This window comes from Schistocerca piceifrons, chromosome 3 (genome assembly GCF_021461385.2).
Source record: "Schistocerca piceifrons isolate TAMUIC-IGC-003096 chromosome 3, iqSchPice1.1, whole genome shotgun sequence".
NCBI lineage: Eukaryota > Metazoa > Arthropoda > Insecta > Orthoptera > Acrididae > Schistocerca > Schistocerca piceifrons.
Genome location: NC_060140.1, coordinates 940,080,788 through 940,152,876, shown reverse-complemented (window position 1 = coordinate 940,152,876; position 72,089 = coordinate 940,080,788).

The following is a 72,089-nucleotide window of genomic DNA, read 5'->3' as shown; positions in this document are numbered from 1 at the left end:
GAGGCGTGTCTGATAGTGCTGTCTTCGTTTGAGTTACATAGGTCCCGCGTACGGTGCAGGTCCACCTGTGTTTTTTAAAAATAGTTTGATGTTTATTACGGAGATTATGAGTATTTTGTTTGATTTTTAATAAAATTTAATAATATTTTTATATTTTAACTCACATTTTCAAACAATAGACATTATGATACGTTTTCTCAAAATTTGTCTTAAATTGTAGTGTATGTTTTAACTAAAATAAATGCTTCCAGTGAATCCCTACAAAGTGTCCAAATTAATGGCACTACTGTACATCTTAAAGCCCTCAATCCCTTTTTCACTCATCAGTCTTGTTGTTTAACTGTAAGTATTTACTAAATAACTATGCAGTGTCGATGTATCTATAAAAAATGTCGTCAATAGAAATGCTGATGGTCTCGCAAGCGAGATGGGCTGTCTGTCATGGTAAGAGACTTTAATATAACTTTACAATAAATGTCCCATGAAAATTTGAATTAAATCTTTGCTGAACATCTCCTAATTCGCAGAACCTGAAACTTATAGCCAAAATCAAGTTGTTTTATGAATAACCCAAAATCATTAGCATAAAGGCAGTAAATTGTGACTTTTGAAGCTTACTTGTACGAAATTCTACTTTGCATCATAAGCTTCAACATGTCGCTGCCTGTAAAACCCAAGAGACTGAATGTTTATATCTGTATTACTTCTTGAAATTAGTGGTAGCTCCTTCCTCAACTTTAATTTTGAGAGTGGTTCATGTTCCACGAATAACTACAAGTTCTAACGTAAAGTTTGCACAGCCACAGAGAACAAAGTTTGTATTGGCTTGTATGCGGCTATAACTTATTTCGTTCCTTAAAACCAGATATTAACTATCGAATTAATATCGCCATATGGAGGGTAAATAGTTATTTTAAGTCTAGTAACCGGCTCTGTCAGCCTCCTATCCTCTCGAAGCTCTTCGAAGCGCTCCTTTACCGTTTTTATTTGCCTTTTAGAGTATTTACTCACGATGCATCACTACTCACAGATGGTGAAAGTATTTGACGAGTGGTCCTTAGACGGGAGTGCCCAAGAGAAGTGTGATAGGACCATTGCTGTTCTCTTCATACATAAATGATCTGACAGATAGGGTGAGGAACAATCTGCGACTGTTTGATGATGTCGCTGTAGTTTTGGGGATGTAAGCCCTTTGAGTGAGTGTAGGTGGATACAGGGTGACTTGGATAGAATTTTTGCTAAGTGTGATGAATGGCAGCCTGCTGTAAAAGTACAAAAATGGAAGTCATTGGCCATGCGTTGGAAAACAGTCTTGTAATGTTGAATACTTTGTTAGTGATTTGCTGCTCAACATAGTCACATCGATTAAATATCTAAGCGTAACTTTTGAAACGTCCCCTTAGAAAAATTAATGAATTACTGTGTTGATATACCTCTTACATTATTTGATTTTCAAACAGCTGAGCAAAACTGAACGTACCCAGACATTTCGCTCTTTATCTAATCTGATCAACACTAAACTGACACACAATATTTTTTTAGCGCAACGCAACCTGACTTTCAATAATCCCTACAAAAGAATGGCCCTGACTAACATTAACCTATACGTTTCACAAATCACTTACCTCACAAAAATCTTCGTTACTCGAACTACTGCAATACAGCGAGCGCCACTACTGCCAGCCAAAGAAAAGATTCAAAGTACTGAAGGCACTAACTACTGATAGGCATAGTTAACAAATGAAAGATTTTGATAGAGAACAAACAATGTATTTACCTTAATAGTGTTCAAAAATCATAATATGTATAGAAGTTCATGACACCCATTCTTACGAATGTACTGTTTCTGATGGACACACGTACAGATCATCCGCTCTCACAAATCCGCCATCTCTCTCCCCACATCCACCACTGCTGGCGGCTCACCTCCAACTGCGCAACGCTACGCGCTGTTAACAGCCAACTGCCCAACACTACAGTGGCAGACAACAATGCAAATTAGCCACAGACTCCGCACAGCACAGCCAGTGATTTTCATACAGAGCGCTACGTGGCGTTACCAATAAGAAAACCTAAACAGCCTGCTTACACGTTGCAAAGCGACATGAAATGAAACGAGCACTTAAGTTCAGTTTATGAGTAAATCAAGAGGGATTGTTTCAGTGTAAATTAAATGTAAGATTATTTAAGTGAGATAAAACAAAGGAAGGAAGATGAACTATCTTGAAGTAATTGAAATTAATAAACATATATCCATCAGACCAAGCTTAGTCTGAATGACCAGACACAGTTCCCTTACTCGCCACATATAACTGCAGATGCACTATGTGATCAAAAGAACCCGGACACCTGGCTAAAAATGACTTACAAGTTCGTGGCGCTCTCTATTGGTAATGCTGGAATTAAATATGGTGTCGGCCCACCCTTAGCCTTGACGACAGCTTCCACTCTCGCCGGCATACGTTCAGTCAGGTGCTGGAGTGTTACTTGGGGAATGGAAGCCCATTCTTCACGGAGTGCTGCACTGAGCATAGGAATCGATGTCGGTTGGTGAGGCCTGGCATGAAGTCGGCGTTCCAAAACATCCCAAAGGTATTCTATAGAATTCGGGTCAGGACTCTGTGCAGGCTAGTCCATTACAGGGATGTTATTGTCGTGTAACCCCTCCGCCACAGGCCGTGCATTATGAAGAGGTGCTCGACCGCGTTGAAAGATGCAATCGCCATCCCCGGATTGCCCTTCAACAATGGGAAGCAAGAAGGCCCTTAAAACATCAATATAGGCCTGTGCTGTGATAGTGCAATCCCCCTCCATGAAAAAATACGGCCACACCACAATACCACCGCCTCCGAATTTTACTGTTGCCACTACACACGCTGGCAGATGACGTGCACCGGGTATTCGCCATATACACACCCTGCCATCGGATCGCCACATTGTGTACCGTGATTCGTCACTCCACACAACGTTTTCCCACTGTTCAGTCGTCCAATGTTTACGCTCCTACGCCTAGCGAGGCGTCATTTGCCATTTACCGGCGTGATGCGTGGCTTATAAGCAGCCGCTCGACCATGAAGTCCAACTTTTCTCACCTCCCGCCTGACTGTCATAGTACTTGCAGTGGATCCTGATGCAGGTTGCAATTCCTGTGTGACGATCTGGAGAGATATCTGCATATTACAGATTACGACCCTCTTCAACTGTCGGTGGTCTCTGTCTGTCAACAGACGAGGTCAGCCTGTACGCTTTTGTGCTGTACTTTTCCCTTCACTCTTCCACTTCACTATCACATCGAAAACAGTGGGCCTAGGGATGTTTAGGAGTGTGGAAATACCGCGTACAGACGTATGACACAAGTGACAACCAATCACCTGACCCCGTTCGAAGTCCATGAGTTATGTAGAGCGCCCCATTCTGCTCTCGCACGATGTCTAATGACTACCGAGATCGCTGATATGGGGTACCCGGCAGTAGGTGGCAGCACAATGCACCTAAAATGAAAATCATATGTTTTTGGGGGTGTCTGAAACTTTTTATCACATAGTATATGAAAAGTTCTTTGGTATATGCAGCGCTATTCAAAGAAAGAAGAATGGTGGTACTCGTAAGAAACTCTAATTTCAGACGACGTAACTGTTGCAAGGAAGATTGTCTGTGCCGCTCCCGTTTTTCATACGCAATGCAGATGTGACTGATGTCACCTTCTGTGCTACTACTTCAGTCGCGGAGCGGACTTGGAGGAAATTCAGTGCGGTGGAGTCGAAAGATCCCGTGGTTGAATATTACACGGCAGACAGTAGATATGAGCCATTTGGGTAAGCGAACATCGCAAAATCAGGGTCAATGTGGGATAACGGGCAGAACACAGACTTAGTATCTACCTCTGAGTAGTTGAGACACGTTCCAGTCCTCTTACCACAGTTGAAAGGGATTCTGTGTGGCCAGACTGGACAGCTCAAAGGGCGAAAGTTCGAGGTCGATGAATGTTTCGGATTTTGTGGCTTCTTTAGCAAGAATATCACTTCATTACGAATTATGATGCTGTGAGATTTAACCCACAGGAATTCTACCTTCCGTCTTTGGCTTTCACACTGGATGCCTTGTCAAATGATTGCCAAAATGAGTTTGTTGGTACTGGAATTTCACTTCTTTTTCCTTAGAAATCCTAAAACAGACATAGAAAGAGACAAAATGAGGATTTTCGAAACATGAGAGGAGTTCACATATTTTAAGGCTGGTAGTATGGCTACAGCTTCCGCAGAAAAATTCGAAGTGGAATTAATGTCTTCCAGGGTATAGACGACTTATTTATTTCAAAATTGAAAGTAAAGGAGAAATGATTCTCAGGAAGCAGAACCTCTAGAATGGGACCCATTTTGACGACTTGAAATACTAACGAGTACATAATACGAACTGCCTAGCACTCTTTCCCGGCCTATTACTGAACGGGGTGGCGGAGTGGCTAGACAGCGGACTTTATATTCGGGATGACGGAGATGAAATCTCCGTCCGGCGTTCGTGAAACTAGTTTCCGATAATTTCTCTAAATCATTCAGGGCATAGTTCCATTGAAATATCACAGCCGATGCCATTCCCAAGTCTGAGCGTCAGGCCGATCGCTCTTCTCATCATTGATGAGTCGATTGGTATACGTGTATGCTCAACGTTTTGATGAAATATGTACGTCTCATTTATCGCAGACAAAATCAGCGGCCATGGCTTGCTTACCCTTTCCTTCAGTCCTCCTCCCACCTAATAACCACGTCATTTCACATTGTACTTTTTTTTTTTTTTGGTTTCCGAGCTATTGCTATTTCACTGATAGGTGGTACAGTGTTAGTTTCAAATTTTACAATGTGTAAATTACAGGAGCAACACTACATACGTGAAATATTTCATGAATATGAAGCAAATGCTCAGAGAACCCTTTAAGCTATTGAACTAAGCAATTTGTATTACGGTATGCTGCAGTCTTCATGAAGTTAATGAATGACATTTATATAAAGTGTTCAGGAACAGTCTGAGAAGCTTTTAAGGGTGTTGTAGGGTATGTTGTGCTGAGAAATAATTGTTATGAAAAAAATTCGATACGTTACGCTGTTTCAGAGTTAAGTAACGTTGAAGTTAGCTAATCAGGTCGCTACGCACGCAAGTTCAAGCAGCCTGCCAGAGACAGTATCGCCTAATTTGTTCCTCGTTTTGTTTCCTCAAACCAAAAAAATATAGCTTTTACTGGCGTAGCTTAAATTTATCACTTCCGATTCATTACCTCCGAAAAAGGCACACTTTAACTGGTAATCAGCACTTGGTGAAGTGGTAACCAACGGACCCGTACATGCTTTTGCATTACCGCATTTTAGCGCGTGTAAATGCTTGAATTTGCTCTCGCAGCTACCTGATTGGCTAATGGCAAGCCGAATTATATCGGAAAAGGTGCAACGTATTGAGCGGCTTTCGTAACATCTATTTCTCAGCTCGACGTATCCTGCAACGCCTTTACAAGCGTTTCAGACTGTTTCTTACTACCCCGTATATGCTGAATCGTCTGGCTGCCCCTGTCTGATAGAGATCCCTTCCCACACAGCTGTATTCCTGGTTGCATAATGTGCAGGTAAGGCCGTGAGCAGCGGGAGCGTCAGTGTACATTTACAGGGATCGTCAACAGAAGATGGACTATTTCGCCACACCCACCACGGACGCCTTCTAGAGAATATGACGCCATCATATGGCCAGGGGGGCCAATGGGCAAGCAGCTCGTTATACCCGACAGCAGCAACCCGTTGCGCGGATCCAATCCAGCCATCCATGCTGTGTTATAACTCGTGGCCTTGGGGCTGCAGAAGCAGCAGCAGTTCTACTCCAGATGGAGTTTCAGTCGCAGTGACGAAGTTACCCCCAAGTATCGTAGACTGTTATGAAACGCCATATTGGAGTACGCCACTTTAGTAAACAGACTTGCCATTGGAACCACCACACCCACATTACTCCATCACAGATACGGACATAGACTCAGGAAAATATCTGCTGTGGGAAGTAATAATTTGTGACAGAGTAAGTTTTCGTTTGTACTGAATACTCGTGTAGCAGAGTCCATATCAACTTATACTATGAGTTAAAATAAATAATAGTTCTTGTATTTGCACTAATTTATTTGTGTAGTGGTTTCAGAATGCTATGCTAGCAAAGACATTAATATGATGCAGTTCAACAGTAGTCGAGATCACGTCACTATAGTACCTTATATATACAGTGTGGTCCATTGATAGTGACTGGGCCAAATATCTCACGAAATAAGCATCAAACGAAAGAACTACAAAGAAAGAAACTCGTCTAGCTTGAAGGGGGAAACCAGATGGCGCTATGGTTGGACAGCTTGATGGCGCTGCCATAGGTCAAACGGATATCAACTGCGTTTTTTAAAATAGGAACCCACATTTTTTATTACATATTCGTGTAGTACGTAAAAAAAATTGAATGTTTTAGTTGGACCACTTTTTTCGCTGTGTGATAGATGGCGCTGTAATAGTCACAAACGTATAAGTACGCGGTATCAAGTAACATTCCGCCAGTGCGGACGGTATTTGGTTCGTTATACATTACCTGTGTTAAAATGAGTCGTGTTCCGAATCCATTTCAACTCCCGCTGTTATCCTCTCCTCCCCCAACCTCCTTGGCCGCATAACGGTTGATGTCCTGGAGCCTATTGGTAGCGACCATCTCCCTGTCCTCCTCACCGTTTCAGACGGTCGTCGCCCCCGCCCTGACCCTCGTAATGACCCTCCCCCTAAGTATGTCCATGACTACCCCCGTGCCAACTGGAATGCCTACCGGGATACCCTTTCCACCCAGGTCGATAACCACCCCTTCACCAACCGCCTCCTTTCTCCAGCAGACCTTGTCTGAGGCCGTGGAGTCCAACGTCCCTACTGTCGCCATCCACCCACACCGTCCTACCTTACCCCCACAGGCCGTCCTCCTCCTCCGTGAATGCCGTCGTCTCTACCGTGCCTTCCTCCGCACGCGTGACCCGGACACACTACGACGCCACCGGCAACTCCAGCGACACGTTCGTAATTTGCTCGCGGCTAAGAAACGCCGGGACTGGCGACAGACATGCACCCGTTTAAATGCCACCCTACCAATCAACTCGTCCAAGTTCTGGTCAGCCTTCCGTCGCCTTACCGGAGCTAATCCCTCCCCCTACTATCCTCTTCTCTACGATGATCATCCCTTCCCTGACACCCTTAGTAAGGCCGATCACTCCGCCAGCACCGCCTCCTTCCCGTTACCCAGTGTGGCTTTCGACCGTCCTGCTCTTCCGACGACCTTCTCCTTCACCTCACTCATCTCCTTTCCGACCAGCTTAATTCCCGTCGCTCCGCAATCTTCCTCTCCCTGGACCTCAAACGAGCTTATGACCGCGTATGGCATTCCGGTCTCCTCTTCAAGCTCCAAACCTTCCCATTAACTATGTCCGTCTGATCGGCTCCTTTCTCTCCCGCCGTCCTTCCTATGTTACCATCCATAACACAGATTCCTACACCTTTTTCCCCTCCGCCGGTGTGCCCCAAGGCTCCGTCCTCTCCCCCCTTCTGTACCTTTTGTACACGGAAGACATGCCGCCACCGTCACCCCCCGTCCACCTTCTCCAGTTTGCCGATGACACCGCCTTCCTTGCCCTTGCCCCCACCCTGCAGCGCTTTCAACACCTTCTCCAATCCCATCTTGACTGGTTCACCGCTTGGTGCAACCAGTGGTTCCTCAAGGTCAATCCCTCCAAAACCCAGGCGATCATTGTAGGCAAAACCACCCCTTCCTTCCGCCTCCTTGATTTCTATCTCACCATCTATGGCCGTCCTATCGCCCTCACTCCCACCCTTAAGTACCTTGGCGTCACCCTCGACCATCGCCTCTCCTGGACTCCCCACCTCCGGACAGTCCAAGCCAAGGCACACTCCCGACTCAGTCTGCTCAAGCTCCTCTCCGGCCGTACGTGGGGTCTGGACCCCTACACCATCCTCCACACCTATAAATCCCTCATCCGCCCTATCCTTTGTTACGCCCATCTGGCTTGGATCTCCACCCCCCCTACCTTTTATAAATCCCTCCAAATCCTTGAACGCCATGCTCTCCACCTCACTTATCGCATCCGTCTCCCCTCCCCCACGCGGATCCTGTACGATCTCATCCCCTTCCCCCACCTCCTCCTTTTCCTTGAAAGGATACGGATCCTGCTCACCTCCCGTAAACTCGATCCTCCTCACCCGCTGGTCTCCCCGATCCTCTCCCATCCCCGCCAGCTGCCGCGCCTGTATTCCCACGTCCCACCCGGTCTCCATCTCTCCACCCTCCTTACCCTCTCCCACGGTGGCTTCCGCCAACTCCCTCTCCCTGATGATGTCCTCCTCCCCTCCATCTACCCCTCCTACCAACTTTGATCCTCCCACCCTCCTCCTGTGTTTGCTCCTCTGGGCACCCTCCCTCCCTTCTCTCCCTCTTCCCTCCCTCCTCTGTTTCTCCCCACTCCTCCCCCGGGTTTCCCCTCCCCTGTCCCTCTCCTCCTGCCCCCATCTCCTCAGCCATTGGCATCCTTGTTCTCCCCTCTCCCCCACCACACCCCTGTTCCCCTCTTGGCAGGTCCCCGGACTCGCACACGCTAAGTGGACATTCGCGCGCCGGAGATCACCGCCATCGGTGTCTCGTGTGTGCCGTCGTGTTTAGTGATCAGTGTTCACCGTCACACTCCATCGTTCACCAGTGCCATCGACATCTTCAGTGTTTGTGCTTCGTGCCAACAGCTTGTAGTGTGGATTGTCATCGAGTGTGAACGGCTTCATGTTTTTTTATGTTCATGTGTCTACTGTTTTTTCCCGCCTTTTTTCAAAGTGATGTATCTTCTCTGTTTATAACTTTGTACTCTCTTCGGCTGAAGAGCGGCGTATTGTGCTGCTGCCAGCCTACCTGTTCCACAGGTTTTTAAAATCACAATAAAGAAAAAAAAATGAGTCGTTTACCAATCACGGAAAAGGTCGATATCGTGTCGATGTATGGCTATTGTGATCAAAATGCTATGTATGCTGCTTGGTATCCTGGACGACATCATCCAAGTGTCCGGACCGTTCGCCGGATAATTACGTTATTTAAGGAAACAGGAAGTGTTCAGCCACATGTGAAACGTCAACCACGACCTGCAACAAATGATAATGCCCAATTAGGTGTTTTAGCTGCCGTCGCGGCTAATCCGCACATCAGTAATAGACAAATTGCGCGAGAATCGGGAATCTCAAAAACGTCTATGTTGAGAATGCTACATCAACATCGATTGCACCCGTACCGTATTTCTATGAACCAGGAATTGCATGCCAACGACTTTGAACGTCGTGTTCAGTTCTGCCACTGGGCACAAGTGACATTACGGGACGAAGACAGATTTTTTGCACGCGCTCTATTTAGCGACGAAGCGTCATTCACCAACAGCGGTAACGTTAACCGGGATAATATGCGCTATTGGGCAACGGAAAATCCACGATGGCTGCGACAAGTGGAACATCAGGGACCTGGGCGGGTTAATTTATGGTGCAGCATTATGGGAGGAAGGATAATTGGCCCCCATTTTATCGATGACAATCTAAATGGTGTAACGTATGCTGATTTCCTACGTAATGTTCTACCGATGTTACCACAAGATGTTTCACTGCATGACAGAACAGCGATGTACTTCCAACATGATGGATGTCCGGCACATAGCTCGCGTGCGGTTGAAGCGGTATTGAATAGCATATTTCATGACAGGTGGATTGGTCGTCGAAGCACCATACCATGGCCCGCACGTTCACCGGATCTGACGTCCCCGGACTTCTTTCTGTGGGGAAAGTTGAAGGATATTTGCTATCGTGATCCACCTACAACGCCTAACAACATACGTCAGTGCATTCTCAAAGCATGTGCGAACATTACGGAAGGCGAACTACACTCTGTTGAGAGGAATGTCGTTACACGTACTGCCAAATGCATTGAGGTTGACGGACATCATTTTGACCATTTATTGCATTAATGTGGTATTTACAGGTAATCACGCGTTCTCAGAAATGATAAGTTCACAAAGGTACATGTATCACATTGGAACAACCGAAATAAAATGTTCAAACTTACCTACGTTCTGTATTTTAATTTAAAAAACCTACCTGTTACCAACTCTTCGACTTAACTTGTGAGCCATATGTTTGCGACTATTACAGCGCCATCTATCACAAAGCGAAAAATGTGGTCCAACTAAAACATTCATATTTCTTTACGTACTACACGAATATGTAATAAAAAATGGGGTCTCCTATTTAAAAAAACGCAGTAGCTATCTGTTTTACCTATGGCAGCGCCATCTAATGGGCCAACCATAGCGCCATTTGGTTACCCTCTTCAAACTAGACAAGTTTCGTCCTTTGTATTTTTTCGTTTGACGTTTATTTAGTGAGATATTTGGCCCGGTTACGGTCAATGGACCACCCTGTATATACACTGATGCTCACAAATTAAGGATAATTCTGATACATGGTGAAACAACGCTCTGGTGGGCGGTTTGCAGCTTTAAATCACCTCGTGGTATGACCATGCGGTGCATTTGACCTGCGGTCGTCGGATGGTGACGCTGGCAGCAGTCCACATACGCAGAGGTGTGTTCGTGCATGTCAGAGTACGGTGCAGAGAGTAAGTGGGTAGACGTTTTCGGACGTGCTAATGGTGACTGTGTGTTGAAAATGGCTCAAAGAAGACATATTGATAATGTTATGAGGGATAGAATACTAGGGCGACTGGAGGCTGATCAAACACAGCAGTTCGTAGCATGGGTCCTCCGTGTGCCACAAAGTGTGATCTCAAGATTATGGCAACGATTCCAGCAGACAGGTAGCCTTGCTCGGGATCTTACCACAGCCACTGGAGCAGTTGTCTTCTGACACACGGTCTACAGACGACTGAATACACATGGTTTATTCGCTCGGAGATCTGTAAGGTGCATTCCACTGACCCCTGGTCACAGGAGAGCCCGTAAAGCCTGGTTTCAAGAACACAATACATGGTCTTTGGAACAGTTGCCCCAGGTTATGTTCACGGACGAGTCCAAGTATAGTTTGAACAGTGATTCTCGCCGGGTTTTCATCTGGCGTGAACCAGGAACAAGATACCAACCCCTTAATGTCCTTGAAAGGGATCTGTATGGAGGTCGTGGTTTGATGGTGTGGGGTGGGATTATGATTGGTGCACGTACACCCCTGCATGTCTTTGACAGAGGAACTGTAACAGGTCAGGTGTATCGGGACGTCATTTTGCACCAGTATGTCCGCCATTTCAGGGGAGCAGTGGGTCCCACCTTTCTCGTGATGGATGATAATGCACGGTCCCATCGAGCTGCCATCGTGGGGGAGTACCTTGAAACAGAAGATATCAGGCGAATGGAGTGACCTGCCTGTTCTCCAGACCTAAACCCCATCGAGCACGTCTGGGATGCTCTCGGTCGACGTATCGCTGCACGTCTTCAGACCCCTACTACACTTCAGGAGCTCCGACAGGCACTGGAGAAAGAATGGGAGGCTATACCCCAGCAGCTGCTCGACCACCTGATCCAGAGTATGCCAACCCGTTGTCCGGCCTGTGTACGTGTGCATGGTGATCATATCCCATATTGATGTCGGGGTACATGCGCAGGAAACAGTGGTGTATTGTAGCAAATGTGTTTCGGGACGGTTTTCTCAACTTACTTACAGATCTGCGTCGTGTGTGTTCCCGATGTGGCTATGCTATTAGCGCTAGTTTTGTGTAGTGCCACGTTGTGTGGCATCATTTTCTCCAGTTATCCTTAATTTATGAGCATGAGTGTATAATGCAAATTACTTGATTTTTTGCATTGACTAAGACTGCTTCATCAAATCACAACCGATCTCGTGCAGTTTACACCAGTACGAAAATACGAATATCTTTCAACAATTCAATTTTTACAATATAGTCAATGATTTTTATCCGTTACAGGTTGCACGATTTACTCTCCACTCGTAGAGGAACAACCCTCATGGTAGGCAAATGCATGGTGAGAGAGTTATATGAAGACCGTCAATTGACAGTAACTGGGCTAATATTATCGAAGCTTTCTGTAACGCAGAGAAAACATATAAACAGGAAAAATAGATGTACTACTTTTTTCAGAGTATTGACGTTTATACGCATTTGTCTATTTACAGACACTCATTACAATTATTACTAGTCTACAAAAAGCATATAGAATTTTTTATAAATACTAAAACTGTTGTGTCTTTTGTGCTTAGATAACTCTGGGACTCCTGTAGCAATCAAGTGTCTAGAAGGACTCAATTTTCACTCGTTTCTCAAATACATTGCGAAATTTTTGATTATAAAAGTGCTCACCGTACTAGTCATATCCACCGACGAGATCTTCAGGTGAGGTTTCTGGGTAGGAACGAAAATGCGACTTTCATAAACAGAAACCTTCTCATCAGACTATAAAAGTTAACGACTTCGTCAAATGCTCATTTATTGAAATCGATAACCGGTTTCGGTTTTGGTACCCTCATCACATCTAAAAATTACAGCAGCGGCGTATTTTACACCTTATAACAGCTGCAAAGCCGAATTCGGTTGTCGATTTTAATAAAGCGGATGCGACTAACACTCTGACTTTTATAATCTAATCCAATACCAAAGGTCAACGATTTCTCACCGGGTCAGAATAGCCTCATTTCGCGATAAACTTTCTCTCCATTTTCAAGAAGTCACCGGAACAATGAGCTAATAACACTAGTATTCAGTTCTTTTATTTCCAGAAATTTAAGACAAAAATTGTCACATGAATGATAAAATTGTTGTTTTCGAATGTAAAAACGCAACGATTCAATAAGGAGCTAACTTTGTATCTGCTACTGCTTTGTATCAGTGACTCACAGAATTTAAAATATGGATTACGTACATAACTTTAATCGAACTCTTAGCAGTTCCTCAGACTACTGCTGTCACTTATCTCAGTTCATCATCTATTGCAAGACGTACGTTTTTTTAGTGTCCAGAAATTACGTGTCACAGCGTTCGCTCTACAAGCAAGATGATCGCATTTATCCTACTACTGCCGCGTAAAATGAACGATCCATCTCTATTCACACAAAGCATTTAATAATTTACAGAATCAAAGCTGCAAAGGGTGTAATGAAATTATTGTATTAATATTTCCACGAATTCTATGTTGCAGTAAGGTGTGTGTGAAATAATCATTTGAGTTTTCTGTGACTATAGACAGTATTTTATGAATGGCGGCTTTCATATTGAGACTATTTAACACGTCAGTATTAGAGCAGGTTGATGAAATTCTTATCAACAACAGCTATGCTGAAATTAGCAGAGAAATATTATGAGAAGACGACACTTGAAAATTTATGTGCTCTGTTTTTAAGTTCTTTGTCACAGGCCGTGGATATGAAAGGACGTTGTGTTGCTCTATCTACATCTACATCTACATCTATACTCCGCGAGCCACCTTACGGTGTGTGGCGGAGGGTACTTATTGTACCACTATATGATCCCCCCTTCCCTGTTCCATTCACGAATTGTGCGTGGGAAGAACGACTGCTTGTAAGTCTCCGTATTTGCTCTAATTTCTCGGATCTTTTCGTTGTGATCATTACGCGAGATATATGTGGGCGGTAGTAATATGTTGCCCATCTCTTCCCGGAATGTGCTCTCTCGTAATTTCGATAATAAACCTCTCCGTATTGCGTAACGCCTTTCTTGAAGTGTCCGCCACTGGAGCTTGTTCAGCATCTCCGTAACGCTCTCGCGCTGACTAAATGTCCCCATGACGAATCGCGCTGCTTTTCGCTGGATCATGTCTATCTCTTCTATTAATCCAACCTGGTAAGGGTCCCATACTGATGAGCAATACTCAAGAATCGGACGAACAAGCGTTTTGTAAGCTACTTCTTTCGTCGATGAGTCACATTTTCTTAGAATTCTTCCTATGAATCTCAACCTGGCGCCTGCTTTTCCCACTATTTGTTTTATGTGATCATTCCACTTCAGATCGCTCCGGATAGTAACTCCTAAGTATTTTACGGTCGTTACCGCTTCCAATGATTTACCACCTATGACATAATCGTACTGGAATGGATTTCTGCCCCTATGTATGCGTCTATAACTAATCACATCCCTTAATAGTATGCACTTAGTTCCAAGTAAACGTTGTCAGGTTTCGGGTAAATAAAGTGTCATTCTGAGTCTACTTAAGAAGCCTGTGAGGCTTTTTTACTTTTCTTATACGAGCACGTTAGTTAGAGAATATACTCTTGATGTTTCATTTTTAACCAATAATGAAAGTTCTGTGGAGGAGTTTGTCAGATGGACGTTTCCGACAGTGTACTTCGTAAGAGCTCCAACGACCGTACTCAATACGTACGTCGTAGGTACTGTATTTTTTCTTCCTTGTGCGTCACATTGGACTACAAAGAGTAGGTTTCAATAATGTTTGTAAGACTTCGTTCGTTACGTACCTTATCCATGAGATGTACCAATCTCAGTGCCTTAAAAAGAACACTGAAAATGTCTTTAAGTGCACAGACGGTGTCGTATCTACAAACTCTGTGCGTTAGGTTTAGTATCTCTAGCGTTACTTTGAAAGTACTCGCGGAACAAGATTTCAAATCATGCTGAGGCCAAAACATTGTTTGGAAGTACCAGCATGTCTTTGGATTAGCCTACACAGTTTCTTTAAGGACTAAATTTAAATTGTGACTTGATTATTTTGTGCACAGCTTCGTACACGCCACTCTTGATGGATGCTGCGCCGTGGCTGGCGTCGCAACATTTGCTCACATGTATGACCATTCTGTTGATTTAGTTCGCTGATGTTCGAGTCCTAATGTAGACTGACCTTTGACCTGGTAAAGGACGCAGCTAAGAAGCATATTTTTACCTCTGAAAGACTTCCAAACCTATCTTTGATAATTTTAAGATACGAAAGACTTCATGTGATGATAGATTTAACTTTTTTCCTTTTTTCCTTTTCGTTTTAATTTTCATTGGTTATTGGATCGTTTCTTCCGTTATAGTTGGTCGCGGTGCATTACCCCAGGTTCCCCACCATGATTACGTTCTGCTGTTATAACTCGATAATTACAACTATGTGGCGATTAGTTTCTGCCTGTCCTCTAAGAGTAAACGACAGATCTTGGCGTGACGCAATTCTCAGCAATACAGCGGTTCCTGCAGCGGCCCACGCCGTTGCTTAGCGACAGTTCGAGACGAGTCGACAGAAGAGCAACATGAATATGGCGTGTCAGCAACATCTCAAGAAAAGCGTGAGATGCAGTCAGAGCACGGAGCAACGAAAGCACTCAGAAGGTAAGCCGTCAGCAAACATTTCAGTTCTCCCAATCCGTGACACTCAAACTGTAGGCGAAAAATCGGTTGAATTTTCTGCGACCGCACAACATAAATTCTAACAGGCAAATTCAGGGGTTGGACAAATATCCGGTAATTTCCAAGTATGATCGCCTATCGAAGTCGCGGAGTCCAAACGATCATATCGAATGTGCGATAGTAAATCTATCATGCGAGTCTCGTGGCAGGCGTTATGATCAGTTATTTGTGATCGTCATTCTTATCTGTTTTCCGTCGTTCCTTTAGTTCCTCAACATCACATTCCAGTGCGACTTATTTGTGACTTGATTGGGAAACCCAGACGGTTTCTGTCGATAGCGAGTATGACGTCTGGTGTTCCTGACGTTTCTTCAGCGGATTTTCTGACGTAGAAAACTCTAATTTCATGCATATCCAGCGTAGAGAACTGTTTGATTTTTGACGCTAATATGGAGTTCTGCCGGACTAGGAAAGGAGGGACTGTGTTGACTGTAATTCTTCAAAGTCTGCAAAACTTCGCAAGAGGAGTGTCGATGCTGAAATACCGTTGCAATTCCATTGCGGACAGTGCGGAAAATGAACGAGTAACAGAAAAAATACGTGGTTCGACTCTTCAAGTTATCCATTCTCACGAGCATAATTCCTCTATCGTGCTGGATTCGAGACTACACGTTGCAAGCAACAACATCAGAAAGTGAGTTATCTGCAAATACCGTGCCTGACTACTTCGGGTTTTGCCGGGAAGTCTGTTTCGTGATAGTGACAAATGATAGTGTACCAATTGGTGGAGTGAAGTAGTTTATGGAAGTAGACGAATCTCATGTAGCTAGACGGAAGAACCGGAGAGGACGAGCTTCAAAAAGTGAAATCGATCATATTTGGGTATTCGGTGGAGTAGAAAGAGAGTCCCGGAAGTGTTTCGTTGTGTCGAGTATTGTCCCGAGACAAGGTCAGTTTAGTGGGTCTCATAAAACACTTCATACTGCCTGGTACTGAAGTCATTATAGACGGGTTTCAGTCGTACAAGACTCTGAAAGCTGAAGGGTTCGACCACGAATTGGTGAACCATTCTGAGGAGTTCGTGTCTTCGGATGACCACAGCGTCCACACACAGAATATCGAGCGGCTGTGGAAATCTGTGAAGTCTTCCATAAAATGAGAAGGGCGTCCAGGACAAAGAGACGAACTATACCTGTTCCAGTACCTCTGCTTTCACAACATGCGCTTGTAGGGAAAAGTTAACGCATGCGACACTCTGTCGATATTCTTGCGTGATAGTGGCACAGTTTACCCTAGCTATGGCAAAAAGGAAATTGTCCCTGTAGCGTATACATCACATGGACATTCACGTGACGATAACACCGACTACGAGTAAGGTAAGTGGTCTCCTTTGAAGGTACAAGTATTTCTGTAACGCTTTTCTTTTGTCGTTGCTGTAGTGACCACCTTAAACATACTCATAGCTCCCGCCACGAGACTCGCATGATCGATTTACTATCGCATGTTCGATAGGATCGTTTAGACCCTGCGAATTCGATAGGCAATCATTCTTGAAAATTACCAGAAATTCTTACAGGCATATACAGGTGTAAGATGTCAGGCAAATCCAACACCTTCCATGAAAACCGTGACATGATAAGCAAATCCAGTATATGTCACATAGCTCCGAATAAATCGTGACATTAAATTAAGCAAAGTAATACGAGTAACGAGTGAGCAAATAGAATACCACAGACTAACACCGGCTGCAAGTTTTAGCGTGAGACTTTTTCGCGTCTCTGTAACGTTGCAAACGGTAAAAAACATTGCCCCACCACGAAAAGTATAACATTTCTCATTCGATAGACAGAATTTTTGTAGGCGGAGTTTAAGGTTAACATTGAGACCCTGATCGGTCAGTTGAAAACACAGCTAGGTATCTTTTTCTTAAACCAACTTCGGGAAATTGTAGTAAGGAGAGGTTAGAGGGAGTTGCCTCCGAGACAGCGAGGTGTGGAGCTGCGCCGCCCACCGCTCCCTGACGCTGCCTAACCAACGACAAGGTAATGAATGCACGCGATGCCGCATAACGCTTCACTCAGAACTGCAGAAGTCTCATCTGTTACACCCTCGTTTTGCGTAATACTAGTGTCGATCGTCAATTGAAGCTCATGGTATTCACATCTGCTACGTAAGTTAAAATCTGAAACGCGATGATTTCTCTGTTATATAATTACTGAGAAGCCACATCAGCCACTGTAACTTATGACAAGTTAAATAAGTAATTAAAGATAATTGAGGGTCACTGTAGATCATTTGGATAGTTTTCTCTTTTGTGAAACTTAATTTAAACCTAGATTATACGTAGATGTAATATGGCATAGATCATCCTTCAATCCATTGTAGAACTTGGAAACCTATTCAGGGAATATTCGTTCACATTTTTGTTGAACGCAGTTGGTTTTTATCATCCTGTATTAAAATATTTCCTTTTATCAATAGTGCAATTTATAAACAATGTTTTGTGAGTAGAATAAAATTTCCAATGGTAAACGTAACTGCTTTTTCGACGTTATTTTACGAGCTAACTAAAAATAGGAAAGCCTTGAACGCCTTCCACTAAATTTAGTTAGTATTAAGATTCTTTTACAGGGAGTGCAGTGGAGCTGACGCTGAAATCATTAAGTATTTGGTTATATCATCGCTAGTCTCACTGAACTCTTCTGAGCTCTACATGTCATGTGTGGTCTGGCGTCTCCTTACCAGCAACAGGTCCCAGGTTCAAACTAGTCAATTCCCTAAAAAACACGCTCAGAGCGTCGTTGCGCGAAAGTGGTAGGGAGACACGACATAGAACAAACAGAAACCACGCAGAATGTTAGACAGGGGTTGGACAAATATTTGGAAACGCGGCAAGAATTGCCGACTGAAAGTAGTCGCAGTTGCTTGCCACGCCTGCAGGTTGCATTGCTGTATTTGACCAACAACGACACCTGTGGGATGTCCTCAATACCACGCAAGAGCTAGTCTTTGTAAGAACAGTGTTCTGTGTAGTTGTAAGCGCATTACTTCGGAGCTAAGTGAACTCGAAGGTAGGGACATTCTTGATGCTCATACGATGGATGCTTCCATAACTGGGGAAGTAGAAGTGCTTGGTGTTTGAAGAGGCACTGTACCGAAGATTTATACCGCACCAGGGAAAGCGGAGAAACATCATCCGTTAAGTCACAGTGCGGACGAACGTGTATGCAGAGAGGACGTGACAGACGGGCATTGAAGAGGAGTGTGTGACGAAAAGTAAGAGGGTGACAACTGCAAAAGTCACTGCAGAAATGAATGTCGAACCCTGTTAGCGCAAAAGCAATACAAAGGGAGCCCCATGAGTAGGAAATTGCAGGGCAAGCTGGAATTCCAAGACCACGTATCAGTGATATACACTCCTGGAAATTGAAATAAGAACACCGTGAATTCATTGTCCCAGGAAGGGGAAACTTTATTGGCACATTCCTGGGGTCAGATACATCACATGATCACACTGACAGAACCACAAGCACATAGACACAGGCAACAGAGCATGCACAATGTCGGCACTAGTACAGTGTATATCCACCTTTCGCAGCAATGCAGGCTGCTATTCTCCCATGGAGACGATCGTAGAGATGCTGGATGTAGTCCTGTGGAACGGCTTGCCATGCCATTTCCACCTGGCGCCTCAGTTGGACCAGCGTTCGTGCTGGACGTGCAGACCGCGTGAGACGACGCTTCATCCAGTCCCAAACATGCTCAATGGGGGACAGATCCGGAGATCTTGCTGGCCAGGGTAGTTGACTTACACCTTCTAGAGCACGTTGGGTGGCACGGGATACATGCGGACGTGCATTGTCCTGTTGGAACAGCAAGTTCCCTTGCCGGTCTAGGAATGGTAGAACGATGGGTTCGATGACGGTTTGGATGTACCGTGCACTATTCAGTGTCCCCTCGACGATCACCACGATGCCGGGTGTTCGCCCTGTGTGCCTCGGTCGTATGCAGTCCTGATTGTGGCGCTCACCTGCACGGCGCCAAACACGCATACGACCATCATTGGCACCAAGGCAGAAGCGACTCTCATCGCTGAAGACGACACGTCTCCATTCGTCCCTCCATTCACGCCTGTCGCGACACCACTGGAGGCGGGCTGCACGATGTTGGGGCGTGAGCGGAAGACGGCCTAACGGTGTGCGGGACCGTAGCCCAGCTTCATGGAGACGGTTGCGAATGGTCCTCGCCGATACCCCAGGAGCAACAGTGTCCCTAATTTGCTGGGAAGTGGCGGTGCGGTCCCCTACGGCACTGCGTAGGATCCTACGGTCTTGGCGTGCATCCGTGCGTCGCTGCGGTCCGGTCCCAGGTTGACGGGCACGTGCACCTTCCGCCGACCACTGGCGACAACATCGATGTACTGTGGAGACCTCACGCCCCACGTGTTGAGCAATTCGGCGGTACGTCCACTCGGCCTCCCGCATGCCCACTATACGCCCTCGCTCAAAGTCCGTCAACTGCACATACGGTTCACGTCCACGCTGTCGCGGCATGCTACCAGTGTTAAAGACTGCGATGGAGCTCCGTATGCCACGGCAAACTGGCTGACACTGACGGCGGCGGTGCACAAATGCTGCGCAGCTAGCGCCATTCGACGGCCAACACCGCGGTTCCTGGTGTGTCCGCTGTGCCGTGCATGTGATCATTGCCTGTACAGCCCTCTCGCAGTGTCCGGAGCAAGTATGGTGGGTCTGACACACCGGTGTCAATGTGTTCTTTTTTCCATTTCCAGGAGTGTAATTCGCGAGCGCATGAATAATAATTATTGCAGGCGCGTTAATTCGATCGCTCTAAGGCTTCATAGAGAATTAACAACTGTCGGCTCTGAAAATGTTTGCTGCCGTTAGTAGCGATTTGCCTGAGATGTCAAAAATCTTTCCTGAATGTTCGTCAGCAAGCCGTCATCCCGAAAAGAGCTACATATACATAGGTATTGGCCGAGGCAGGTGTGTGTGTGTGTGTGTGTGTGTGTGTGTGTGTGTGTGTGTGTGTGTGTGAAAGAGAGAGAGAGAGAGACAGACAGACAGAGAGAGACAGAGAGAGAGAGAGATGCCTGCTTTTAATGAACTAGTGATGAATAACTTACAAAAATTCAGTGATAGGATGTTGTTCATTTTCATCGCCATCATTGACATAGACTAAGTCTACATTCTCTGGCGTTGAAAAGTAACTGGGTTACATATTTCAAATAGCATCTATAATACAAAATACAAATTACTTGAGGCATCCTTTCATTGACTATGACTGCTTCATCAAATCACAATCGATCTCATGCAATGTAGCCCGCCGCTGTGGCCGAGCGGTTCTAGGTGCTTCAGGACGGAACTGCGCTGCTGATATGATGGCAGGTTCGAATCCTGCCTCGGGCATGGACGTGTGTGATGTCCTTAGGTTAGTTAGGTTTAAGTTGTTCGAAGTCTAGGGGACTGATGACCTTAGATGTTAAGTCCCACAGTGCTCAGAGACATTTTAACCATTTGCACGTCCAGTTTACACCAGTACGGAAATAAGAATACGTTTCAACAAATCGATTTTCGCAAAATACTCACTGATTTTCATCCATACAGGTTGCACGATTTACGCTCCAGTCATAGAGGAACAACACTCATGGTAAGCAACTTTATGGTAAGAGAGTTATGCGAAGACTGTCAATTGATAGAAACAGATGTAATTTTATCGAAGCTCTCTGTAAAGTAAATAAAACGTATAAACAGGAAATACAGATTTAATTCTTTTTTTCGGAGTATTGACGTTTGTGACCATTTGTCTATTAACAGGGACACATTACAATTATTACTAGTCCACAAAAAGCAAATAGAATTTGTTATATGTACTAAAACTGTTGTTTCTTTTGTGCATATATAACTGTAGGACTCCTGTAGCAATCAAGCCGTCTAGAAAGACTCCATTTTCACTCATTTCTTAAATCCTCTGCAAAATTTTTGATTGTAAATGTGTTCACCATGCTAGTCGTTCTCACCGGCAAAATCACCTGGGAAGATGTCTGCGTAGGAAACCAAAATGCAACTTTCACAAACATACGCCTTCTCATTAGATGATAAGAATTAATTTCTTGCTCAAATGCTGTTTTATTAAAATTGATAACCGGTTTCTATTTTGTTACAATCAATAGATCTAAAATTATAGCAGCGACATATTTTAAATCTGATGATAGCTGCAAAGCCGAAGTCGGCTATCGATTTTAATAAAGCGGATGTGACTAACACACTGACTTTTCAAATGTAATCCGACACTAGGTCACCGCTTTCTCATAGGGTCAAAATAGCCTCATTTAGTGATAAGTCTTCTCTCCATTTTCAAGAACTCACCGGAAAAATGAGCGAATAACAATAGTATTCAGTTCTTTTATTTCCAGAAATTTAAGGCAAAAATTGTCACTTGAGTGATCAAATCATTCTTTCGGAATGTAAAAGTGCAACGATTTAATAACGAGCTAACTTACAGTCCATTCCAAATTCTTTCCATCTGCTTTGTATTAGTAATTAAGAGAATTTAAAATATGGAATATGTGCATAACTGTAATTGATCTGTTCGCAGTAGCTCTGACTACTGCTCTCATTTACCTCAGTTCATTAGCTATTGCAAGACGTACGTTTCTTCAGTGTCCAGAAACCATGTGTCACATTCTTCGCTCTAGGAGCAAGATGATCGCATTTATCCTACTACTGCCACATACAATGAACGATCCATCTCGATTCACACAAAGCGCCTAATAGTTTACGGAATCAAAGCTACAAAGGGTGTAATAAAGCCATTGTCTTAATATTTCCACGAAGTCCATGAAGCAGTAAGATTTTTGTGAAATAATCATGCTTATTTGAGTTTGCTTGACTATATACAGTGTCTTATGAATGGTGGCCTTCATGTTCGGACTATTTAACAGACCAGTATTAGAACAGGTTGATGAAATTCGTATTAACAACGGCTTTGCTAAAATTATCAGAGAAATATCATGAGAAGGCGTCACTGAATAACTTATGTGCTTTATTTTTAAGTTCTTTGTCACAGCCGTAGGTATGAAAGGAGGTTGTGTTGCTCTGTATGTGGCTATAACTAATATCATTCCTTAATGGTATAAATGCAGTTCCAAGTAAACGTTGTCAGATGATGGACAAATAAAGTGTAATTCTAAGTCAACTTAAAAACTCTGTCAGCTTCTTTACTTTTATTATACGAGCACGTTAGCTAGAGAATGTATACTTGATTTTTTATCTTTAACAAATGGTGAAAGTTTTGTGAAGCAGTTTGTCAGATGCACCTTTCCGACAGCATGACTCCTAAGAGCTCAAACGCATCTCCGACGTCCGTACTCAATATGTACGTAATGGGTACTATATTTTTACTGTCTTGTGCTTCACCTTGGATTACAAAGCTCTAGGTTTCAACAATGTTTGTACGACTTACTGCTACCCTACATTCGTTCACTGAACAACTCTTTAAGTACAATTTTGGTAAGCATTTTTTGGAATACAGGATCAATAGATTGAAACTTCTGCAAGGTTCGCAGGAGAGCTTCTGTAAAGTTTGGAAGGTAGGAGACGAGATACTGGCAGAAGTAAAGCTGTGAGTACCGGCCGTGAGTCGTGCTTCGGCAGCTCAGATGGTAGAGCACTTGCCCGCGAAAGGCAAAGGTCCCGATTTCGAGTCTCGGTCGGGCACACAGTTTTAATCTGCCAGGAAGTTTCATATCAGCGCACACTCCGCTGCAGAGTGAAAATCTCATTCTGGATCAATAGGTTATTATATTTTAACTAAAATTCAGTCTTGATCACAACACTTACGTCTCAATAACATAGGTGACCGGTTTCGGTTTTATTTATATAACCATCGTCAGACCTATGGCTTCCTTGCAGGATGGTAAACGGAGCTCTCCTCAGCTGCCGTGTCTACAAACTCAACGCGTTAGGTTTAGTATCCCTTGCGAAACTTTGAAAGAACTCGCGGAATAAGATTTCAAAGTATGCTGAGGTCAAAAAACTATTTGGAAATACCAGCCTATTTTTGGATTAGCCTACACAGTTTCTTTAAGGACCAAATTTAAATTGTGCCTGATTCTTTTGTGCAGAGCATTGTATACGCCACTCATGATTGGTGCTGCGTCGTGGCTGGCGTCGCAACATTTGCTCACAGCTATTCGCATTCGTTCTGTTGATTCAGTTGGCTGATGTTCGAGTCCTAATGCAGACTGACCTTTGACCTGGGTAAAGGGCGCAGCTAAGAGGCATATTTTTACCTCTGAAAGACTTCCAAAACTATCTTTGATAATTTTAAGTTACGAAAGATTTCATGTGATGATTGTTTTCCCTTTTTTCCTTTTTTCATTTCCGTTTTAATTTTCATTAGTTTATTCGATCGTTTCTTCCGTTATAGTGGGTCACGGTGCATTACCCCAGGTTTACCACCATAATTAAGGCCTGCTGTTATCACTGGATAGTTACAACTATGCGGCGATTAGTTTCTGCCTGTCCTCTAAGAGTAAACGACACAGATAGTTGCGGGACGCAGTTCTCAACAATACAGCGGTTCCTGCAGCGGCCCACGCCGTTGCTTAGCGACAGTTCGAGACGAGTCGACAGAAGAGCAACATGAATATGGCGTGTCAGCAACATCTCAAGAAAAGCGTGAGATGCAGTCAGAGCACGGAGCAACGAAAGCACTCAGAAGGTAAGCCGTCAGCTAACATTTGAGTTCTCCCAATCTGTGACACTCAAACTGTAGGCGAAAACTCGGTTGAATTTTCTGCGACCGCACAACAAAATTCTAACAGGCATATTTAGGGGTTGGACAAATATCCGGTAATTTCCAAGTATGATCGGTTATCGAAGTCGCGGAGTCCAAACGATCATATCGAATGTGCGATAGTTAATCTATCATGCGAGTCTCGTGGCAGGCGTTATGATCAGTTATTTGTGATCGTCATTCTTATCTGTTTTCCGTCGTTCCTTTAGTTCCTCAACATCACATTCCAGTGCGACTTATTTGTGACTTGATTGGGAAACCCAGACGGTTTCTGTCGATAGCGAGTATGATGTCTGGTGTTCCTGACGTTTCTTCAGCGGATTCTGTGGCATAGAAAACTCTAATTCAATGCATATCCAGCGTAGAGAATTGTTTGATTTTTACCTTTAATATGGAGTTCTGCCGGACTAGGAAAGGAGGGACTGTGTTGACTGTGGTTCTGCAAAGTCTGTAAAACTTCGTAAGAGGAGTGTCGATGCTGAAATACCGTTGCAATTTCATTGCGGACAGTGCGAAAAACGAACGAGTAACAGAAAAAAATATGTGGTTCGACTCTTAAAGTTATCCATTCTGACGAGCGTAATTCTTCTATCGTGCTGGATTCGAGACTACACGTAGCAAGCAACAGCATCAGAAACGGAGTTATCTGCAAATACCGTGTCTGACTACTTCGGATTTTGCCGAGAAGTCTGTTTCGTGATAGTGACAAATGATAGTGTACCAATTGGTGGAGCGAAGTAAGTTATGGAAGTAGACGAATCTCATGTAGCTAGACGGAAGAGCCGGAGAGGACGACCTTTAAAAAGTGAAATCGATCATATTTGGGTATTCGGCGGAATAGAAAGAGAGTCCCAGAAGTGTTTCGTTGTGAGAGTATTGTTCCGATACAAGGTCAGTTTAGTGGGTCTCATAAAACACTTCATACTGCCTGGTACTGACGGGTTTCTGTCGTACAAGACTCTGAAAGCTGAAGAGTTCGACCACGAATTGATGAACCATTCTGTGGAGTTCGTGTCTTAGGATGACCCCAGTGTCCACACACAGAATATTGAGCGGGTGTGGAAATCTGTGAAGTCTTCCATAAAAAGTGAAGGACGTCCAGGACAAAGAGACGAACTGCACTTGTTCCAATACCTCTGCTTCCACAATTTGCGTTTGCAGGGGAACGTTAACGCATGCGACACTCTGTGGATATTCTTGCGTGATATTGTCAGAGTTTGCTCTAGCTATAGGAAAAAAGGAATTGTTCCCGTAGCGTATAAAAAAATGGTTGAAATGGCTCTGAGCACTATGGGACTCAACTGCTGAGGTCATTGGTCCCCTAGAACTTAGAACTACTTAAACCTAACTAAGCTAAGGACATCACAAACATCCATGCCCGAGGCAGGATTCGAACCTGCGACCGTAGCGTTCTTGCGGTTCCAGACTGCAGCGCGTTTAACCGCACGGCCATTTCGGCCGGCCCGTAGCGTATACATCACATGGACATTCACGTGACGATAACACCGACTACGAGTAAGGTAAGTGGTCTCCTGTGAAGGTACAAGTATTTCTGTAACGCTTTTCTTTTGTCGTTGCTGTAAGGACCACCTTAAACATACTCATAACTCCCGCCACGAGACTCGCATGGTCGATTTACTATCGCATGTTCAATATGATCGTTTAGAGCCCGCAAATTTGAGAGGCAATCATTCTTGGAAATTACCATAAATTCTAACAGGCAAATACAGGGGTTGGACAAATATTTGCCTGCCAGTGTGGCCGTGCGGTTCTATGCGCTTCAGTCTGGAACCGCGTGACCGCTACGGTTACAGGTTCGAATCCTGCCTCGGGCATGGATGCGTGAGATGTCCCTAGGTTAGTTAGGTTTAAGTAGTTCTACGTTCTAGGGGACTGATGACCACAGATGTTAAGTCCCATAGTGCTCAGAATCATTTGAACCATTTTGGACAAATATTTGGAAACGCGGCAAGAAATGCCAGACTGAAAGTAGGCGCAGTTGCTTGCCACGCCTGCAGGTTGCATTGCTGTATTTGTCCAACAACGACACCTGTGCAATTTCCTCAATACCACGCGAGTGCCAGTCTTGGTAAGAGTAGTGTTCTGTGTAATTGTAAGCGCATTCTTTCGGAGCTAAGTGAACTCGAAGATAGGCAAATTGTTGTTGCTCATATGATGGATGCTTCCATAACCAGGGTAGCCGAAGTGCTTGGTGTTTCAAGAGGCACTGTACGGAAGATTTATACCGCAGCAGGGATAGCAGAAAAACATCATCCGTTAAGTCACAGTGCGGCCGAACGTGTGTGCAGAGCGATAGTGACAGACGGGCATCGAAGAGGAGTCTGTGACGAAAAGTAAGAGGGTGACAACTGCAAAAGTCACTGCAGAAATGAATGTCGAACCCTGTTAGCGCAAAAACAGTACGAAGGGAGCACCATGAGTAGGGAATTCAGGGCGAGATGGAATTCCAAGACCACGCATCATTGATGTAAATGTCCGTGACAGGGAAACGTGGTGGCGAAGCCACAGAATCTGGACCGTACAGCAATGGAAGGCTGCCATTCGGCCAGATAAGGCTCGCTGCATACTGATTCTCACTTCGCATTAAGCGGAAGGTCCGGTTTGACTCCTCTGCTTTGACCCGTGGCATCCTATGTGACGTCATGAGCTTACGTTGGGAAGGATGTAAGAAACTTGTTATTAAACGTTAACTGTGGTTATCTTGGTTACTAGTGTAACCTATGACGTCTGTAAACTGTGCTGATCCCGGATCAGGTTCGAATCCTCCCTCGGGCATGGGTGTGTGTGTTTGTCCTTAGGATAATTTAGGTTAAGCGGTGTCTAAGCTTAGGGACTGATGACCTTAGCAGTTAAGTCCCATAAGACACACATTTGAACATTTAAACTATGCTGTTTATTCCAAATATGTTGTGATGTACGAGGGTGTGGTTGGGTGGAACCTGAGACCGCAGGTTACATTGTCGATTGAGACACTAATAGCAATCTTTTTTACTTGCAAATATTTGACTGTTTCTTTCCGTATTTGACACGATTTCCGAGAGTAAGTTTAGGTAGTAGCTTAAGAACACAAGGTAAACGATTAGTGGTTTTAATTATCGTGTTGTTTCTTACAATTACTTGGGTGTATCTGTAATGTGGAAAGTTTGTTGGGGGGTGAAGTTAGCCAGGAAGCTAAATATGTAGCTCAAAAGATTGTTACTGGAACGAGTGGTAATTTTCTTTCTTTTTTTCAGTTTTGGATTTTACAAATATTTGGCTGTTTTTGGATGTGACGTCGCTGAGGCACTGTGTATATAAATTCGATTGTTCCTAAAGGGGTCGTGATCTTTTTACCGGCGACTCACTCTGGCGGTGGTCGTTTCGTTTTGTGATGTTGTTTGTAGTAATGGTTAAGCTGAAAGGGGTCGAGTGTTTTGTATTTATTGGTTGTTTATTTGCTTTGGGTTTTTGATCTGTTGATTTTCGTTTGTTGTGGGATTCCAGATTTTTTTTTTGTATTTTTTCTCTCGGTTTATTCTTGAGCAATCAGTGTGTGTTATTTTTCGATTAAGTCGTTTTCTTGGGGTGGTGGGCGGGGGTGTCAGATAGTTCTGTCTTCGTTTGAGTTACTTAGGTCCAGCGTACTCTGCAGTTCCACTTGTGTGCCTTCTAAAAGTATTTTTAGGGTTGTTGCGGACGTTCTGAGTGTTTTGTTGGATTTTTAATATACTTTAATTACATTTTAACTCAAATTTTCAAACAGCAGACATTAGGGTATTTTTCCTCAAAATTTGTAGTAGATTATACTGTATGTTTTAACTAAAATAAATGCTTCGAATGAACCTCTACAAAGTGTCCAAATTAATGCCACTACCGTACATCTTGAAGCCCTCAATCCCTCTGTTTAACCGTAAGTATTTACTAAATAACTAAGTTATATCGATCTGTCTATAAAAGGGTCGTCAGTAGAAATGCTGATAGTTTCGCAAGCGAGATCGGCTATCTGTTACTCTACTATAAATATCCTGTGAAAAATTAAATTAAATCTTTACTGAAACTTTTAGTTAAAATCAAGTTGTTTAATGAATAACCCAAAATCATCAACATAAAGGCAGTAATTTGTGACTTTTGAAGTTTTACATATACGAAATTCTACTCCACAGCATAAGCTTCAACATGTCGGTGCCTGTAAAATCCAAGAGACTGAATGTTATATATATTTGTGTGCTATTTGGACCGGTCAAGATCAATGGACCACCATAAAAAAACTACAAAGAACGAAATTTGTCTGGCTTGAAGACGGAAACCAGATGGCGCTATGGTTGGCCCGCTAGATGGCGCTGCCATGGGTCAAACGGATATCAACTGCGTTTTTTTAAAAATAGGAACCCCCAGATTTTATTACATATTCGTGTAGTATGTAAAGAAATATGAATGTTTTAGTTGGACCACTTTTTTCGCTTTGTGATAGATGGTTCTGTAATAGTCACAAAGAATATGGCTCACAATTTTAGACGAACAGTGCTGGCCGGTGTGGCCGAGCCGTTCTAGGCGCTGAAGTCTGGAACCGCGTGACCGCTACGGTCGCAGGTTCGAATCCTGCCTCGGGCTTGTATGTGTGTGATGTCCTTAGGTTAGTTAGGTTTAAGTAGTTCTAAGTTCTAGGGGACTGATGACCTCAGATGTTGACTCCCATAGTGCTCAGAGCCATTAGACGAACAGTTGGTAACAGGTAGGTGTTTTAAATTAAAATACAGAACGTAGGTACGTTATTTCGGTTGTTCCAATGTGATACATGTACCTTTGTGAACTTATCATTTCTGAGAACGCATGCTGTTACAGCGTGATTACCTGTAAGTACCACATTAATGCAATAAATGCTCAAAATGATGTCCGTCAACCTCAATGCGTTTGGCAATACGTGTAACGACATTCCTCTCAACAGCGAGTAGTTCGCCTTCCGTAATGTTCGCACATGCATTGACAATGCGCTGACGCATGTTGTCAAGCGTTGGCGGTGGATCACGATGGCAAATATCCTTCAACTTTTCCCACAGGAAGAAATCCGGGGTCGTCAGATCCGGTGAAAATGCGGGCCATGGCATGGTGCTTCGACGACCAATCCACCTGTCATGAAATATGCTATTCAATACCGCTTCGCTTCAACTGCACGCGAGCTATGTGCCGGACGTCCATCATGTTGGAAGTACATCTACAGGGATACTCTGCAAATCACATTTAAGTGCCTGGCAGAGGGTTCATCGAACCACCTTCACAATTCTCATTTATTCTTATCTCGTATAGCGTGCGGAAAGAATGAACACGTGTATCTTTCCGTACGAGCTCTGATTTCCCTTATTTTATCGTGGTGATCGTTCCTCCCCATGTAATATCTTCACATTCGGAGGAGAAAGGTGATTGGAATTACGTGAGAAGATTCCGTCGCAACGAAAAACGCCTCTCTTTTAATGATGTCCATCCCAAATCTTGTATCATTTCTGTGACGCTCTCTCCCATATTAAGCGATAATACAAAATGTGCTGCCTTTCTTTGAACTTTTTCGATGTACTCAGTGAGTCCTATCTGGTAGGGACGCTTTCTCCCATATTGAGAGATAATACAAAACGTGCTGCTTTTCTTTGAACTTTTTCGATGTACTCAGTCAGTCCTATCTGGTAAGGATCCCACACCGCACAACAGTATTCTTAAAGAGGACGGACAAGCGTAGTGTAGGCAGTCTCCTTAGTAGGTCTCTTATATTTTCTGAGTGTCCTGCCAATGAAACGCAGTCTTTAGTTAGCCTTCCCCACAACATTTTCCATGTGTTCCTTCCAATTTAAATTGTTCGTAATTGTAATACCTAGGTATTTAGTTGAATTTATGGCTTTTAGATTAGACTGATTTATCGTGTAACCGAAGTTTAACACGTTCCTTTTAGCGCTCATGTGGATGACCTTACACTTTTCGTTATTTAAGGTCAACTGCCACTTTTCGCACCATTCAGATATCTTTTCTAAATCGTTTTGCAGTTTGTTTTGATCTTCTGATGCCTTTATTAGTCCATAAACGACAGCGTCATCTGCAAACAACCGAAGGCGGCTGCTCTAGTTGTCTCTCAAATCGTTTATATAGATAAGGAACAGCAAAGGACCTATAACACTACCTCGAGGAACGCCAGAAATCACTTCTGTTATGACTTTCCGTCAATTACAACGAACTGTGACCTCTCTGACAGCAAATCACAGATCCAGTCACATAACTGAGACGATATTCCATAAGCACGCAATTTCACTGCGAGCCGCTTGTGTGGTACAGTGTCAAAAGCCTTACGAAAATCCAGAAATACGGAATCGATCTGAAATTCCTTGTCAATAGCACTCAGCACTTCATGTGAGTAAGGAGCTAGTTGTGTTTCACAGGAACGATGTTTTCTAAATCCATGTTGACTGCGTGTCAATAGACCGTTTTCTTCGAGGTAATTCATTACGTTCGAACACAATATATGTTCTAAAATCCTGCTGCATGTCGACGTTAACGATATGGGCCTGTAATTTAGTGGATTACTCCTACCACCTTTCTTGAATATTGGTGTGACCCGAGCAACTTTCCAGTCTTGGGGTACGGATCTTTCGTCGAGGGAACGGTTGTATATGATTGTTAAGTATGGAGCTAATGCATCAGCATACTCCGAAAGGATCCTAATTGGTATACAGTCTGGGCCATAAGACTTGCTTTTATTAAGTGATTTAAGTTGCTGCACTACTCCGAGGATATTTACTTCTACGTTACTCTTGTTGGCAGCTGTTCTCGATTCGAATTCTGGAATATTTACTTCGTCTTCTTTTGTTAAGGCATTTCGGAAGGCTGTGTTTAGTAACTCTGCTTTGGCAGCACTGTCTTCGATAGTATCTCCATTGCTATCGCGCAGAGAAGGCACTGATTGTTTCTTGCCGCTAACATACCTGACATACGACCAGAATCGCTTTGGATTTTCTGCCAGGTTTATAGGATAAAGTTTCGTTGCGGAAACTGTTATAAGCATCTCGCATTGAAGTCGCTCAAAAATCCGACCTTCTGTAAAAGATCGCCAATCTTGGGGATTTTGCGTCTGTTTAAATTTGGCATGTTTGTTTCGTTGTTTCTGCAACAGTATTTTAACCCGTTTGGTGTACCAAGGGGGATCAGCTCCGTCGTTTGTTAGTTTATTTGGTATAAATCTCTCAATTGCTGCCGATACTATTTCTTTGAATTTAAGCCGCAGGTGCTCTACACTTACATTATTAATTTGGATTGAGTGGAGATTGTCTCTCAAGAAGGCCTCAAGTGAATTTTTATCTCCTTTTTTGAATGGGTATATTTTTCGCTTATTTTTCGAGGATTTGGGTATTGTAATATCCAATCTTGCTGTCATGCAGAGAAACATCTTGTAGTAACATCGGTAGAACATTACGTAGGAATATCTGATTGCACCATTTAGATTGCCATCGATAAAATGGGGGCCAATTATCCTTCCTCCCATAATGCCGCACCATACATTAACCCGCCAAGGTCGCTGATGTTCCACTTGTCGCAGCCATCGTGGATTTTCCGTTGCCCAATAGTGCATATTATGCCGGTTTACGTTACCGCTGTTGGTGAATGACGCTTCGTCGCTAAATAGAACGCGTGCAAAAAATCTGCCATCGTCCCGTAATTTCTCTTGTGCCCAGTGCCAGAACTGTACACGACGTTCAAAGTCGTCACCATGCAATTACTGGTGCATAGAAATATGGTACGGGTGCAATCGATGTTGATGTAGCATTCTCAACACTGACGTTTATGAGATTCCCGATTCTCGCGCAATTTGTCTGCTACTGATGTGCGGATTAGCAGCGACAGCAGCTAAAACACCTACTTGAGCATCATAATTTGTTGTAGGTCGTGGCTGACGTTTTACATGTGGCTGAACACTTCCTGTTTCCGTAAATAACGTAACAATCCGGCGAACGGTCCGGACGCTTGGATGATGTCGTCCAGGATACCGAGCAGCATACGCAGCACACGCCCGTTGGGCATTTTGATCACAATACCCATACATCAACACGATATCGACCTTTTCCGCAATTGGTAAACGGTCCATTTTAACACAGGTAATGTATCACGAAACAAATACCGTCCGCACTGGTGGAATTACAGCGCCATCTATCACGAAGCGAAAAAAGTGGTCCAACTAAAACATTCATATTTCTTTACGTACTACACTAATATGTAATAAAAAATGGGGGTTCCTATTTAAAAAAAACGCAGTTGATATCCGTTTGACCTATGCCAGCGCCCTCTAGCGGGCCAACCATAGCGCCATCTGGTGTCCCCCTTCAAGCTAAGACGAGTTTCGTTCTTTGTAGTTTTTTCGTTTGATGGTTATTAAAGTAAGTCTTTCCTCAAGTTTAAATTTGAGAGTATCTGGTAAGGATCCCACACCGCACAACAGTATTCTAAAAGAGGTCGGACAAGCGTAGTGTAGACAGTCTCCTTAGTAGGTCTGTTATATTTTCTGAGTGTCCTGCCAATGAAACGCAGTCTTTAGTTAGCCTTCCCCACAACATTTTCCATTAAGCTGCACATCGACGCCACGTGACGTGTGGTGGCGCCCCCTACGATCTCTTTATAAGAGGCGGCCCCAGCTCCTAGCAGCCAGTCGTCGACTCACCTCGGAAGATGTTCTCCGTAGTTGAGAACGAAACGTCAGGGAGAAGAAGTTCTACAGATCGACCACGGCAACTTAGCCCGGAAGAGTTTACTGATAAAGACGCCGGCCGTGAAAGCCTACATGGAATGAATTTTGAGAGTGGTTCATGTTCCACGAATAACTACAAGTTCTAACGTAAGGTTTGCACGGCCACAGCGATCAAAGGTTGTATTGGTCTGTATGCGTGTATAACTTATTTCGTTCCTTAAAACCAGGTATTCACTAACGAATTAATATCGCCGTATGGAGGGTAAATAGTTATTTTAAGTCTAGTAACCGGCTCTGTCAGCCTCCTATCCTCTCGAAGCTCTTCGAAGCGCTCCTTTACCGTTTTTATTTCCGTGTTAGAGAATTTACTCTCGATGCACCACTACTCACAGATGGTGAAAGTATTTGACGAGTGGTCCTTTGGCGGAAGTGCCCCAGAGAAGTCTGATAGGACCATTGCTGTTCTCTTCATACATAAATGATCTGACAGATAGGGTGAGCAACAGTCTGCGACTGTTTGGTGACGACGCTGTAGTTTTGGGGAAGTAAGCCCTTCGAGTCACTGTAGGCGGATACAGGGTGACCTGGATAGAATTTTTACTTGATGTGATGAATGGTAGCCTGCTGTAAATGTGAAAAAATGGAAGTCATTGGAGATACGTTCGAATTCATTATTAGTGATTTTCTGCTCAACATAGTCACGTCCATTAAATATCTAAGCGTAACGTTGCAAAGCGACATGAAATGAAACGAGCACTCAATATCAGTTTAAGAGTATATCAAGAGGGATTGTTTCAGTGTAAATGAAATGTAAGATTATTTAGCTAAAATAAAATAAAGGAAAGAAAATGAACTATCTTGAAGTATTTGAAACTGGTAAACATACGTCCATCAGACCAAGCTTAATACTGAATGACCAGACACAATTCCCTCAATCGCCAGGTATAAATGCAGATACACTATGTGATCAAAGAAACCTGACAATTGGCTGAAAATGACTTACAAGTTCGTGGTAATGCTGGAATTCAGTATGGCGTTGGCCCAACACTTAGCCTTGATGACAGGTTCCACTTTCGCAGGCACACGTTCAATCAGGTGCTGGAAGGTTTCTTGGGGAATGGCAGCCCATTCTTCACGGAGTGCTGCACTGAGGAGAGGTATCGATGTCGGTCGGCGAGGCCTGGCATGAAGTCGGCGTTCCAAAACATCCCAAAGGTGTTCTCTAGAATTCAGGTCAAGACTCTGTGCAGGCCAGTCCATTACAGGGATGTTATTGTAGTGTAACCACTCCGCCACAGGTTGTGCATTATGAACAGATGCTCGATCGTGTCGAAAGATGCACTCGCCATCCTCGGATTACCCTCAACAACGGGAAGCAAGAAGGTGCTTAAAACATCAACGTACGCCTGTGCTGTGATAGCGCCACGCAAACCAACAAGGGGTGCAAACCCCCTCCGTGACAAACACGACCACGCCATAACACCACCACCTCCGAATTTTACTGTTGGCACTACACACGCTGGCAGATGACGTTCACCGGGCATTTGCCATACCCACACCCTGCCATCGGACCGCCACATTGTGTACCGTGATTCGTCACTCCACACAACGTTCTTCCACCGTTCAATCGTCCTATGTTTACGCTCCTTATACCAAGCGAGATGTCGTTTGGAGTTTACCGGCGTGATGTGTGGCTTATGAGCAGCCTCTCGATCGTGAAATCCAAGTTTTCTCACCTCCCGCGTAACTGTCATAGTTCTTGTAGTGGATGCTGATGCAGTTTGGAATTCCTGTGTGATGGTCTGGATAGATGTCTACCTATTACACATTACGACGCTCTTCAACTGTCGGTGGTCTCTGTCAGTCAACAGACGAGGTCAAAAAAATGATTCAAATGGCTCTAAGCACTATGGGCATTAAACATATGAGGTCATCAGTCCCCTAGACTTAGAACTACTTAAAGCTAACCAACTTAAGGACAACACACACATCCATGCCCGAGGCAGGATTCGAACCTGCGACAGTAGCAGCAGCGCGGTTCCGGACTGAAGCGCCTAGAACCGTTCGGGCCACATTGGCCGGCTAGACGAGGTCGGCCTGTACGCATTTGTGCTGTCCGTGTCCCTTCACGTTTCCACTTCACTATCACAGGGGAAACAATGGACCTAGGGATTGGTTGGTTGTTTTGGGGGAAGGAGACCAGACAGCGAGGTCATCGGTCTCATCGGATTAGGGAAGGACGGGGAAGGAAGTCGGCCGTGCCCTTTGAAAGGAACCATCCCGGCATTTGCCTGGAGCGATTTAGGGAAATCACGGAAAACCTAAATCAGGATGGCCGGACGCGGGATTGAACCGTCGTCCTTCCGAATGCGAGTCCAGTGTCTAACCACTGCGCCACCTCGCTCGGTGGACCTAGGGATGTTAAGGAGTGTGGTAATCTCGCGTACAGACATGTGACAGAAGTGACAACCAATCACCTGACCACGTTCGAAATCCGTGAGTTTTGCGGTGCGCCCCATTCTGCTCTCTCACGATGTACAATGACTGCTGAGGTCGCTGATATGGGGTACCCGGCAGTAGGTGGCAGCACAATGCACCTAAAACGAAAAACGTATGTTTTTAGGGGTGTCCGGATACTTTTGATCACATAGCATATGAAAAGTTCTTTGGTATATGCAGCGCTATTCAAAGAAAGTAGAATGGTGACACTCGTAAGAAACTCTAATTTCAGACGACGTAACTGTTGCAAGGAACATTGTCTGTGCCTCTCCCATTTTGGCTACGCAAAGAGGATGTGACTGATGTCACCTTCTGTACTACTATTACAGTCGAGGAGCGGACTTGGAGGAAATCCAGTGCGGTGGAGTCGAAAGATCCCGTGCTTGAATATTATACGGCAGACAGTAAATATCAGCCATTTGGGTAAGCGAACATCGCGAAACCACGTGGGATAACGGGCTGAACACAGACTTAGTATCTAGCTCTGAATGGTTGAGACACGTCCCAGTCACCTTATCACAGTTGAAAGGGATTCTGTGTGGCCAGACTGTACAGCTCAGAGGGCGAGAGTTCGGTGAATGTCTCGGACTTTGCGGCTTCTTTAGCAAGAATATCACTTCATTACGAATTATGATGCAGTGAGATTTAACCCTCAGGAATTCTACCTTCTGTTTTTGGCTTTCACATAGATGACTTGTCAAATGATTGCCAAGATGAGATTGCTGGTATTGGAATTTCACTTCTTATTCCTTAGAGATCCTAAAAAAGACACAGAAAGAGATAAAATGAGGACCTTCGAAACATGAGGAGAGCTCACATATTTTAGGGCTGCTAGTATGGCTACAGCTTCCACAGAAAAATTCGAAGTGGAATTAATGTCTTTCCAGGTATTGACGACTTATTTTTTCAAAACTAGAAGTAAAGGAGAAGTGATTCTCAGGAAGCAGAACCTCTAGAATGGGACCCATTTTGACAACTTGAAATACTAACGAGTACATAATACGATCTGCCTAACACTCTTTCCCGGTCTATTACTGAACGGGGTGGCGCAGTGGCTAGAACGCGGTCTTTGTATTCGAGATGATGGAGATGAAATCTCCGTCCGGCCCTCGTGAATCTAGTTCCCGATAATTTCACTAAATCATTCAGGGCATAGTTCCATTGAAGTATCACAGCTGATGTCGCCCAACTTTGAGCGTCAGACTGATCGCTGTCCTCATCATTGATGAGACTATTGGTATACGTGTATGCTCAACGTTTTCATGAAATATATACGTCTGATTTATCGCAGACAGACCTCATCCCACCTAGTAGCCAGGTCATTTCACGTTGTGTATATCTTTTTTAGTTTCCGAGCTGTTGCTATTTCAGTGATAGGTGGTACAGTGTTAGTGTCAAATTTTACAATGCATAAATTACAGAAGCAACACTACAAACGTGAAATATTTCGTGAATATGAATCAAACGCTCAGCGAACCGTTTAAACTATTGAACCAAGCATTTTGTATGCGGCAGTCTTCATTAAGTTAATGACGACATTTGTACACGGTGGTCAGAAACAATCTGAAAAGCTTTTAAGGCTGTTGCAGGATATGTTGTGCTGAGAAATAATTCTTATGAAAAAAATTCGATACGTTACGCTGTTTCCGCGTTAATTAACGTTGAAGTTAGCCCACCAGGTCACTACGCACGCAAATTCAAGCAACCTGCCAGAGACGGTATCGCCCAATGTGTTCCTCAAACCAAACAAATATAGATTTTGCGCGCCCAGCTTACATTTATCACTTACGATTTATCACTTTAGAAAAACGCACACTTTAACTGGTAATGAACATTTGGTCAAGTGGTAACCAACGGACACGTACATGCTTGTGCATTACCGCATTTTAGCGAGTGTATATGCTTGAATTTGCTCACGTAGCCACCTGATTGCCTCACGGCGATGCTAATTATATCGGAAACGGTGCAACATACGAGGTGTGGCTAGAAAAAAACCAGACTAGTACTGGTGAAACAATAAAACGAATGCAATAAGGCTGAAAGTCGCGTGGCCTGTCACGTGACTCTCGCTCCGCCTACTGCTCGAGTTTCATCTGCCTCCTGCACTCAGTCTGCCCGTGGCGTCTGTTTTAAGTAGTTGACGTTTTGTCTGTGCGTCGGAAAATGTTGAGTGTACAGAAAGAACAGCGTGTTAACATCAAATTTTGTTTCAAACTAGGAAAATCTGCAAGTGAAACGTTTGTAATGTTACAACAAGTGTACGGCGATGATTGTTTATCGCGAACACAAGTGTTTGAGTGGTTTAAACGATTTAAAGATGGCCGCGAAGACACCAGTGATGACACTCGCACTGGCAGACCATTGTCAGCAAAAACTGATGCAAACATTGAAAAAATCGGTAAACGTGTTCGACAAGATCGCCGTTTAACAATCAGAGCAGTGTCTGAGTTAACAGAAGTTGACTTGTTGTCTTGTCGAACAAGTTTACCGATTTTTTCAATGTTTGCATCAGTTTTTGCTGACAATGGTCTGCCAGTGCGAGTGTCATCACTGGTGTCTTCGCGGCCATCTTTAAATCGTTTAAACCACTCAAACACTTGTGTTCGCGATAAACAATCATCGCCGTACACTTGTTGTAACATTACAAACGTTTCACTTGCAGATTTTCCTAGTTTGAAACAAAATTTGATGTTAACACGCTGTTCTTTCTGTACACTCAACATTTTCCGACGCACAGACAAAACGTCAACTACTTAAAACAGACGCCACGGGCAGACTGAGTGCAGGAGGCAGATGAAACTCGAGCAGTAGGCGGAGCGAGAGTCACGTGACAGGCCACGCGACTTTCAGCCTTATTGCATTCGTTTTATTGTTTCACCAGTACTAGTCCGGTTTTTTTCTAGCCACACCTCGTATAGAACTTTTTTCGTAACAACCATTTCTCAGCACGACCTACCCTGCAACACCTTTACAAGCGTTTCAGACTGTTTCTTACTACCCCGTATATGCTGAGTCGTCTGGCTACCCCTGTCTGATAGACGTCCCTTCCAACATTGCTGTGTTCCAGGTTGCATACTGTGCAGGCAAGGCCGTGAGCAGCGAGAGCGTCAGGTTTCATTTACAGGGGTCGTTAACAGCAGACGGACTATTTTGGCACACCCACCACCGACGCCATCTAGAGACTATGACGCCATCATACGGCCAAGGGAGCCAATGGGCAAGGAGCTCGTTATACTCGACAGCAGCAATCGGTTGCGCGAATCCAATGCAGCCATCCGTGCGGTGTTATAACTCGCGGCCTTGGGGCTGTTGTACTCCAGATCGAGTTGAAGTCGCAGTGACGAAGTTAAACCCAAGTAGCGTAGACTATTAAGAGATTATTTTTTGATTTAACTAAGGCATCTCATTGTGTTGATCTCAAAATATTGCTCCAGAAGTTGAACCATTACGGGGAGTAGCTCACAATTGGTTCACCTCTTACTTTAGCAACAGGCAGAAAGAAGGTCATTATTCATAATGTTGATAATGGCTGTCATGTGGGGTCTGAGTGGGGTACTGTCAAATGCGGGGGGGGGGGGGGGGGGGGGGGGGAAAGTGGGTGCCCCAGGGATCAGTGTTGGGGCCACTCCTGTTCCTTATTTATATAAATGATGTGCCCCCTAGTATTATGGGTAACTCTAAAATATTTCTGCTTGCTGATGACACTAGCTTGGTAGTAAAGGATGTTGTGTGCTACATTGGCTCGGTTTCAAATAGTGCAGCACATGACCGAAGTTCATGGCTTGTAGAAAATAAACTAACGCTAAATCACAGTAAGACTCAGTTTTTACAGTATAACACACAATACAACTAAACCTAATGTTTTAATTTCACAGAACGGGCATATGATTAGTGAAACTGAACAGTTCAAATTTCTAGGTGTTCAGATAGATAATAAGCTGTCATGAAAAGCCGACGTTCAGGATCTTGTTCAAAGACTTAATACTGCCATTTTTACTATTCGAACGGTATCTGAAGTGAGTGATCGTTCGACACGAAAATTTGTCTACTTCGCTTCTTTTCATTCACTTATGTCATATGCTATTATATTCTGGGGTAACTCTTCCCATTCAAAAATGATATTTTTCGCTCAGAAACGGGCAGTTCGGGCAATAAGTCGTGTAAGTTCACGAACCTCTTGTCGATCCCTGTTCGCGGGTCTGGGTATTTTGACACTGGCCTCTCAATATATGTATTCCTTACTGTCATTTCTTGTTAACAATATTAGCTTATTCCCAAGAATACGCAGCTTTCACTCGGTTAATACTCCGCAGAAATCAAACCTGCGTTTGGATCGGACTTCCTTAACTCTTGTGCAGGGAGGTGTGCAGTATACTGCTGCATCCATTTTCAATAAGCCACCACTCGAATTCAAAAATCTTATCAGTAATCCACGTTCCTTCAATTCGAAACTGAAGAGTTTCCTCAAGGGTCACTTCTTCTATTCTGTCGAGGAGTTCCTTGAAAAATTAAGCTCATTCTTATTGTATTGTTGATTGTGTTTACTTAAACTTATGGACTGACTTTTTTCGGGTACATAAACATTTATTTTTATCTGTTATTACTTTTATGTTGTAATTTCATGTACTGACACGTTCCATGACCTTGTAGATTTGCTCCTTAATTTGGTCTCACGGAACCTGACGTGTAAATAAAATAAAAAAATACTAGTCTACGCCACATTAGTAAGCTGACTTGTTATTGGAAGCACCACACCCACATTACTGCATCGCAGTTACGGACATAGCATCTGGAAAATATCCACTATGGGAAGTGACAAATTGTGACAGAGTAAGTTTTCGTTTGTATTGCATACTTGTCTAGCAGAGTCCATATCAACTTATACTATGAGTTAAAGTAAATTATAGTTCTCGTATTTGCACTAATTTATTTGTGTAGTGGTTTTAGAATGCTATATTAGCAAAGACATTACTGTGATGCAGTTCAGCAGTAGTAGAGATCACGTCACCATAGTACCTTATATATATGTATATATACACTCCTGGAAATCGAAAAGAGAACACATTGACACCGGTGTGTCAGACCCACCACACTTGCTCCGGACACTGCGAGAGGGCTGTAAAAGCAATGTCACACGCACGGCACAGCGGACACACCAGGAACCGCGGTGTTGGCCGTCGAATGGCGCTAGCTGCGCAGCATTTGTGCACCGCCGCCGTCAGTGTCAGCCAGTTTGCCGTGGCATACGGAGCTCCATCGCAGTCTTTAACACTGGTAGCATGCCGCGACAGCGTGGACGTGAACCGTATGTGCAGTTGACGGACTTTGAGCGAGGGCGTATAGTGGGCATGCGGGAGGCCGGGTGGACGTACCGCCGAATTGCTCAACACGTGGCGCGTGAGGTCTCCACAGTACATCGATGTCGCCAGTGGTCGGCGGAAGGTGCACGTGCCCGTCGACCTGGGACCGGACCGCAGCGACGCACGGATGCACGCCAAGACCGTAGGATCCTACGCAGTGCCCTAGGGGACCGCACCGCCACTTCCCAGCAAATTAGGGACACTGTTGCTCCTGGGGTATCGGCGAGGACCACTCGCAACCGTCTCCATGAAGCTGGGCTACGGTCCCGCACACCGTTAGGCCGTCTTCCGCTCACGCCCCAACATCGTGCAGCCCGCCTCCAGTGGTGTCGCGACAGGCGTGAATGGAGGGACGAATGGAGACGTGTCGTCTTCAGCGATGAGAGTCGCTTCTGCCTTGGTGCCAATGATGGTCGTATGCGTGTTTGGCGCCGTACAGGTGAGCGCCACAATCAGGACTGCATACGACCGAGGCACACAGGGCCAACACCCGGCATCATGGTGTGGGGAGCGATCTCCTACACTGGCCGTACACCACTGGTGATCGTCGAGGGGACACTGAATAGTGCACGGTACATCCAAACCGTCATCGAACCCATCGTTCTACCATTCCTAGACCGGCAAGGGAACTTGCTGTTCCAACAGGACAATGCACGTCCGCATGTATCCCGTGCCACCCAACGTGCTCTAGAAGGTGTAAGTCAACTACCCTGGCCAGCAAGATCTCCGGATCTGTCCCCCATTGAGCATGTTTGGGACTGGATGAAGCGTCGTCTCACGCGGTCTGCACGTCCAGCACGAACGCTGGTCCAACTGAGGCGCCAGGTGGAAATGGTATGGCAAGCCGTTCCACAGGACTACATCCAGCATCTCTACGATCGTCTCCATGGGAGAATAGCAGCCTGCATTGCTGCGAAAGGTGGATATACACTGTACTAGTGCCGACATTGTGCATGCTCTGTTGCCTGTGTCTATGTGGCTGTGGTTCTGTCAGTGTGATCATGTGATGTATCTGACCCCAGGAATGTGTCAATAAAGTTTCCCCTTCCTGGGACAATGAATTCACGGTGTTCTTATTTCAATTTCCAGGAGTGTTATATATAGGGTGAAGAAAAAATGCCACATTTGGAGGTCAGCATGCGATTTCTCTTCTACATCCAAGGCAAAAGTTGTCTAGCAAAAACAGATCGGGTGCATTTTGAAAACACTTGTGTGAAAACGAGGAGCTGACGACAGCGTCACATCGTGCAGCGTGTCGGAATGTAAAGAATAACGTGTATCTCCGCATGCTGCGTTAGGAGTCGTCGCAGCTCACTGCGTAGACTGCTGGGGAGGTCAAGCCCACATCCACCATGGAGCTATGGTTCGAATCCTCCTCAGCGTCCTTTTTTTACTTTTAATACGTCTGTACCCTAGTTCTCGTCGTTTATAAGCAGGACATAATTTTGTGACATGACTGTGGGTTCCATTAAACTGCGTGCTCGTGTCGACTAACTGCGCACTGCATGCACAACCAGAACTGGTCCTTTAGGGCAGCATCCCGATGGAGTACACAAACGATATGCTTTTGGTGTTGAGCGCATTCGCTAGCGATGTTGCTGATGCTGCTGATGTTCGTATGCTGCACGGTACCCTCAAAGGTGCCATCCAAAAAAAGAGTCTTATTTTTTTATCGCCTGGAGCAACGCCTTCGGGAAATCTTTGCCCACAAGTAATGGACAGAGGTCGTCCAAAGACTAGACGTACCCCACAAACAGAGGACACGATTCTTGGAACAGTTCACCAGTCTCCAAGGTGAAGTCCGCAGCTCGTGGTCGTGCGGTAGCGTTCTCGCTTCCCACGCCCGGGTTCCCGGGTTCGATTCCCGGCGGGGTCAGGGATTTTCTCTGCCTCGTGATGACTGGGTGTTGTGTGATGTCCTTAGGTTAGTTAGGTTTAAGTAGTTCTAAGTTCTAGGGGACTGATGACCATAGATGTTAAGTCCCATAGGGCTCAGAGCCATTTGAACCATTTTTCCAAGGTGAAGTACTCTTGATATTGCAAGGCAGTTCCAGATATATGAAAGACTGGTTGTTCAAATGTTGTTGCATGCCGAAGAACTGCATCCATATCATTACACGCGAACTCAAGGCCAGTGGTCAGAAGATCACATTCGACGAGTACAGTTTTGTGAATGGCTTTTGCGCCAAGTGGAAGATAACGAACGCTCTCTAAATAACGTGATACGAACTAACGAATCTGACTTCACTCGTGAAGGTATTTTCAACCTCGAACGACAGCCATTATTGGTCGGAACACAACCCACACGTCACCTGTGAACGTAGCTTTCAGGCACGCTTTGACATAAACCTGTGCGCTGGAAATGGGAGGAGTGCTTTGGGTCAATACGTTATTGTGGAGAAAATGAATCCGCCTCTGTATCGTACGTTTCTTTCATCTACCCGTACATCATACTCCGCAAGCCACCTAATGGTGTGTGGCGGAGGGTACTTTCGGTACCACCATCTGATCCCTCCAACCCCGTTCCACTCGCGAATAGTGCGTGGGAAGGCTCAAATGGCTCTGAGCACTGTGGGACTTAACATCTGAGATCATCAGTCCCCTAGAACTTAGAACTACTTCAACCTAACTAACGTAAGGACTTCACACACATCGATGCCCGAGGCAGGATTCGAACCTGCAACCGTAGGGGTAGCGCGGTTCCAGGCTGAAGCACCTAGAACCGCTCGGCCACACAGGCCGGCAGTGCGTGGGAAGAATGATTGTCGGTAAGCCTCTGTATTGGCTCTAATTTCCCTAATTTTCTCCTCGTGGTCAATACGCGAGATGTATGTGGTGGGAAGTAATATGCTGTCTGACTCCTCCCGTCCCGAAATCTCAATAGTAAATCTCTCCGTGATGCACAACGTCTCTCTTGTAACGTCTACCAGTGGAGTTTGTTTACCATCTCCGTAACGCTCTCTCGCTAGCTAAGCGATCCCGTGACGAAACGCGCCGCTCTTCGTTGGATTTCCTCTATCCTCAGTCCTACCTGATATGGATCCTAGATAGATAAACAATACTCCAGAACCGGGCGAACAAGCGTCTTTGCAGTACGTGGCCTGACGCATAGAAAACGTTCCACATGGCGTTTGGCAACAAGTGGTAACAGCATGGCGGTGCACAACCGTACTTTGGGATGAATGTGCGTAACTAATTAAACGAAGCGTTTCCAGGAAAATGGATTGGTTGTAGAAGTCCAATGTTCTGGCCTCCAGGTTCTCCGGACCTTAATTGATTAGATCTAAATATTTGTAGTTTATTCCTGTACATCTGCATCTACATGTACTACTGCTAAGAATTCCATTTCGTGTTCCACTCGCAAACGAAGTGAACGAAAAAGGACCATACGTAACCTGATTTCTCTTATGTCTTGGCTGTCCTTAACGTGAGATACATGTTGGTGGCAACGTAATCGTTCTGCAGTGTGTCGCAGATGCTGGTTCTCTAAACTTTCTCAATACGAGGTGTATTCAAGTTCTAAGGCCTCCGATTTTTTTTCTAATTAACCACTCACCCGAAATCGATGAAACTGGCGTTACTTCTCGACGTAATCGCCCTGCAGAAGTACACATTTTTCACAACGCTGACGCCATGATGCCATGGCAGCGGCGAAGGCTTCTTTAGGAGTCTGTTTTGACCACTGGAAAATCGCTGAGGCAATAGCAGCACGGCTGGTGAATGTGCGACCATGGAGAGTGTCTTTCATTGTTGGAGAAAGCCAAAAGTCACTGGGAGCCAGGTCAGGTGAGTAGGGAGCATGAGGAATCACTTCAAAGTTGTTATCGCGAAGAAACTGTTGCGTAACATTAGCTCGATGTGCAGGTGCGTTGTCTTGGTGAAACAGCACACGCGCAGCCCTTCCCGGACGTTTTTGTTGCAGTGCAGCAAGGAATTTGTTCTTCAAAACATTTTCGTAGGATGCACCTGTTACCGTAGTGCCCTTTGGAACGCAATGGGTAAGGATTACGCCCTCGCTGTCTCAGAACATGGTTACCATCATTTTTTTAGCACTGGCGGTTACGCGAAATTTTTTTGGTGGCGGTGGATCTGTGTGCTTCCATTGAGCTGACTGGCGCTTTGTTTCTGGATTGAAAAATGGCATCCACGTCTCATTCATTGTCACAACCAACGAAAAGAAAGTCCCATTCGTGCTGTCGTTGCGCGTCAACATTGCTCGGCAACATACCACACGGGCAGCCGTGTGGTCGTCCGTCAGCATTCGTGGCACCCACCTGGATGACACTTTTCGCATTTTCAGGTCGTCATGCAGGATTGTGTGCACAGAACCCACAGAAATGCCAACTCTGGAGGCGATCTGTTCAACAGTCATTCGGCGATCCCCCAAAACAATTCTCTCCACTTTCTCGATCGTGTCGTCAGACCGGTTTGTGCGAGCCTGAGGTTGTTTTGGTTTGTTGTCACACGATGTTCTGCCTTCATTAAACTGTCGCACCCACGAACGCACTTTCGACGCATCCATAACTCCATCACCACATGTCTCCTTCAACTGTCGATGAATTTCAATTGGTTTCACACCACGCAAATTCGAAAACGAATGAATGCACGCTGTTCAAGTAAGGAAAACGTCGCCATTTTAAGTATTTAAAACAGTTCTCATTCTCGCCGCTGGCGGTAAAATTCCATCTGCCGTACGGTGGTGCCATCTCTGGGACGTATTGACAATGAACGCGGCCTCATTTTAAAACAATGCGCATGTTTCTATCTCTTTCCAGTCCGGAGAAAAAAAATCGGAGGCCTTAGAACTTGAATGCACCTCGTAGTTAGAAATGTATTATACGGAGTGGTTCTTACAGTATTAACATTTAACACCGCCCGAACTGACTTAGACAACCTCTGCAACAAGTAATTTAATATATGAACATGGGGCCGAGAATGTCGGGAAATGCACCAAAATTGAATGAAAAATGTTGAACACGTGACGTCACCAGATGACGTTCCTCGCCGCGTGTGCAGCGGCCACTAGGGGGCACACTACACACCGCTGCACAGCGGTGGAAATTTCGAACACCTTTTGAAAATGTTTCAAAATTACTACCCTCGCAGTAACCAAGCAAAAACTGTTCTTATGTTATGTTTCTTTCCTTTTGTCCCTTCTTTTTTTTTTTTGTTTACAGACATCATGCAGTAATGAAAACGTAGGTTGGTTGGTTGATTCGGGGGAGAGAACCAAACAGTGAGGTCACCGGTCCCATCAGATTAGGTAAGGATGCGGAAGGAAGTCGGCCGTGCCCTTTCAAAGGAACCACCCCGGCGTGTGCCTGAAGCGATTTAGGGAAATCGTAGAAAATCTAAATCAGGATGGCATGACGCGGGTTTGAATCGTCATCCCCAATGTGAGTCCATTGTGTTAACCACTGCGCTACCTCGCTCGGTAAAAACGTAGGTCATTTACTGGTAACGATTGCATTCGAAAGCATATATTCGTTTTCTGATGACGCAATATTGTAAATTTTTGTCGAACTGTACTTCGCAATAGCCCAGCGGACACCACGAGACTGGTAAACAAAATAATAAATCTTGCCTCAGTGTAAACATATTAATTGTCTAACGCAGTGAAAAAATACTGCCTGCCAGGCGCAAGACTCGAACCCCGTGCCACATGCGCCGAAGTCGCGCACGTAGCCCCGAATTCACACCGATGTGAATACTTAAATTGGTTTGGGATGATCAGATGCGACGTGCTGCGACGTGCGTCATCTGGCGACGTCACATGTTCAACATTTGCCATCCACTTTCGGGGTATTTCACGACATTTTCGGCCCCCATGTGTCTCATGTTAAACTACTTGTCTCAGCGTCGTCTGCGCCAGTTCGGAGGTTTTCGCTGTCTGTTTCAGTTAATTTCGGGTCATCCATGGGTTATCCATATCAGAGAAGAACAAACTCGCTCTGTTCGCGAGTGGAACGGAAAAGGAAATGAGCAGCAGTGGCACAGGGTACTCTCCGCCGCATACGGTGGTTTGCAGAGTATGTATGTAGATGTAGATGTAGAAACTGTACATGAAGTGCATACACATTTTGTATAGTTTGGTCTTTGATACAGATAACCCGTGGATGGTCTGAAATTAACTGAAATCGGTAGTCCAAACTAAATTTACAATTTCATCTGTGTGTTACGTAATGCAGTTCCTAACATAAATGAAAGCTATCTTGCATTCAAAAAATATTTCTTTCTCAATAGCGTTTTGCGAAAAGAAGGTCGTCGTGCCTCCACAAATTCGGATTTAAGTTCACGTAGCATTTCCGTAATATCCGCGTGTTGGCCGAATCTAAGCAAATCCAGCAGCACACTTCTGAATTGCTTTGACGTCTTTCTTCAGTCCCACCCTGGGGATCCCAAATTCTAGCAAAACTCAAGAATTTGTCACACAAGTGTTCTGTACGCGGTCTCCTTTATAGGTGAGCTACACTTGTCTATAATTGCATTAATTTACACTTATTCGTATTTAGAGCGAGCTGTCACTCGTCACACCAAAGGGAAATTGCGTCCAGGTCATCCTGTATCCTCCCACTGTGCCCTACCGCTCCGTCGTCAGCCTATCACAAAGGGAGTCCCACAGGGTTCAATTTCAGGTCCTCTGCTGTTTCTGATTCATGTGAATGACCTCCCACTTAACGTTCAGCAAGCGGAACTAGTACTTTTTGCAGGTGACACGAGTGTTATAGTAAATCCCATTCCAGAAAAAAGCAGCTGAAAATACTGTTAATGATGTCTTTTAGAGAATTATTAAGTGGTTCTCAGAAAATGGACTCTCCCTTAATTTTGAAAAAACTCACTATATCCAGTTATATACACCGGTTAGAATCATACCGACAATTCATGTAGCATATGAACAGGGCTTAATTAACAGGGTAGATTTCTCCAAATTTTTGGGTGTTCAGATTGATGACAACTTGAACTGGAAGAAGCATATTACTGAGCTTCTCAAACAATTAAGTTCAGCTTCTTCCGCTCTTCGTATAATCGCTAGTCTTGGTAATAAACAGGTCAGCCTCCTAACGTACTTTGCATATTTCCACTCAATAATATCTTATGGAATAGTTTTCTGGGGTAACTCACCAATTAGACATGAAGTATTGATTGCACAAAAGAGAGCAGGGAGAATAATTAGCGGTGTTCACCCAAGGACGTCATGTAGGCACATTTCCAAGGAGTTAGGTATTTTAGCTGCACCATCAGAGTACATATATTCGCTACTGAAATTTGTTACAAATAATCCATCTCAATTCGCGAAGAACAGTGATATTCATACGTAAAACACTAGAGGGAAAAATAACTTTCGTATTCGTTATTGAAGCTGTCAGTTGCCCAAAAAGGAGTACATTATTCAGCAACAAAAATCTTTGATCATTTGCCCAACAACATAAAGTGTTTGGCAGGTAGCAGATCAAGTTGTAAAGATAGCTTAAAATCATTTCTTTTGGACAGCTCCTTCTATTCCATGGACGAGTTTCTGTTTCAGAACTGGTAAAAAATATTGTACCTCTAAATGTAGTTGCATGTATAGAACAAAAAATTTCAGTAATATTATTATTTGCACTATTCATGTGTGTATATATATCTTGTAATCTGACTTGTTCCACATCATATCGATAAAATAATCGGGAAAATGGTCTACGGAACATGACATAACTAAAACTAAACAGTCGCAGATTGCAGCTCACGCTTTCGTCAATGTACCGGGTGATCAAAAAGTCAGTATAAATTTGAAAACTGAATAAATCACGAAATAATGCAGATAGAGAGGTACAAATTAACACACATGCTTGGAGTGACATGGGATTTTATTAGAACCAAAAATAAATAAAAAAGTTCAAAAAAAGTCGGACAGATGGCGCTTCATCTGATCAGAATAGCAATAATTAGCATAACAAACTAAGACAAAGCAAAGATGATGTTCTTTACAGGAAATGCTCAATATGTCCACCATCATTCCTCAACAATAGCTGTAGTCGAGGAATAATGTTGTGAACAGCACTGTAAAGCATGTCCGCAGTTATGGTGAGGCATTGGCGTCGGATGTTGTCTTTCAGCATCGCTAGAGATGTCGGTCGATCACGATACGCTTGCGACTTCAGGCAGTCCCAAAGCCAATAATCGCACGGTCTGAGGTCTGGGGACCTGGGAGGCCAAGCATGACGAAAGAGTCGGCTGAGCACACGATCATCAAACGACGCACGCAAGAGATCTTTCACGCGTCTAGCAATATGGGGTGAAGCGGCATTCTGCGTAAACATCGGACGTTCCAGCAGGTGTTTATCAGCCAGGCTGGGGATGATGCGATTCTGTAACATATCGGTGTACCTCTTACCCGTCACGGTAGCAGTTACAAAACCAGAACCACGCATTGCCTCTAAGAAAAAAGGCCGGATAACGGTAGGTGTGGTAAATCCAACCAATACCGTGACTTTCTCGTCGTGCAATGGAGTTTCCACGACAGTTCTAGGATTTTCGGTAGCCCAAATTCTGCAGTTGTGGGCGTTGACAGACCCTCGGAGCGTGAAATGAGCTTCGTCGGTCCACAACACGTTACTCAACCAATCGTCATCTTCCGCCATCTTTTGAAACGCCCACACCGCAGATGCCCTCCGCTTTACTAAACTGCCAGGTAACAGTTAATGATGCCGATGGATTTTGTACGGATAGCATCGGAGGGTACGCCTAAGTGCCGACCAAACAGTAGTGTATGGAACGCCGGTGCGACGTGCGACTGCACGAGCGCTGACTTCCCCGTGCATAGACGAACCCGCTACAGTCTCCATTTCTTCCTGAACTGTCTCAGCAGCATTACGCCTTGTGCTCGGTCGGCCACTACGGGGTCTATCGTCTAAACAACCCGTGGCTTTGAACTTCGAAATCATTCTCGCCACAGCTGCATTTGACAACGGACCATTACCCGTTCGAATCCCCTTCCTATGGCGATAGGATCGTAACGCTGAACTAGCACATTCCCCATTCTGATAATACAGCTTCGCTACAAGCGTCTTTTCAGGTAACGTCAACATGCTGCGACTGCTGGCCCATCTGATTCTCTCTCTCATTACAGCTCCTTTTATACACGATTGTCATGCGCAGTCACTGACGTTTTGCTGTCCAGCGCCATCTGTCGGACATTTTGTGAACTTTTTTTTTTGTTCTAATAAAACCCCATGCTCATTCCAAGAATGCCTGTAAATTTGTACCTCTCTATCTACATTATTCCGTGGTTTATTAAGTTTTCAAATTAATACTGACTTTTTGTTCACCCGGTATATAGAGACAAGAGCGGCCAGTCGCAGTTCCCTCTGTCTCAGATGAACACTCCCCATAGACTAAAACCTGCGTTAAGAAGAAATTATCCACGGAATTAGGAACTCATCAGAGCTTAGTTACTGGAAAGAGCCGTAATTAAGGGGGAACACAAGGGACGTTAGGAGCAAGTGAAGTTTCCGTTCGGTTGGCACAAGCCCTTAAGGAAGCCTCTCAGCGTTGGCAAGGGAGGGTGCTTGTCGTGCAAACTACAGCGCAGCGTCTTCAGCCGTAATTTAGTGGCAGCGCGAGGGCCCCTCCAGCAGAGGAGCTGCGAAAGGCAAACCTGGAGTAGCTGCGGAACTGAGGAGTACCAGGCGAAAGGGAGAGGGGGGAAGGATGGTGCACCAAGTCAGTCTTTCAGCTACCCCCCCAAACCACGTCGTAATACTGCCGTCTATACAGGGTGTTGCAAAAAGGTACTGCCAAACTTTCAGCAAACATTCCTCACACACAAATAAAGAAAAGATTTTATGTGGACATGTGTCCGGAAACGCTTTAATTTCCATTTTAGAGCTCATTTTAGTTTCCTCAGTATGTACTGTACTTTTTCGATTCACCGCCAGTTGGCCCAATTCAAGGAAGGTAATGTTGACTTTGGTGCTTGTGTTGACATGCGACTCATTGCTCTACAGTACTAGCATCAAGCACATCAGTACGTGGCATCAACAAGTTAGTGTTCATCACGAACGTGGTTTTGCAGTCAGTGCAATGTTTACAAATGCGGAGTTGGCAGATGCCCATTTGATGTATGGATTAGCACGGGGCAATAGCCGTGGCGCGGTACGTTTGTATCGAGACAGATTTTCAGAACGAAGGTGTCCCGACAGGAAGACGTTCGAAGGAACTGATCGGCCTCTTAGGGAACACGGAACATTCCAGCCTATGACTCGCGACTGGGAAGACCTAGAACGACGAGGACACCTGCAATGGACGAGGCAATTCTTCGTGCAGTTGACGATAACCCTAATGTCAGCGTCAGAGAAGTTGCTGCTGTACAAGGTAACGTTGACCACGTCACTGTATGGAGAGTGCTACAGGAGAACCAGATGTTTCCGTACCATGTACAGCGTGTGCAGGCACTATCAGCAGCTGATTGGCCTCCACGGGTACACTTCTGCGAATGGTTCATCCAACAATGTGTCAATCCTCATGTTCTCTTTACGGATGAGGCTTCATTCCAACGTGATCAAATTGTAAATTTTCGCAATCAACATGTGTGGGCTGACGAGAATCCGCACGCAATTGTGCAATCACGTCATCAACACAGATTTTCTGTGAACGTTTGGGCAGGCATTGTTGGTGATGTCTCGATTGGGCCCCATGTTCTTCCACCTACGCTCAATGGAGCACGTTATCATGATTTCATACGTGATACTCTACCTGTGCTACTAGAACATGTGCCTTTACAAGTACGACACAACATGTGGTTCATGCACGATGGAGCTCCTGCACATTTCAGTCGAAGTGTTCGTACGCTTCTCAACAACAGATTCGGTGACCGATGGACTGGTAGAGGCGGACCAATTCCATGGCCTACACGCTCTCCTGACCTCAACCCTCTTGACTTTCATTTATGGGGGCATTTTAAAGCTCTTGTCTACGCAACCCCGGTACCAAATGTAGAGACTCTTCGTGCTTGTATTGTGGACGGCTGTGATACAATACGCCATTCTCCAGGGCTGCATCAGCGCATCAGGGATTCCACGTGACGGAGGGTGGATGCATGTATCCTCGCTAACGGAGGACATTTTGAACATTTCCTGTAACAAAGTGTTTGAAGTCACGCTGGTACGTTCTGTTGCTGTGTGTTTCCATTCCATGATTAATGTGATTTGAAGAGAAATAATAAAATGAGCTCTAACATGGATAGTAAGCGTTTCCGGACACATGTCCACATAAGATATTTTCTTTCTTTGTGTGTGAGGAATGTTTCCTGAAAGTTTGGCCGTACCTTTCTGTAACACCCTGTAAATTGGCGGTGCGTGTTCTAGGACTGTTCTGTATGAAATAAACGTAGGTCTTCACTTGAATTGTCAGTCCTCCGAAAAAAATGTATTGTAGTATACTGTTCACGCCGCGCGGAGTGGCCGCGTGGTTTAAGGCCCCATGTCACGGATTGCGCGGCCCGTCCCACCGGAGGTTCGAGTCCTCTCTCGGGCATGGGTGTGTGTGTTGTTCTTAGCGTAAGCTAGTTTAACTTAGTTTAAGTAGTGTGTAAGTCTAGGGACCGATGACCTCAGCGGTTTGGTCCCTTAGCAATTCACACACACACACACACACACACACACACACACACACACACACACACTATGAAATGACTTTTATCTTAATAATATGAATAATATGACTGTAGCGCCTAGAACCGCTCGGCCACTCCGACCGCCATTACATATGTATTTGGAGAGAGAGAGAGAGAGAGAGATTGATTTTTGATTGAGATTTTTACTTCCAGTGGTAACTGGCACCTGAATTTTCGTTGCTGCCTCCTTGAATGATCAGCTTCTGCACCAGTTGGTCATTTATTGCAATTTGGTGGAAGTTATTGTATGAAATGTCCCCTCAAAAAAATTTATGAATTATTGTGCTGATAAAACTCTTACGCTATTTGATATTCAAACAGCTGAGCAAAACTGAACGTACTCACACATTTCACTCTTTACCTATTCTGATCAACACTAAACTGACACACAATATTTTTAGCGCAACGCCATCTGACTTTCAATAATCCCTACAAAAGAATGGCCCTGACTGACATTAACCTATACGTTTCACAAATCACTTACCTCACAAAAATCTTCGTTACTCGAACTACTGCAATACAGAGAGCGCCACTACTGCCAGCTAAATAAAAGATTCAAACTACGGAAGGCACTAACTACTGATAGGCACAGTTAGCAAAAGAAAGATTTTGATAGAGAACAAACAATGTATTTACCTTAATATCGTTCAAAAGTCATATTATATATATCAGTTCATGACATCCAGTATTATAAATGTACTGTTTCTGAAGGACACACGTCCAGATTACCCGCTCTCAAAAATCCGCCATCTCACTTCCCCACATCCACCTCTGTTGTCGGCTCACCTCCAACTGCGCAACGCTACGCGCTGTTAACAGCCAACAGCCCACCACTACAGTAGCGAACAACAATGCAAACCCGCCACAGACTGCACATCCAGTGATTTTCATACAGATCGCTACGTGGCGTTACCAATATAAAAACCTAAACAGCCTACTTACAACGGACTGCGCGGCCCCTCCCGCCGGAGGTTCGAGTCCTCTCTCGGGCATAGGTGTGTGTGCTGTTCATCAGTTTGGTCCCTTAGCAACACACACACACACACACACACACACACACATACACACACACACACACACACTATGTAAGTAGGCTGTTTAGGTTTTCTTATTGGTAACGCCACGTAGCGCTCTGTGTCAGAATCACTGGCTGTGCTGTGTGCAGTCTGTGGCTAGTTTGCATTGTTGTCTGCCATTGTAGTGTTGGGCAGCGGCAGCTGGATGTTAACAGCGCGTAGCGTTGCGCAGTTGGATGTGAGCCGCCAGCAGTGGTGGATGTGGGGAGAGAGATGGCGGAGTTTTGAACTTTGTCATGAACTGCTATATATATTATGACTATTAAGGTAAATACATTGTTTGTTCTCTATTAAAATCTTTCATTTGCTAACTATGCCTATTAGTAGTTAGTGCCTTCCGTAGTTTGAATCTTTTATTTAGCTGGCAGTAGTGGCGCTCGCTGTACTGCAGTAGTTCGAGTAACGAAGATTTTTGGTGAGGTAAGTGATTTGTGAAACGTATAGGTTAATGTTAGTCAGGGCCATTCTTTTGTAGGGATTTTTGAAAGTCAGATTGCGTTGCGCTAAAAATATTGTTTGTCAGTTTAAGCACAGTCATGTAGAAATTGTTCAAAGGGGACGTTTCAACACACACACACACACACTATGAAATGACTTTTATCTTAATTATATGAATATTTATATGTGTGTTTGGAGAGAGAGAGAGATTGATTTTTGATTCAGATTTTTACTTTAAGTCGTAACTGGCACCTGAATTTTCGTTGCTGCCTCCTTGAATGATCAGCTTCTGCACCAGTTGGTCATTTATTGCAATTTGGTGGAAGTTATTGTTCTTTACGGTTTAAAATACGACTCTGTTAGTTACTTGGCCGTATTGCGGACAGCTTTGAGCCCAAGTTGTTCGTAGTAATAGACGGCAAATCATCGAGTAAAATTGAAGTGATATCAGGTGTTCCCCAGGGAAGCGTCCTGGGACCTCTGCTGTTCCTGATCTATATAAATGACCTGGGTGACAATCTGAGCAGTTCTCTTAGGTTGTTCGCAGATGATGCTGTAATTTACCGTCTAGTAAGGTCATCCGAAGACCAGTAACAGTTGCAAAGCGATTTATAAAAGATTGCTGTATGGTGTGGCAGGTGGCAGTTGACGCTAAATAACGAAAAGTGTGAGGTGATCCACATGAGTTCCAAAAGAAATCCGTTGGAATTCGATTACTCGATAAATAGTACAATTCTGAAGGCTGTCAATTCAACTAAGTACCTGGATGTTAAAATTACGAACAACTTCAGTTGGAAAGACCACATAGTTAATATTGTGGGGAAGGCGAGCCAAAGGTTGCGTTTCATTGGCAGGACACTTAGAAGATGCAACAAGTCCACTAAAGAGACAGCTTACACTACACTCTTTCGTCCTCTGTTTGAATATTGCTGCGCGGTGTGGGATCCTTACCAGATGGGATTGACGGAGGACATCGAAAGGGTGCCAAAAAGGATAATCTCGTTTTGTATTATCACGTAACAGGGGGGAGAGAGTGTGGCAGATATGATACGCGAGTTGGGATGTAAATCGTTAAAGCAAAGCCGTTTTTCGTCGCTGAGACATCTATTTACGAAATTTCAGTCACCAATTTTCTCTTCCGAATGCGAAAATATTTTGTTGAGCTCAACGTACATACATAGGAATGATCATCAAAATAAAATAAGAGAAATCAGAGCTCGAACAGAAAGGTTTAGGTGTTCGCTTTTCCCGCGCGCTGTTCGGGAGTGGAATGGTAGAGAGATATTACGATTGTGGTTCGATGAACCCTCTGCCAAGCACTTAAATGTGAATTGCAGAATAATCATGTAGGTGTAGGTGTAGGTGTAGGGAAGCAATTCGCAGTACACCACACTGTCGCTATTCCACGGGATGTATAACATTATCTTTCGTGAATTCGTGCAGGTCTTTGCACAGGGAGCTGCTTCGTTTCAGCTCATCCATTCCTTTATTTGCCTTACGTTAGCATAAAGACACTATTTTTCGTCACCGGTAATGATACAGAATAGGAATGGTCGGCGTTGTTCACTTGCCAATATATGACGAGCAAGCATACGTGCACATGTGGTCACCCGCAAATTTTTGTGATTTTGGAGTATGTGGTACCCATACACCCGGTTTTTAACCGTCCGCGTTGCATGAAAATGTCGCACGGTGGTGGTGTCATCACAGTTCATCAAGTTTGACAGTTTTCGAATACGCTGACGTGGACGATTGTGGAGTTTCAAAGACCTTCATCAAACCCCGAACGTCTTCCTGAACATGCAGCATCACTAACGTGAAGTGATCCTCTTTAAAACGAGAAAAGCATTTTTGTTGTGCTCTCTTCAATGGCATTATCGCCATACACGGAGCAAATATTTCAGACTGCCTCCGTTGCTACCACTAACTCTAGTGAACTCAAACAGAAGAATATATCGGAAATGTTCCGCTTTCTCCACTTGTCAGACCATGTTCTGGCGTCCACAGCTCCACTCACTATCTCCAACTGACAAAATGCCAATATCTAAACTCAAATAGAAACAGGGAACTACAGTCGAAAAAAAAAACTCAAAGCGAGCAGAGTACCAACATACAAAACAAAAACGCTACGAACTTATGCACCAATCTAATAATTATGTCCGTCTTCTGCCGACCCCGTGACTCAGATGATATAATAGCTGAACGGTTCAAAGAAAACTTGAATCTCATTACAAATAAGTACCCCACTCATACGGTTATAATTGGTGGAGACTGCAATCTACCGTCGATTTGTTGGCGAAAATAAATGTTCAAAGCCGATGGTAGACAGAAAACATCTTCCGAAATTGTACTAAATGCTTTCTCCGAGAATTACTTTGAACAATTAGTTCATGAGCCCACACGAATTGTAAATGGTTGTAAAAACACACTTGACCTCTTAGCCACAAATAATACTGATATAATAGAGAGCGTCATGACGGACGCAGGGATTAGTGAACACAAGGTCATTGTAGCGAGGCTGAAAACCATATCAGCCAAAACCACTAAAAATAAATATCTATGTAAACAGCAGATAAAAACTTGCTTGTTGCCTTCCTAAGACAGAGTCTCCATTCCTTCCAAGCTAATTATGTAAGTGTAGACCAGATATGGCTCAAATTCTAAGATACAGTATCGACAGCAATAGACAGATTCATACCGCATAAGTTAATAAGAGACGGGACTGATCCACCATGGTACACAAGACAAGGCAGAACACTGTTGCAGAAGCAACGAAAAAAGCCTGCCAAATTCAGAAGAACGCAAAATCCCCAAGACTGGCTAAGTTTCACGGAAGCTCGAAATTTAGTGCGGACGTCAATGCGAGATGCTTTTAAAAGTTTCCACAATGAAACATTGTCTCAAAATATGGTAGAAAATCCAAAGAGATTCTGGTCGTATGTAAAGTATACCAGTGGCAAAAAACAGTCAATACCGTCACTGCGCGATAGCGATGGAAATGTTACCGATGATGGTGCCACTAAAGCGGAGTTACTAAATACAGTTTTCCGTAATTCCTTCACGAAAGAAGACGAAGTAAATACTCCAGAATTCGAAACCAGAACAACTGTTTGCATGAGTGACATAAAAGTAGATATCTTAGGTGTTGAGAAACGACTCAAATAACTTAAGAAAGGCAAGTCTTCCGGTCCAGATGCTATACCAATCAAGTTCCTTTGAGAGTATGCAGACACAATAGCGCCTTTCTTAGCAATCATATACAACCGCTCACTGGAAAGTAGCACAGGTCACACCAATATTGAAGAAAGGAAATAGGGATAACCCATTGAATTACAGACCCATATCACTGACCTCAATTTACAGTAGGATTTTGGAGCATATACTACTCGAACATTATGAATCACATTGAAGAAAAGGACTTATTGATACATAACCGACACGGATTCATAAAATATCGTTCTTGTGCAACGCAGCTATCTCTTTATTCCCATGAAGTAATGAGTGCTGTTGACAAGGGATCTCAGATCGATTCCATATTCCTAGATTTCCAGAAGGCTTTTGATACCGTTCCTCACAAGCGACTATTAAATTGCGTGCATATGGAGTATCGTCTCACTTGTGTGACTGGATTCGTGATTTCCTCTCAGAGAGGTCGCAGTTCATAGTGATAGATGGTAAATCATCGAGTAGAACAGAAGTGATATCTGGCGTACCGCAAGGTAGTGTCATAGGCCCTCTGCTGTTCCTGATTTATATAAATGATGTAGGTGATAATCTGAGCAGCCCCCCTAGACTGTTTGCAGATGACGCAGTAATTTACCGTCTAGTAAAATCATCAGACGATCAATTCCATTTACAAAATGATCTAGAGAGAATTTCTGTATGGTGCGAAAAGTGGCAACTGGCACTAAACAAAGAAAAGTGCGAGGTCATCCACATGGGAACTAAAAGATATCCGATAAATTTTGGGTATACGATAAATTGCACAAATCTAAGGACTGTCAGTTCGACTAAATACCTAGGAATAACAATTACGAGCAACTTAAATTGCAAAGACCACGTAGATAATATTGTGGGGAACGCGAAACAAAGACCGCGCTTTGTTGGCAGAACACTTAGAAGATGCGACAAACCCAATAAAGAGACAGTCTACATTACACTTGTCCGTCCTCTGCTGGAATATTGCTGCGCGGTGTGGATCCTTACCAGGTAGGATTGACGGAGGACATCGAAAAAGTGCAAAGAAGGGCAGCTCGTTTCGTGTTATCGGACAATAGGGGTGAGAGTGCCACTGGTAAGATACGCGAGTTGGGGTGGCAGTCACTGAAAGAAAGGCGGTTTTCTTTGCGGCGAGATCTGTTTACGAACTTTGAATCACCAGCTTTCTCTTCCGAATGCGAAAATATTTTGTTGACACCCACCTACGTAAGGAGAAATGATCATCATAATAAAATAAGAGAAATCAGAGCTCGAACGGAAAGATTCAGGTGTTCCTTTTTCCCACGCGCCATTCGAGAGTGGAATGGTAGAGAAGTATTATGAAAATGGATGAGATTTTCACTCTGCAGGGGAGTGTGCGCTGATATGAAACTTCCTGGCAGATTAAAACTGTGTGTCGGACCGAGACTCGAACTCGGGACCTTCGAGTCTCGGTCCGAAACACAGTTTTAATCTGCCAGGATGTTTCAGTATGAAAATGGTTCGATGAATCCTCTGCCAGGCACTTAAGTGTGAATTGTAGAGTAACCATGTAGATGTATATGCAGTCGGCAATCGTCGAGGTAGATCGAAAACCGCCTGAATACCATCCACAGGCTGGCCGGCCCACCGGACTTCGACACTAATCCTCCGGGCGGATTCGGAAGCAGCGCATCAGACCGCGCTAGTTGCCGTAGTTCCCCTATCCAACGCTGTGCTCGTAAGCACAGGTGGTTAGGAATTGAGCCGTAGCCCAGCCGTGTACCACAACTCGTGGAATACAGAAGTAGTACGAAAGGAGCCACGATGGCGCTAGTTCGAAATTGTCCGGGGAGGAGACCAACCGGCACACCATGTAGGTTTTATTGTAACACCGCAACAGCATTTACGTAGCTTGTACTATGAAATACCAAATACCAAATTTGGTTTACATACAAACGTCTCAAAAATGAGATCGGCAGGAAGTGCAAAATGGCTAAGCAGGGATTGCTAGAGGACAAATGTAAGGATGTAGAGGCTTATCTCACTAGGGGTAAAATAGATACTGCCTACAGGAAAATTAAAGAGACCTTTGGAGAGAAGAGAACCACATGTATGAACATCAAGAGCTCAGATGGAAACCCAGTTCTAAGCAAAGAAGGGAAAGCAGAAAGGTGGAAGGAGTATATAGAGGGTCTATACAAGGGCGATGCACTTGAGGACAATATTATGGAAATGGAAGAGGATGTAGATGAAGATGAAATGGGAGATACGATACTGCGTGAAGAGTTTGACAGAGCACTGAAGGACCTGAGTCGAAACAAGGCCCCCGGAGTAGACAACATTCCATTGGAACTACTGACGGCCTTGGGAGAGCCAGTCCTGACAAAACAATACCATCTGGTGAGCTAGATGTATGAAACAGGCGAAAGACCCTCAGACTTCAAGAAGAATATAATAATTCCACTCCCAAAGAAAGCAGGTGTTCACAGATGTGAAAATTACCGAACAATCAGTTTAATAAGCCACAGCTGCAAAGTACTAACACGAATTCTTTACAGACGAATGGAAAAACTAGTAGAAGCCGACCTCGGGGAAGATCAATTTGGAGTCCGTAGAAATACTGGAACACGTGAGGCAATACTGACCTTGCGACTTATCTTAGAAGAAAGATTAAGGAAAGGCAAACCTACGTTTCTAGCATTTGTAGACTTAGAGAAAGCTTTTGACAATGTTGACTGGAATACTCTCTTTCAAATTCTAAAGGTGGCAGGGGTAAAATACAGGGAGCGAAAGGCTATTTACAACTTGTACAGAAACCAGATGGCAGTTATAAGAGTTGAGGGACATGAAAGGGAAGCAGTGGTTGGGAAGGGAGTAAGACAGGGTTGTAGCCTCTCCCCGATGTTATTCAATCTGTATATTGAGCAAGCAGTAAAGGAAACAAAAGAAAAATTCGGAGTAGGTATTAAAATCCATGGAGAAGAAATAAAAACTTTGAGGTTCGCCGATGACATTGTAATTCTGTCAGAGACAGCAAAGGACTTGGAAGAGCAGTTGAACGGAATGGATGGTGTCTTGAAGGGAGGATATAAGATGAACATCAACAAAAGCAAAACGAGGATAATGGAATGTAGTCGAGTTAAGTCGGGTAATGCTGAGGGTATTAGATTAGGAAATGAGACACTTAAAGTAGTAAAGGAGGTTTGCTATTTGGGGAGCAAAATAACTGATGATGGACGAAGTAGAGAGGATATAAAATGTAGACTGGCAATGGCAAGGAAATCGTTTCTGAAGAAGAGAAATTTGTTAACATCGAGTATAGATTTAAGTGTCAAGAAGTTATTTCTGAAAGTATTCGTATGGAGTGTAGCCATGTATGGAAGTGAAACATGGACGGTAAATATTTTGGACAAGAAGAGAATAGAAGCTTTTGAAATGTGGTGCTACAGAAGAATGCTGAAGATTAGATGGGTAGATCACATAACTAATGAGGAAGTATTGAATAGGATTGGGGAGAAGAGAAGTTTGTGGCACAACGTGACCAGAAGAAGGGATCGGTCGGTAGGACATGTTCTGAGGCATCAAGGGATCACCAATTTAGTATTGGAGGGCAGCGTGGAGGGTAAAAATCATAGGGGGAGACCAAGAGATGAATACACTAAGCAGATTCAGAAGGATGTAGGTTGCAGTAGGTACTGGGAGATGAAGAAGCTTGCACAGGATAGAGTAGCATGGAGAGCTGCATCAAACCAGCCTCAGGACTGAAGACCACAACAACAACAACAAATTATGCCCCAACAGAACAAGTAGTCCTGTCACGGAAAACGCACGTATAACACTCCCGTCTGCTACTACTATACCTTAACCTCAAAGCCTCAGGCAGTTCGTATAATGAAATTATTCTTATTCTAGTAATTATAGTATGGAGAAGCAGAGCAGTGTTTCCCTCATAGAGGATTTTTGTTATGTTGACCGTGTTGTACCTAACGGGGGTGGCTTATCGGAAGTGAAAGTCAGAATTACGTAAATGTTTGAACAGTAATAAATATTATTTAACCTATCTACACTGTTTAAAGAATAAGAAGAAAACAGTTGCCAGCCTAATTAGGCAAGAGGATGATTAACATTCTTGTTCGAAAAAATAGTTATTAGTAATTCCAACGGACAAACACAACCTATACTTTACCACACGTGAGTGCAATGAACTCTGGCACCTGCATATGTCAACGTTAAGGTTGCAACTAACAGCTAGAGCAGCACAAACTATTTGCAAAAATATAACAGATAACGGGACACTATTACATTCAGGGCTTATTCAAACTGAATAAGCTTTGTAACATTAGTATTAATATTCACTGCAGAATCATACATTGGACACAGCTTTTACACGTTTTCCTAGCTGACATAAAATTGTAAAAGTAGTTCACTGCAAAATTATGAACTGATCACAGGTTAAGTCTCTCTCAACTAAATACTATTCTGTTTAGAATGAAAGTTACTTGAAATTCACTAACAGGTTACTTCTCAGTGTCTTTTGAATAAAAAAATTATTGTTTTCATAAATAGTAGTCTTTCTATTAATTGTTATTTATGGTGAGCATAAAGGATAAACTGTGGATCCTATTACTCTATTAATATGCACTTTCAATACACAAAAGAAACCAGTGCTTAGCAAGCATGAGTATATGACTTTCCACAATTTCAGTTTTCCACTTTTACTACAGTGAGACACAAAATTGACATATTTGTAAGATATTGACTCACCTTTTGCGATATACGACAGACAGCAATGTGTTCATTTACTAAGCAAAACTTTATAAGCCTCGGTCTTAAGAAATTTTAATTTTGAAGTTGGCAACAACATATTAATAAGCAGTTTCAATAGGAAAATTATTTTCAGCAAGCATCATTTACTTTAACTCACTCTCTTGCCACATTAACTTTCTTTTTACTATGTTCAAGAGGCATTAATTAGTAAAACACTGGGTTTTAATGTTCTTTCAGTAAGGACACTTGGTAATCACTTAAGTTCAAACGGAGAGGAACCTGAGAGGTGTTATGATAAGGAAAAAAATTGAGGTAGGTACATAAATTCAGTTATAAGTTACCTTATATTGTGAGCACACTACCACATCCAATAAGCTGATCCTTCACTGTACATTACTATGGTGTTCCAATACAGTGATTGCGCAATGTGGTGGCGAGTGCACGTTGGCAGGTGGATTTGCAGGCAGAATTGCTGGACTCTTGTCATTTCTTGGTGGCGATGATAGATATCAATTCCAGAATAGTTCCAGCACTTTATCCATCCATCCGAGGCATTGGAAAGCGACGCAGAAAGCTGCTCTCGGCACCAACACAATACATAACTTTTACATGAGCAGTTGATAGTCTGGTAGCTCGTCCCCGACTGACTCTCAGTTCCACCTTTTCTACCTAGGCCAACCACAATTTGCGTGCGCTACACAGTTCCGTTCCCGAGAGGAACTACACTACCTTTTCCATACAAAATAACTAAGAATCCTAAGTAAAAGTCAGCAGTTTACATAAAAACAAACAAACATTTTAAATAAAACTGAACCTTTGCACATATTAACATTTCTATAAAAATTATTTAAACAAAATTCCAAATATATTCAGTAAGTTTTGTCTCCCTCCAATTGGGACAAAGAATTTAAATGACAGATACACTACATTGCATAGAATCAAATCATGACATCAAAGTTTTAACAAAGAAAGGAGTATACAATTTTGTGTTATCGATTCAAACACATTTACAGAAGCTCAACGATGTAACATTAAATAAAACAAAAGGCAAAATAAAACAGTAGAGTATTAGAGCTATGGTGTTACATTAAATCGGGACTATTATAAGACTGCGTTACGCACCTTGTGCAGATTCAATATAGACCCACTTGGGTGTGATTCACATAGCATCGTGATTCTGCCTCCTAACGTGCATATCGGTCAAGGATCCCACGATAGCAAACACGTGGCTAGTTTCCAAAAAAGAGAAGTGGCTTACAAAATACTCGTTCGACCAGTACTTGAATATTGCTCGTCAGTATCGGATCCGCACCACACTGGGCGGTAGAGGAAATAGAGAAGATCCAAAGAAGAGTGGCACGTTTCGTTACACGTTCATCTAGTGAGCACGAAAGCGTCACAGAGATGATCAATCAACTGCAGTGGCAGGCGCTGCAACAGAGGCATACTGCATCATACTGTGGTTCATTGTTAAAGCTCCGAGACCGTACTTTCCTAGAAGAGTCAACAAATACAAGGGTTGGAAATTTAACAGTGGCAACTATTTATTTACAGCTCGTACAAAATAGATACGTATTTCAAAGTTTTACTGACCTTCAAAGTAGTCACCAGCATTGTGTATAACCCGTTGCCAGCGATGTGGGAGTCGTAGGATACTCTTAGCAGTGTCGGTTGTGTTGACTGTTCGAGCGGCGCGGTCTATTGCCCGACGAATTTGTAGCAGTTATGAAGCGAATGCTGTGAAGTGTTACCTTTAGTTTAGAAATCGAGTTGAACTCACGAGAGCTTACGTCAGTGGAGTGAAGTAGGTGGTATAGCACTTAGCAGCCCCATCAGTCAAACAAATCAGTAACAGCACTGTACGTGCTTCAGCATTGTCCTGCAAAATGATGGTCAAGTCCTGCAGAAAGTGTCATCACTTCTGTCTCTAAGCTGGTCGTAGGTTGTGTTCCAAAAATGAACAGCGTAGAGACAGAGTAGATGACATTTTCTGCATGACCTGACCATCATTGTGCAGGACAATGCTCAAGCACGTACAGTGCTGTTACTGATTTGATTGACTGATGGGGCTGCTAAGTGCTATACCACCTACTGCACTCCCCTGACTTGAGACCTCGTGAGTTCAACTCGATTTATAAACTGAAGGAAACACTTAACGGCATTCGCTTCAGAACTGCTACAAATTCGTCAGGCAATAGACCGCGCCGCTCGAACTGTCAACACAAACGGCACTGCTACGACTTCCACATCGCTGGCAACGGGTTACACACAACGCTGGTGACTTCTTTGAAGCTCAGTAAAACTTTGAAACAGGTATCTATTTTGTACGAGCTGTTAATAACTAGTAGCCACTATTAAAGTTCGAACCCTCGTATATTGCTTCCTCCTACGAATATCTCGCGAAAAGTCCAAGAAGAAAAACTGGAGACATTCGAGCCCACACGGAGGCTTACCACCAATCACACTTCCCCCGAACTATTCGCGACTGGAACAAGGAAGGGGGGGAAGTGAGAGTGGTACGCAAAGTACCCTCCGCCACACACCACATAGTGGCATGCGGAGTATAAATGTAGTGTAGATGTAGACGGCTGTACAGATCCCATACTAATGTCTACTAATATGTGTGAAGATATGTTTGATCACATAGTGTAAGTTGCAGGGTCACTATTGCTTCACATGTACCCACATTTATCCTGAACCCAAAGTGACCTTACCCGAGGCTGGCTTCCACAAATTTTGTCATTTTTCTGTAAATAATTGCTATCAGTGCTCCGCAGCCATGACTTATTAAGCCTATGGTTCGACAATATGCACATCTCACAGCACCTTCCTTATTTGGAGGAGTAATTATTTGACGCTTCTTAAAATCTGAGGTTATCCCGCCTGTCTCATATGCTCGTATGTTTCACACCAGGTTAGCATCTGAACTGGTCAGTCGACGCGCTAACGTTGCTTTGTAACGTTTCAGTTTGAGTTCGAGTTGTGTTGCCAAGTTTGTCTTCGTCGTATAAATCGATGCGATCTTTTGAGCTCTGAGTGATATACAAAATGCCTTCACCCCGTCATAGGTGATACACCCTCATTCTCATAACTGCAACAAATTCATCCATTGGTACTGTAGGACAGCGCAATAAAGCAGAAACTTCCCAAAACATCACATTTAATGTCAGCTCAGTTTTCAATACTTTGACAAATACCGCTTTGCGAAACCAATTTTCCATCGGCTTTGGCGCCTCAAAAATCAGTGTACTGCAGCTAATATACTGATTGAGATATCTTGGTTTCCTTCGACTGCATGTAAATATTTTCGGAAGAATTGTTTTCCAAAGTGAAATTTTTGTTCTGTGCCTGTATCACACGGTTGCAAAATACTAGTGCTATTCGGCTGCAAAAATATAAGTTCTGTTTCATTTAATTTAATGTCGAGGTGTACCAACAATGACTAACAATAATTGCGACTTTATGCTTTTCTCGCATGAATCGCATTGAAGGCTGAAGACATCTTTCGTATCGTTTGTTCTAATATTGACAACTTATACCGAAACCAGTCTACAGTTCTTGCCGGTACATCTGCAAACACTATGCTGCTCCTTTTGTTGAAACATTCCTACCAGTCTGCAAATGGATTCACTTGTTATCTGTGTTTAGAATATCTTCTTTGGTGGAGTTATAAATTACTTGTCGGGCTATTTAAATTGTATTACAATATATGTCGAGTGGAACTCTGGCTCTTTAAATTGCCTACGCTGAAGCACTTATAAACAACGATGGAAATTTAATTACCTGCTTACAATTAAATTAGAGACCGGCGTATTTTACGCCCATATTTGTCGGAATAATTTATTCTGCGCCTCCTTCTTCACTGCTCTGCGGACAATTCACATCGCTCATTATCTCTTCAAAGTTTTTGTTATTTGCCTACTGTTGCAACTGTGAAAACACAATATTGTGTGGTGTTCGCTCTAGTTACTTCGTTGAGTGATTTGTTGCTCTCGAAGTAGCAGAAAAGAGATTTCCTTTGGTCAGTATTGTACAGTGCTGCCGAGAGAGCGGAGAACGACCAGCCTGCGTTACGCGGAGCTCAATGCCCGGATGGTGCTGCCATCAGGCGGATATTCGTGTTACTCGCTGGTGTCGTTCGTATACAAAGCTCCACTGTAACGTTTAATTCGCTGATACCGACTGGACGAAGTTTATGAAGAACTCTTATGTTTTCATCTTCTGATCTTTTTACTACCTAAACTGTATACATTTTGTGTTCTAAGCATCATTACTGTTTCTACGAAATGCTTCCGACTTCTTACCACACTGTCGACAAGATTTTAGTGTTACTTTTAAAAGGTCTGAGCGCGATAAAACGGAGGGTTCGTGCTGGTAGTTAATACTGAAAAAAACTGAAGTAAAGTCTTTGGCAAGTTTTGAAACTTAGCAAGCTACGATTTTAAAGTTTAGAAGCAGCAATGAGAAACAATTAAAGGGGAGACCCTAGAAATGTAGAGTGCATGACACTTCCATTCACCTGATTGATTCAGAAGAGCCTTAAACTAAATTTTTTAAAATATTTTTAAGCATTCCTTTGACATCACAGTAACTACGCTTGCCATTAGCTTATCAAATGTGATCACACGTACAACGTTGTTGTTAGCTGTAAAGATGACCGAACCAATGAGGAAGCCCGTGAGCGAGGAATAAAGATAGCTTCTGCAGCGAAAAGTCGCTCGTGGTCTTCAGTTCAAAGTTAGTTTTGAAGCGTTTCTGTACGATGATCTTAATCTCTGGAAGCCTCTTCATCTTTGTATGACTTTTGTAACCTACATCCATTTGCACCAGATTGTTGTAGTCAAGCCTTGTCTTGCGCTATAGTTTTTACCCCCTCCCCCCCGTTGCCAAACTGACTTTTCCTTGATCCTTCAAGATGTATCCTGTAAACTAATCCCTTCTTTCAGTCAAGTTGTGCAATAATATCATTTCTTTTCCGAGTTAGATCCAATATTTCATCAATTACCTGATCTATCCATTAATCTTCAACATTATTATGAATCAGCAAATATTAAAATCTGGTATTGCTTCTTGTCTGAACACATTATTGTCAACGTTTCATTTCTGTATAAGATTTCAATCCAGATATATACCAGGTGTTTAAAATAAAACTGTGGTGTTCCGAGGGCTGCAGTGCTGGCTGTATAGGTCACAGGATCTTGAAACATCGTAGGTATGTTCATTAATCGGTGCGCTTGTTGGGCATGCTGAATAAAATTATAGTTCCACTTTCTGCCAGCAGGTGAAAATACAGCGTTGTAAGCAGTTAGAATGTGAACTGTTTCCTGTTTTGACGTCAGTATGCTGTTTGTCGCTTAGCACCGAAGTTTGTTTTCTTTTGTGAAGTGAATGTTGGTGTAAAGGGTTAAGAAGGTTGAAGCTTTCCGCACAAAACGCAATTGCTATTGAAAATCCATGCACTGCTGGTAACGTAGTTTTACGGAACAGCAACAATAGTTACGCTTCATTGCGGGAATATCGCTGACAGAAACAGCTTTGAGGAGACCCCGCGTCAATAAATAGGCTAAGCAGTATGATCAAGAAATCTGAAGAAACAGGCGAATTATCTGGTGCAGCAGTGAGCCCGCGCTTTCCCACGGTGTTTGTTGCCGAAGTTGCTGTGGCTACAGCTGACTGTAAAGCATGTGACTCAAATTCTGCAGCCAGTGCTCGAACGGTTTAACGGCAATTGACTCTCCTCTGGTCAACAGTTCAAAGGATTTTATGGCGCATTTTACAGTCGTATCCCTACAAGGTACAGAATGTGCTCCAAATGATGCCCCAAATAGGCTACAACGTCGTGCCTATGCCCTTCGGTTTTTGGCACGCATGGAAATGAATGACATGTGGCCGGGGAATATTCTTCGGACAGAAGGCGCTCACTTTACTCTGCACGGTGCTGTAATACAGAGGACTGTCACATATGGGGCTCTACTCCGCCCACAGACAGACAGAGAACGCAGCATGTCATTCTCAATGGAGAGAAGTCTTCCGAAGTAAGAGTGATTTCAGTTGTGCCGCAGGGGAGTGTCATAGGACCGTTGCTATTCACAATACACATCAATGACCCTGTGGATGACATCGAAAGTTCACTGAGGCTTTCTGCAGATGTGGCTGTGGTGTATCGAGAGGTTGTAACAATGGAGAATTGTACTGAAATGCAGGAGGATCTGCAGCGAATTGACGCATGGTGCAGGGAATGGCAACTGAATCTCAATGTAGACAAGTGTAATGTGCTGCGAATACATAGAAAGATAGATCCCTTATCATTTAGCTACAAAATAGCAGGTCAGCAACTGGAAGCAGTTAATTCCATAAATTATCTGGGAGTACGCATTAGGAGTGATTTAAAATGGAATGATCATATAAAGTTGATCGTCGGTAAAGCAGATGCCACACTGAGATTCATTGGAAGAATCCTAAGGAAATGCAATCCGAAAACAAAGGAAGTAGGTTACAGTACGCTTGTTCGCCCACTGCTTGAATACTGCTCAGCAGTGTGGGATCCGTACCAGAGAGGGTTGATAGAAGAGATAGAGAAGATCCAACGGAGAGCAGCGCGCTTCGTTACAGGATCATTTAGTAATCGCGAAAGCGTTACGAAGATGATAGAGAAACTCCAGTGGAAGACTCTGCAGGAGAGACGCTCAGTAGCTCGGAACGGGCTTTTGTTAAAGTTTCGAGAACATACCTTCACCGAAGAGTCAAGCAGTATATTGCTCCCCCCTACATATATCTCGCGAAGAGACCATGAGGATAAAATCAGAGAGATTAGAGCCCACACAGAGGCATACCGACAATCTTTCTTTCCACGAACAATACGAGACAGGAATAGAAGGGAGAACCGATAGAGGTACTCAAGGTACCCTCCGCCACACACCGTCAGGTGGCTTGCGGAGTATGGATGTAGATGTAGATGTTGTGCAGGAACGTCCACTGCACTCAGCTTATTTGACTATGTGCTGGGGTTTCACAAGCTCCTTCATTCTCAGTCCATTTCTCTTCGAGGACTGAGACCTTGCGGACCTGTTACGTGTACAGTGACGTCTCAATGTTATAGGGACCTACTTGTCCAATACGCGATCCAGTTTTACAAGTCCGCAGCTGTGTCTTCACCACTATTTTCATGCAAGAAGGAGCGAGAACACAGGTCGCTTGCCGGGTGAAAGATATGTTTCGAGTATCCTTTGATAACGACTGTGTTATGACTTGAAATACTTCAGTTGATTGATGAAAGGAGGAAGTACAAACATGTTCCGGGAAAATCAGGAATATAGAAGTACAGGTCGTTGAGGAATGAAATAAATAGGAAGTGCAGGGAAGCCAAGAAGAAATGGCTGCAGGAAAAATGTGAAGACATCGAAAAAGATATGATTGTCGGAAGGACAGACTCAGCATACAGGAAAGTCAAAACAACCTTTGGTGACATTAAAAGCAACGGTGGTAACATTAAGAGTGCAACGGGAATTCCACTGCTAAATGCAGAGGAGAGAGCAGATAGGTGGAAAGAATACATTGAAAGCCTCTATGAGGGTGAAGATTTGTCTGATGTGATAGAAGAAGAAACAGGAGTCGATTTAGAAGAGATAGGGGATCCAGTATTAGAATCGGAATTTAAAAGAGCTTTAGAGGACTTACGGTCAAATAAGGCAGAAGGGATAGATAACATTCCATCAGAATTTCTAAGATCATTGGGGGAAGTGGCAACAAAACGACTATTCACGTTGGTGTGTAGAATATATGAGTCTGGCGACATACCATCTGACTTTCGGAAAAGCATCATCCACACAATTCCGAAGACGGCAAGAGCTGACAAGTGCGAGAATTATCGCACAATCAGCTTAACAGCTCATGCATCGAAGCTGCTTACAAGAATAATATACAGAAGAATGGAAAAGAAAATTGAGAATGCGCTAGGTGACGATCAGTTTGGCTTTAGGAAAAGTAAAGGGACGAGAGAGGCAATTCTGACGTTACGGCTAATAATGGAAGTAAGGCTAAAGAAAAATCAAGACATGTTCATAGGATTTGTCGACCTGGAAAAAGCGTTCGACAATATAAAATGGTGCAAGCTGTTCGAGATTCTGAAAAAAGTAGGGGTAAGCTATAGGGGGAGACGGGTCATATACAATATGTACAACAACCAAGAGGGAATAATAAGAGTGGACGATCAAGAACGAAGTGCTCGTATTAAGAAGGGTGTAAGACAAGGCTGTAGCCTTTCGCCCCTACTCTTCAATCTGTACATCGAGGAAGCAATGATGGAAATAAAAGAAAGGTTCAGGAGTGGAATTGAAATACAAGGTGAAAGGATATCAATGATACGATTCGCTGATGACATTGCTATCCTGAGTGAAAGTGAAGAAGAATTAAATGATCTGCTGAACGGAATGAGCAGTCTAATGAGTACACAGTATGGTTTGAGAGTAAATCCGAGAAAGACGAAGGTAAAGAGAAGTAGTAGAAATGAGAACAGCGAGAAACTTAACATCAGGATTGATGGTCACGAAGGCAATGAAGTTAAGGAATTCTGCTACCTAGGCAGTAAAATAACCAATGACGGACGGAGCAAGGAGGACATCAAAAGCAGACTCGCTATGGCAAGAAAGGGATTTCTGGCCAAGAGAAGTCTACTAATATCAAATACCGGCCTTAATTTGAGGGAGAAATTTCTGAGGATGTACGTCTGGAGTACAGCATTGTATGGTAGTGAAACATGGACTGTGGGAAAACCGGAACAGGAGAGAATCGAATCATTTGAGATGTGGTGCTATAGACGAATGTTGAAAATTTGGTGGACTGATAAGGTAAGGAATGAGGAGGTTCTACGCAGAATCGGAGAGGAAAGGAATATGTGGAAAACACTGATAAGGAGAAGGGACAGGATGATAGGACATCTGCTAAGACATGAGGGAATGACTTCCATGGTACTAGAGGGAGCTGTAGAGGGCAAAAAGTGTAGAGGAAGACAGAGATTGGAATACGTCAAGCAAATAATTGAGGACGTAGGTTGCAAGTGCTACTCTGAGATGAAGAGGTTAGCACAGGAAAGGAATTCGTGGCGGGCCGCATCAAACCAGTCAGTAGACTGATGACCAAAGAAAAAAAAATGACTTGATAAAACTACAGTCGTCCAGTCACAACTTCGGGTTCTCTGATGGTTCTGGGAGACCAATGGTTCAAATGGCTCTAGGACTTAACATCTGAGATCATCAGTCCCCTAGAACGTAGAACTACTTAAACCTAACTAACCTAAGGACATCACACACATCGATGCCCGAGGCACGATTCGAACCTGCGACCGTAGCGGTCGCGCGGCTCCAGACTGAAGCGCCTAGAACCTCTCGGCCACAGCTGCCGGCTCTGGGACACAGCTGACCAGAACTACAGCATATGAAACATTGGCTCACTTCATGACAAGAATGATGAAAATATTTACTTAACGCAACACAATCCATATTGGCACTGGAGTGTGTCGAATATTTACAACTGACCTTGAACTGTATACAATCTCTTGATGCACACAATAATTACTAGCTCTTCTCTTGAAGTGGAAGTTCAACATTTACAAAACTACAGTTCCATTTGAGAGTTGAATAGGATTGATGCCCAAACTAGATGATGATGTTGACTGCTTCATTGTAGGTCCCGAAGTGGGGCAGTGCATGTCCATGCTCAGCTCTACGAGGTGTGGCTAGAAAAAAACCGGACTAGTACTGGTGATACAATAAAACGAATGCAATAAGGCTGAAAGTCGCGTGGCCTGTCACGTGACTCTCGCTCCGCCTACTGCTCGAGTTTCATCTGCCTCCTGCACTCAGTCCGCCCGTGGCGTCTGTTTTAAGTAGTTGGCGTTTTGTCTGTGCGTCGGAAAATGTTGAGTGTACAGAAAGAACAGCGTGTTAACGTCAAATTTTGTTTCAAACTAGGAAAATCTGCAAGTGAAACGTTTGTAATGTTGCAACAAGTGTACGACGATGATTGTTTATCGCGAACACAAGTGTTTGAGTGGTTTAAACGATTTAAAGATGGCCGCGAAGACACCAGTGATGACACTCGCACTGGCAGACCATTGTCAGCAAAAACTGATGCAAACATTGAAAAAATCGGTAAACTTGTTCGACAAGATC